Raw genomic sequence first — 72,089 nt, 5'->3', positions numbered from 1 at the left:
TTACGCAGCCTAACAGTTAATTTTATATCAGATGCCACTCCCATGATATATTGTCTTCATTCGTTTTATAGGTGAACAAATGGACAGTTCCAGATTAAAGAGGAATGGGAGGTAATAACTAGCAAAAGGTATTCATTCTACTGGCTTGCATCATGCATAGTTTGACAACAGCATGAAATATGTCTTGAGCTCTTTGATAATAAACTGCAGAAGTACAGTAGTTTGCTTTACTGTCAGGACCCCACTGTGGAGCTAATCAGGAGTGCGTGCACACTGTTCGCTTCTACCAACATCTGGAAGCCATAATGATGAGATTGCTGTTTCCTAATTTTAATTCGTTTTTGAAGAGAAATATGAAGGGACACGCAGTCAGGATCGCACATCTCCTCTATTGGCCAATAAAGTGTACCCTACGCTGCTGAATCTCTCTGCCGTTCCACTGCTAGACAAGATCAGACTCCCACCTGGGATCTATCTAATGCAGCTAGAGTCATAGATTCCTGAATGGATTACGATACAAGGCTTTAATGCAAAAGGCGAGGTGAAATTACGACTCTTGCAGTCCATGTGCCGAATTTAGGAAAGCATTTGAACAAGCTGCTTGATATTTAATCTAATTGAACATCAGAAGATTTCTTTTAATCCTTACGCTATTTTAATATGAAATGATGCTTTAGAAAGAAATACAGGGCAATGTTGTAAAATTTTAATAAGACAGGAATATGTGGTTGCACTCAATCAGCCTGAAGCAATTATTATAAGTTCAATTCTGAGACTAAAGTACAGCTTGTCAAACATCATGCAAAGTAATAAAACAATATTGCAGTAAAAATAATATATAGATTCATTCTGTTATATTCTGACCAAAAGCAGATAAATGAATGCCAGACAATGCATTGTAATAAATGGACTGTGTTGTGATAAAGATGAACTGAGTAATTTAAACAATATACAGCCAGTAGTTTGGTTAAATGTTACCAGAGAGTGAATGACAGCTCCCACTGGCGGTGTCGCACTTTGCATCTCTCAGGGTTTGCTCATTTACGATCATATAGATTTTTTCTTCCGATAAAACTCCTCAGACGGGACTGGAAGTGCCCTGGATTGTGAAACACGACTTCAAATCCCAGCCCCTTCTGACATTTTCATCTGAGTTTTCTTCTGGGCAGTGCGTCACTAATATTAACAGGATTGCCAAGGTTGTCCCATCCTCTGTCATCGAACTACAGTACGCGGACGACGCTTGCGTCTGCAGACACTCAGAGGCCGAACTCCAAGCCATCGTCAACACCTTCACTGAGGCGTACGAAAGCATAGGCCTTACACTAAACAGCCATAAGATAAAGGTCCTCCATCAACTGGACCCCGCCACACAGCACTGCCTCCCGGTCATCAAAATCCACGGCGCAGCCTTGGACAATGTGGACCATTTTCCATAGTTCGGGAGCCTACTATCAGCAAGGGCAGACATCGATGATGAGGTTCAACACTGCCTCCAGTGTGCCAGCGCAGCCTTCGGTCGCCTGAGGAAGAAAGTGTTTGAGGACTAGGACTTCAAATCTGGCATCAAGCTTATGGTATACAGGGCAGTAGTGATACCTGCCCTCCTATATGGTTCAGAGACATGGACTATATACAGCTGACATCTCAAAGCGCTGGAGAAGTACCACCAACGCTGCCTCCTCAAGATCCTGCAAATCCACTGGGAGGATGGGCGCACCAACGTCAGTGTTCTCGATCAGGCCAACGTCCCCAGCATCGAAGCACTAGCCATGCTTGACCAGTTCCGTTGGGCGGGCCACATCGTCCGCATGCACGACACAAGACTCCCAAAGCAAGCGCTCTACTCGGAACTCCTACATGGCAAGCGAGCCCCAGGTGGGCTGAGGAAACCTTTCAAGGACACCCACAAAGCCTCCTTGATAAAGTGCAACATCCCCACTGTCACCTGGGAATCCCTGGCCCAAGACCACCCAAAGTGGATGAAGAGCATCTGGGAGGGCACTGAGCACCTCGAGTCTTGTCGCCGAGAGCATGCAGAAAGCAAGCGCAGACAACGGAAGGAGAATACGGCAAACCAGGCTCCCCATCCATACTTTCCTTCAATGACTGTCTGTCCCACCTGTGACAGAGACAGTAATTCCTGCATTGGACTGTACAGTCACGTGAGAACTCACTTTTAGAGTGGAAGCAAGTCTTTCTCGATTTCGAGGGGCTGCCTATGATATGATGATGATAAGCAGAGCAAGGGTGCAAAGCCAAAGCGAGGACAGTAGGTTTGATGGTTGTCGAGGCCTACCCGTATAGGCACATCAATGCCTCATGGTTAGGACAGCCAAATCTGATTTTAGGTATTCCTGGAAGTTTCATCCCATGACCTCCTGCCTCCAACCAGTCCCAGTTTACTTATCTCCAATATTTCTATCACTCATAAACAAAAGTGTTCAAAGTAAAGGAAAAGAAAACAGCACTTTTTAATGACCCTATGATTTGTATTCCTGGGTTGCTCAAAGTAGTGTCCAGGAGATTAATCTTAAATTTCTGGAGACTCCACGACAATTCTGAAGGATTGGCAACCCTATTCACAGTTACAGGACTTTAGGAGCATGGGAACAGGAGTAGACCATTTAGCCCCTTGAGCCTGTTCCGCCATTCGATTAGATCATGGCTGATCTGTGACCTAACTTCACATACCCGCCTTTGCCCCATATCCCTTAATTCCTTTGGTTCGCAAAAATCTATCAATCTCAGATTTAAAATTAACAATTGACCTCCCACCAATTGCCATTTGTGGAAGAGAGTTCCAAATTTGTACCACACTTTCTGTGTAGAAGTGTTTCCTAACTTCAGTCCTGAAAGGCCTGGCTCTAATTTTTAGACTGTGCCACCTAGTCCTAGGCTCCCCAACCAGGGGAAATTGTTTCTCTCTAGCTACTTTCTCAGTTCCCCTTAATCTCTTCAAACTTTGATTAAATCACCACTTAACCTTCTAAATTACCGGTAATTCAACCCTAGTTTGTGTAATCGTTCCTTGTAATTTAACCCTTGGAGGCCCAGTATCATTCTGGTAAATCTATACTGCACTCCCTCCAAGGCCAATATATTCTTCCTAAGATGTGGTGCCCAGAATTGCTCACAGTACTCTAGGTGTGGTCTGACCAGGGCTTTGTATAGCTGGAGCATGACTTCTAATCCCTTGTTTTCTAGTCAATGTGGAAATGTATTTTTCAAGTTGCATTACACTGTTTTTTGTATCCCTTTTGCAATAAAACAAAATGGAGTCCTGATCCTGCCAGAGGCTTCTGCAGCAGACAGCCTGTTTGCATAAACATGCTAACCTTGACTGAAACCGCTGATAGCTGATTGATAGCCACCAGACAACATTAAGACTGTCTTTCCCTGTATTATCAATAGTTTGTTGCTATGCCAGACCTTAGAAGGGCTGGATAAAGGTTTTAAAGATGCAGCACCAATTCACCCCCTAAGAGATAATCAAATTACCAGCCATTATCTAAACTACAGAACTCATCCAAAATGTGCAAGAAGCCAATTACCCAATCAACCACAATGGAAATCATGGGCCCAAATAGATGGCCAGGAAACTGAACAATCCTAAAACATTGCAAAACCAGTGATAGCACATTATCACACCGCAATCGAATTACTACTGACTAGCCCACCAAAAACACTGACAAAGGAGACATTTGAAAAAAAATGTAAAGACAAAGATGTGGTAATCATTAACCGATTGGAGAACCCTTTATCTGTTTTCGCTGACTGCAAAGGCAGAACCAATACACAGGATGGAACCATAACTTGTTTGTTCTACTGTATAAATACATTGTGAATCTGTACCATATTGGGAGTCCCCACTTAGCCTTTGACTGAGTGGGACTCTTCCTTGCTGCAAGAAAAACTTATTAAAGGAACATCTACCGGAGCTGATTGTGTTAGAGTCGTATATTGAGAGTCGAGATTTCGACATCTCCGAGATATAAAGGCCAACATTCCATTCGCATTTTTAATTTTTTTCTGTACCTGTCCATGACATTGTAATGATCTTTGTGCATGGGCCCCCAAGTCTCTTTGAATCTCCACTGTTTTTATCTTTTCACGATTTAGAAAGTACTCTGTTCTATCTTTTTTAGGTCTAAAGTGGATGATCTCATATTGAAATCCATTTGTCACAGTTTTGCCTATTCGATTAATCTATTAATAGCTCTTTGTCATTTCATACTTCCATCTACGCTGTTTATAATGCCAGCTAACTTTGCATAATTGGCAAACTTTAAGTGGCTTATTATCCATCTAAATCGTTAATAAATACGGTAAAAAGTTGAGGCCCCAACATAGACTCTTACGGAACACCACTAATCATATCCTGCCAATTAGAGTACCTGCCTATTATCCCCATCTCCTGACGCTCAACCAATTCTGACCCAGGTCAATAATTTGCCTTCAAATCCATCAGTTTCAACTTTAGCTAACAATCTCTGATGTGGGACTTTATCAAATGCCTTCTGGAAGTCCAAATAAATAACATTTCCCTGTCCACTACTTTATTCACTAATTCAAAAAATTCAATTAGGTTCATCAGGCATGGGCCGTCCTTTACAATCCATGCTGGCTCTCTCTGATCAGCTGGAAAATTTTCAAGGTGTTCAATCACCCTATCCTTAATTATAGACTCTAGTAATTTCCTGACAACAGGTGTTAGGCTAACTGGTCTATAATTCCCTGGTTTCTGTCTCTCACCATTCTTAAATAGCGGCGTGACACACGCAATTTTCTAATCTAAAAGAATGATTCATAAATCGAGAGAACTTTAGAAGATTATAGTTAGAGCATCTGCAGTGTTCTCACCTGCTTCCTTTAAAACCCTGGGATGGAAACCATCTGGCCCTGGTATTTGTCACTCTTTAGTGCCATTATTTTCTTCATTATTGTTATTTTGCTTACGTTAATTTTGGGGAGTCCCTGTTCCTGATTCAGTATTAGTTTCCTTGGGATATCTGGCATGCGATCCCCTCTGTCTGCTATAAATACTGACACAAAGTAATTATTCAACATGTCCACCATTTCCTTATTTACAATGTCACCATTACCAGTTTTCAAGGGGCCCAGATTGTTCAAGACCACCCTCTTTTTCCTAATATATTTATTTAAAATTTCATTTTTGTGTTGATTTTTATGTCCCTCACAAGTTTCTTTTCATACTCGCTTTTTGAATCTGTCAAACCAGGAACACTATTCGCGGAGACGCGGCCGACTCTCAAATCACTTGAGGGACAACTGGCATACAATTAACAAACATAGAAAACATTTCAGAAGTAAGAAATTAAAGGAAAACCTTCTGTATAAGTTAACTCAGAGTGACAGATGTAATTATTTTCATACTGAGCTCAACTACCAGAGAAGGAATGTAATAAGTTGGTAAATAATTATAATCAAGTTACTAGGATTTTGAGAGCTCTAATTAAACACATCCTGATCTATAGTATGACGTTATTAGTGTAATTAGCCAGTTGAATACATTAATCCTCTTCATCCATGTCTAATTTACATGTATTTTGTGTGTTGTATTTAAGATTTCAAACCCAAGGGGGTAGAAATTTGGTTGCATCTCTGTTGCGACGTTAAGCCGGGTGGAGTGGTAAATTTACTGTTGGGAAATGGTTTGCGTCTCCAGCCGCAAAATTAACCAGCTGGGCCCCAAGTGTGGAGAGGAGCACTGATGGAGGTGTTTCAAACCTCTTTTAGGACATTAGGCCAGCTGAGCAAGTGAAAATCCCAAGCTAAACAGCCGGCCTTGGAGCACCCGGGAAAAATAAATTAGAAAAAACCCCACCACAAACATTCCTAATACTTCCCTGATGCTACATCCACATGAATCGCAAAAATAAAAAAATAAGAAACAATCACACATACCTTAGGTAGAGGTTCCCTCCCTCACTGCGGCTGGTATAGCTGGCACCACCAGCTTTCACAGGCGGTCCCACTAGGGGGCGCTGTGGGGTGATACGGGTATTGGGCAATTTTCAAATTTCGAGCTGTTGTCACACCCAGGGACGTTGGACACCGGCTCACCTTTCCCGGCCGTACTGCTCCAGAATAGTAAACAGAGGCGAAAACAGAGGTGGCCAGGAACCAATGGATGTAGTGTATTTGGATTTCCAAAAGGCATTTGATAAGGTTGTTATGCAAGAGAATAGCTCTTGGGGTTGGTGGTAATATATCAGCATGGATAGAAGGTTGGCTAACAGACAGAAAACAGAAAATGGGTCATTTTCCAGTTGGCAGGCTGTAACTAGTGAGGCGCTGCAAGGATCAGTGCTGGGGCCTCAGCTGTTTACAATCTATACACGAGACTCCCAAAGCTAGCGCTCTACTTGGAAACTCCTTCACGGCAAACGAGCCAAAGGTGGGCAGAGGAAACATTACAAGGACATCCTCAAAGCCTCCCTGATAAAATGCAACATCCTCTCTGACACCTGAGAGACCCTGGCCAAAGACCGCCCTAAGTGGAGGAAGTGCATCCGGGAGGGCGCTGAGCACCTCGAGTCTCATTGCCGAGAGCATGCAGAAAGCAAGTGCAGGCAGCGGAAAGAGCGTGTGGCAAATCAGTCCCACTTACCCTTTCCCTCAATGACTATCTTCGCCACCTGTGATAGGGACTGTGTTTTTCGTATTGGACTGTTCAGCCACCTAAGGACTCATGTTTGGAGTGGAAGCAAGTCTTCCTCGATTCCGAGGGATTGCCTATGATGATGATGATGATATTCATGACTTACATGAAGAGACTGAGTGCAATGTATCCAAGTTTGCTAACGATCAAAGGTAGGTGGGAAAATAAGCTGTGAGGAGGACACAAAGAGCCTGCAAAGGGTTATAGACCAGTTAAGTGAGTGGGCAAGAAGGTGGCAGATGGAGTATAATGAGGGGAAATTATGGGAAGAATAGAAAAACAATATTATTTAAATGGTGAGAAACAATTAAATGTTGGTTCTCTGAGAGATTTACATGTCTCCATACAGGACACACAGAAAGTTAGTATGCAGGTATAGCAAGCAATTAGGAAGGCAAAATAGCATGTTGGCCTTTACTGCAAAGGGGTTTGAGTACAAGAGTAAGGACGTCTTACTACAATTGTACAGGGCCTTGGTGAGACCACACCTGGAATACTGTGCATATTTATGTTCTCCTTATCTGAGGAAGGATACACTTGCCTTAGAAGCAGTGTAATGAAGGTTCACTCGATTGATCCCTGGGATGAGAAGGTTGTCCTATGAGAAGCGATTGAGTAGTTTTGCCCTATACTCTATGGAGTTTAGAAGAATGGGAGGTGATCTCATTGAAAGATACAAGATTTTGAGGGGGATTGACAGGGTAGATGCTGAGAGATTGCTTCCCCTGGCTGGAGAGTCTAGAACTCGGGGGCATAAGTGTTCAGCCATTTAAGGCTGAGATGAGGAGGAATTTCTTCACTCAGAGGGTTGTGAATCTTTGGAATTCTCTGCCCAGAGGGCTGTAGATGCTGAGACTTTGAGTATATTCAAGGTTGAGATTGATAGATTTTTGGACTCCAAGGAAGTCAAGGGATATGGAGATCAGACAGGAAAGTGGAATTGAGGTCGATGATCAGCCATGATCTTATTGAATGGCGAAGCAGGTTCGAGAAGCTATGTGACCAATTCCTGCTCTTAATTCTTATGTTCTTATGTCCTTATAAAATGGATGGCAGCATTTGTTCTGAGGTTTGCACATCATCATATTCATAATCTCATTCTTCCCCGCAATCTTCATTCCTCCTGTCCCTCTTGCAATCCCATGGTGGTGGAAGGGTGGTGGAAGGTATTCTGCACTGTTACAGCCTTGTGGGCCATGAACACAATGGTACAAAATGACTTTGTCATTTCAATCACGTTTCTCTTGACTTTGTCATTTCTCTCAGTCACGTACTGATTAAACCTATTTGTAAATCCATCATATTGGTAAAACAAGATTCATTTGATTTGACGCCTGCACAGATTTATTGTCTCAGTCGGTGCCAAAGCCCCATTACAGATGCCTGACTCCCGTTAAATGTTACCACTTGGGAATGTTGCTGTGGTGTGTGGAGAAAATGGAATGAAGAAGAAAGATGGATTGCATACTTTGGTAGCGTCATTAGTCATCACACATTCTTCATAGACTCCCTTCCATCAATCCTCACAGGCCCTAAAACAGGAGCTTACAAAAGTAGCAACATTTAAGAGAATGAGACTTGTGTTTTGAGATGTTTTAACCAAATGCACCATGTAGATTAATAGAGCACAGTGTTGCTTTTTTGACAGCTTTTATTGGAAAGATTAAGGCCTAAGTTATTAAAGGTAATGTGATGGTATGTATCGAGTGAAGGCTGAAGGATAGAGTAAAGGGATGGTGTAGGTGTAGCAGATTTGTGATTTTCCTGTGTATGCTGGTGATAGACAAAGGGCTGATTTTCCTGAATTTGGCCCACGCCCTGGATGCAAAATTTCAGAGCTCAACCCCCTTTATGTTGCTACGAGGTTGCCACAGGGGCAGGTGACACAGAGAAAATCATACAGGCTGGAAATTTAGCTCACAGAACTCTGGATCTAAATTCCAATTGTGCAAAGTTCTGCTCTGGGGTTACTAAACCGTGTCTTGATATGTTTCTTTTATTTCCAAATCCATTTTTTAACCACAGTCTTGCTTCCAACTCCAATTTCACTGACAGTAACCAACATGGGCAGGAATGCAATTCGTCTGGAGGTTCCAATCATGTTTCGAAGAGGAAGAGCAGTTCCTGAGTGAAAGGAAAGGTAGCTCTGACTATACCTGATGTGTATGTAAACACCTGTCCTTGCCCAGCTGGCTGATATTTACTTGCCCGGACAGACCTCCCAGGAATGTCAGAGGATAACTACTTTCAGCCCCTCCTATTCAGAAAGGAAGTTGACACACAGCTAGGTCATGCCCTGGAGGCTACTTTCAGAGAATTTGCACCTCCAGGAAAGCCCTTCCCTGGATGTGAAGACTCACTACCGCATTAAACGTTGAAGTGGGTGCATGCCTTTAAATTTCAGGAAATTCCTTTAAGCTGGTGGCCAGACATCCTGCAAGATCCATTAGGCCAGATTCTAGCATAATGTCAAAGTTGTGTTTATGCTAGTTGTTCAGCTGCATGCAGTCACCTCAGTGTGCTGTGTCCTCGCTTTACCCTGACAGCTAATACTCTGTAATTATAGTGTGACTATAGACACTGCAGCTTTAATAAGCACATGTAATTGTCTGAGAGCTTCATTGGCTTGTTTGTACTTTTAAAAATTATTCATTCCTGGGATGTGGGTGTTGCTGGCAAGGCCAGCATTTATTGCCCATCCCTAATTGCCCTTGAGAAGATGGTGGTAAGCTACCTTCTTGAACCACTGCAGTCCTTCTGGTGAACATACTCCCACAGTGCTGTTGGAGAGGGAGTTCCAGGGTTTTGACCCAGCGACGATGAAGGAACGGTGATATACTTCCAGATCAGGATGGTGTGTGACTTGGAGGGGAGCTTGCAGGTTCCCATGCGCCTGCTGCCCTTGTCCTGCTTGGTGGTAGAGGTCGTGGGTTTGAGAGGTGCTGCCGAAGAAGCATTGGCGAGTTGCTGCAGTGCATCTTGTAAATGGTACACACTGCAGCCACGGTGCGCTGGTGGTGGAGGGAGTGAATGTTTAAGGTTGTGGATGGGGTGCCAATCAAGCAGGCTGCTTTGTCCTGGATGGTGTCGAGCTTCTTGAGTGTTGTTGGAGCTGCACTAATCCAGGCAAGTGAACAGTATTCCATCACACTCCTGACTGGAGCCTTGTAGATGGTGGAAAGACTTTGGGGAATCAGGAGGCGAGACATTTGCCACAGAATACCCAGCCTCTGACCTGATTTTGTGGCCACAGTATTTATGTGACTGGTCCAGTTAAGTTTCTGGTCAATGGTGACCCCCAGGATGTTGATGGTGGGTGTTTCGGTGATGGTAATGCCGTTGAATGTCAAGGGGCGGTGGTTAGACTCTTGTTGGAGTTAGTCATTGCCTGTCACTTTAGTGTGAATATTAATTACCACTTTTCAGCCCAACCCTGAATGTCATCCGTGTCTTGCTGCATGTAGGCATAGACTGCTTCATTTTCTGAGGTGTTGTGAATGGAAGTGAACACTGTGCAATCATCAGCGAACATCTCTCTCTCTCTTTTTTATACTTGAAGTCCAATAAATGTTGATAGACCTTTCATGAAATCTTGACACAGTGCCCCAGAAAATTTCCCTTGTGTCTCAGAAGTCCTCTGCAAATCTCCAGCAGCAAATAAACAATGAAAGCTGAGCATGGCTTTAAGGAGCACTTGGAATCCTCAGCAGTGACTTCTTTACACCTGTTCAGCTGGACATTTTTAGGAGAGGTCGTTAATTGAAGTGCTAGCCAGCAAAATCATGTGCAGTTACTTTAATGAGCATGAGCAGGCAATGGGCACCCTTAACAATCCTCCGGACGGCCGTTCCTAGCTCAAGCTTCAACTTCTTCACCAAGATGGTGCCTTATGCGAAAGGTGGGCTAAACTGCCGTTGCGACTCAAGGCACCATTTTGGCCACCTTGGAGGCTCTTTAGCACCTAATGTATCCAGGAAAAACACCCCCTAAGTCTTTTAAAAGGAAGGTAAGTTTTCAAATAAAAACTGATGAACACAGTATGAGTGACAAATGAAGCTAACTTCAGAAGGCAAATTTTTCCTCAATTAATGCTGACTTCAATTTGAATCATTAGCATGCTCAACCTTTTGGTATGACAGAAATGATGATGTACAGTCATCCAAGTAAGCAGGATGAAAGAGTCAAGCACCTTGATGGCTTCCTTGCCAAAATCTCCTCCCTGGTGTCTTTGCTCAGACCCTCCTTATCCTCAGTGATGTTGATCTACACTTACATTTCCCTACCCTTTCCTTCTCCATCAGCTCATGTCCTCTCACCATTCCTTCTCCAGACCAAGGGGGACCTCTAGCAAAATGCCCATGACGGAGCAATCCCTTTCTTCTGGGGATTCCAAGAAGGTGTCCAATAAGGTAGAGTAGCACAGCACTCACTCTTTTTAGTTGAAGTCCTCAGAGAAATTGTGGAATAAATGTTGATAGACTGTTCATGAAGTTTCCCAGAAAATCTTCCGATGTGTCTCAAAGGTTGAATCTTGCGCGAGAAATAGCCATCCGAAGGATCGTTAAGGGTCTGATTCACAAAAAAATTGTCTGTTTGCGCTCATTAAAGAGGCTACAACTTCTCTATCCTTCTGTCCTCACTCAACTTCACAATGTACATCAACTCCCTCAACCCCATCCATGACCACCCCATCACCTTACCATCCTGTTGGGCTTTGCCAACTCCAAGCTTCTGTCATTGACGAGGCCATTTTTGACCAGTTCCGCATTCATCCTTGCCCACCCTTCATCACTTAGAATAAAACCTATTTCTCAGCTCCCCCCTTGAGCTATAATTTTCCTTTCATGTCCTCATCCCCATGTTCATGGTTTGATAGCCCAGATGTTCTTCTTGTAAGACACTCACCTTCACATCCTCAAATCTCGGGCTGACAGGCTGGAGCACATGATGCATGACCAGGTGCGTACTACCAGATCTGACTCAACTACCCGAAACAATATCCCCTCTCCATCTCGATAGCAAATCATCCAATTAGTTCAGGGTCACCTTGGATGGCTTGTTATATGCCCCGCCTAAAATTCAGTTCTGCTGAAGTAAATGGAACTGAACATCGGGTGAAGCATCTAACGGGCAGCTGATGCAGTAACACTAGGTCTGCTCTACCGCTCAAGACAAATTTTGACCCCAGTCTCTCCAGACATTTGACAGAAATGTTCTCACTGAAAATAAGAATTATAGAATCATAGAATGGCTACACCCGTGCCGGCTCTCTACAAGAGTACTTCAGCTGGTCCTACTCCCTTGCCCTTTCCCTGTAGCCCTGAAAAATATTTTCCTTCAGGTACTTATCCAATTCCCTTTTGAAAGCCACGATTGTGTCTGCCTCCACTATCCTTTCAGGCCGTGCATTCCAGATCCTAACCACTAGCTGCGTGGAAAGGTTTTCCTAGTGTTGTCTTTGGTTCTTCTGCCAATCACCTTAAATCTGTGTCCTCTCATTCTCAGCCCTTCTGCCAATGGGAACAATTTCTACTCTGTCTAGTTCCCTCATGATTTTGAACACCTCTACCAAATCTCTTCTCAACCTTCTCTGCTTTAATAAGAGCAGCCCCAGCGAGAAAGTATCATTTTTTTAGTCAATATGTCTATTCAGCTTCAAATATGACACTGTGCTTCAGAAACTAACTAATTTTCTCATCGATACGATTACTCTATGAAATCACTACATTATCTGTTAATAATTTCCAGCACTGCCTTTATTAGCCAAGAGCAGTGAAGTTAAGCTTGAACTGTATAAAACACTAGTTAAGCCACAGCTAGAGTACTGCATGCAGTTCTGGTCATCATATAAAAAAAAGATGTGATTGCACTAGAGATGGTACAGAGGAGATTTATGAGGATGTTGCCTGGACTGCAGAATTTTAGCTTGGAGGAAAGATTGGATAGGCTGCGTTTGTTTTCTTTGGAACAGAGGAGGCTGAGGAGAGACCTTTTTGAAGTGTATAAAATTATGAGGGATAGGACAGACCTATTTCCCATTGCAGAGGGGTCAACACCCAGAGTGTGAGAAATATAACTAACTATTCAATCCAGAGACAGATGTCCTATTGATCAGATTAAATCCAGATAATGAAATACTGTTTGTCAGTATACTTTCGTCATCTGTGCTACTGGATTGAAAGAAGACGAAATGTTGTTCACTTCATTCTTCAGATCAATCATTGAGAAATTATTGACAGGGGTCTGTTTACTGTTTCAATAAAGATATTAATCGATCCTTGAATAAAGAATGATCACCACGTCCATTTGAACTCCTCAAGATCACTTTTTGGGCAAAATGTAGAACTCTGTGCCGTTGCGTGTCATATTGTTTCCAAGCATACTTTCTGATATTTTGATCAATGTTGGTTTGTCAATTGAAAGTGCCTTTTAATATTATAATTCGACAAGCTTTAAACAGAGGCACAACTATTGCTCAGGGCATCTCCAAACAAATACAAAAAGCCTATCCCTTCACATAAACAGAGGCAAGCAATGATTAACTATTCAATTAAATCGCTTCTGTGATTCATTGCACTTATTAGTCACTGCACTTATTTTATATATATATATGTATATATTCTTGCACTATCATCTTTGAATTTCCCTAATACCTTCAGAAGTAGAACTTCACAACAGTGCCCCTACTCTCTCCAGAGGATCATTTCGCTGTGAAGAATAATATCACTGAAAGGAGAGCATTTTTCATTCTGTACCAAGGTAGAAAAGCCAGAATTCCCAAGCAGCCAGACTTAGCCCTTTTGTTCACTATCCCGACAATGTATATCGACTGGAACTTTGCCAGAATCCCTTCAACACCAAGAGATGTTTCATTTTCCACAGTTCCGCTCCGAGGGACTTTCAGAATGAATCTGCTCAGATTAACACTGGCAGCTAGTGCAGTATTTGTGGTACTTGTCTGCTGATAAATTGATTGGGAACAGAAATTAGACCATGAGAATTTTTTTCTCTTGTAACTTTTAACAGCTGTCTGTAAGAGGAAATCATTATTCCTCTTCTCTGGCTGTGCTTGAACTCTGTATCCAAAGGTCAAAACCCATGCCACCCAGTCCCAGACTTCAAAACACAGAGATTACCAGACAGAATACGTTATGCCACAGATTTACGTCTTTCATACAATAAACTGATTCCAGGGCTCAATCAATTGTAAACAGTTTTCCGCATAGGTGGACTGTATACCAATTAAATAACCATTCATTTTGTAAATCCACTCGTGGTGAAATGTATCTGTTTAAAAACAATTCTACTGCTTAATGTTATAGGATTACTAGTTTAATTTTATTTTATATCTTGATATGAAACCTAGGGGATAACATTCAATTTCGGCAGAGCGGCAAAATTTATGGTAGTGGTTTGATCACCCATTAAATGCCCTGCCCGATTTACCCTTCCATTCTGTGGCCCTGCCAAAGTTGGAATTCATCCCCCTGAAGGTGAGTAATTGTGAATAGTTCAATCTAAACATGTCAAATTCCATGCTGTCTGTGTTATTTTCTGTATATTAAATGTTACAAGATGATACTTGTGCAGTATTGACGTGTAAAGCACCTCCTTTAAAAAAAAATCCTTTAAAATCCTGAGATCATGTACTGTCAAAGTGATGGCCAAGATATAAGGTAAGTAAAGACTGGGGAACCAATGCAGGGGGATTGTTGTCCCAAAGGGGAATCAGTGGGCCAGTTACTTTCCATCCACTAACTTGCCGCACCGATATGGAAGACGCCATCTCTCCATTGCTAATGCCATTGCTGACTGTCGCTGGACGAGCCTTCCAGAAGAAGGATCATCAAGAAGATTGACAGTCCAAAAGTCACGAGGGGCCCAACTTTCCTTCTTACTGCAACATAGGAGAAATGTCCCTTTTTATTGTAACTAACAAATCTTTAACAAAACCAAAGGAATGTCTAGCTTTAAAAATAAATGGGGGTGTCCTGGATGGCAGTGCAATATAGGCAATAGCTTGACTTACATGCCGCTCGATGGGCGAACTCAAGGGTAAGGCATTAATATTATTATAACGGCAGGTTGTAGTTGTTAGATATATATGCAAAATATGTACTGACATGGAGAAATGTTCGCAAGAACATGACCAGTTAGGTATTAGAAGTAAAGATAGAAATAGTGTGTAAATTACTAATTTCCATGGGCCAACTCACCCTGTCTCAATTCCCCACCATTTTCAGCATTAAAGTTAACCTGGTATTTAACAGGAAGAGGCAGCATGGAACAGAACTTGAGTCCGTGGCAGTTAACAATGAACTTAAATGAAGAAGCTAACATTGATTTATTCAGGAGAGATGTGGGGATTGTGGAGATTGGAGAGAAGCACTAAACTAATTGAATTGCAACATATTAATCATGTAAATTGCCGAATACATGATACGTTACATAACTGTGTATAGACACACTAATAGTGCAGCTAAGGACACAAAATCAACAGTGTGCTTATGTACTCATATTGGGGTCAAGTTTCGGGCCGCGCCTACAACGGCGCAGCCCCGACATGGACGCCCGTTTTTCATGCCTAAAAGCGCGACAAAAATGTATCTTGCAATTCTCGGGCTCCCTGCAGGTCCCTCGGAGCTCAGCGTGGCACGCAGACATCAGCGGGGGGGCGGAGCCACTGAGTCGCGCCGATTCTGCAAGTGCAGGGGGGCGGGGCTAAGTCAAATGAAAGAACGTCGTGCCGGCAGCCCTGTGCGTGCGCGTTGGAGCGCGCACACACGCGCAGTAGCCCATAAACATATTGGCACTCGACCATTTTTAAAGGAACTTGAAGAAAAGTGCTGATTTGTCTTGTGGACCTCTGGAAAGGCTTGGGATTGAATTTTGGTGATTTTTTTGGTGTCTGAAGGAGTGCTTTTAGCAGCACTGTTGAAGAAATCAGCTGCTGAAATCAGTGAGTGCTGCTTTTCACTGCTAAACTTCCAGAACAGGTGCTGCATAGGTGCATGCAAAATAAGGACTGTGTGTTTTGAAAAATAAGAGTATCAATTCAATACAGCAATGGAACAACGTCCACCAAGAACAAAGAATTTCTTGCATGAGGAAGTGGAGATATTAGTCAACGTCATTCAGCAGAGATGGCAGGAGCTAGATACCAGCAACAGAGGTCGCATAAAAGTGCCACCTAACGAAATGAAGAAACGCTGGAACCAAGTTGCAGAAGATTACTGTGCAGTGGTGCATACCATGAGATCTGGAAGCCAGTGTAAAAAGAAATGGCACAACCTTGGTAAGTAATATTTTCATTTTTTAATGTAATCGTAATTGTAATGTGACTATGTGTATGTCCCACCCTGCAAAAAGATGCACTCAGTAAAAAGTTATATTTTACTCTTTGCAGAAGAAATTGGCCCACAACAAAAGGGAAGCAACTCGAACAGGAGGAGGCATGCCCAATCTGCATCCACTGACACCCTTGGAACAGAGGGTAGCTGCCAAGATGAGTCGTACATGGAGAAAAGCAATCAGTACAGCACAAACTGGGCCCACATGCGAGGAAGAAGGTAAGTCCTGAAAATGCATCGTGGCCCTTCAAATCAACCTGCTGCCTGGCCTGCTATGTGTGAGAGTACTCATGCCACCCATCCTGCCCCCTCATTTGCTGTTAAACGTTTGACTGTTCTGATGTATTTTGCAGAACATGATGATGATGATGATGACGATGATGCTGTCAACCCTGAGGATCCTGAAGATACAGAACAAGAACCAGTACAACCAGATGCGGACGATCCAGACTGAATGATGGTGGCGATGACTGAAATGTCTACAGGGGAGAGTGTCATGTATTCAACTGTCATTGTAACCCATGTATAAGCTGACCTAAGTTATATACCTTGAGAACACTGACCACAGGGTGCGAACTTGTGGAAGACACTCCTAACCTGGACTTTCCGGTATAAGAGGGGAAGCTCCACCCACCATCTGCCTCTTGAGGTCTTGGTAATAAGGGTAACTGGTCACAGAGTGATCTTTTCTCAAGTATGGGCCTCGTGTGCATTTATACTGTATAGTAAGGACATATTATTGGCGATGAAAAACTGGGATTTAAACCATGCGAGCATGGCCACTAGCAGCACAGAAGAGAGGTACTGTGTTGGTGATGATTGTGATGACTTTATTGAGAGACCACAGCAAAGTTTTGTCACTAAGGAATGGTTGGGACAGGATTCGGCCAACAAACGCAGGGCTCATCTCCTGACGGTTTGTGGATCCAGAATGTACTCCCCGATGAAAGACCTTCTAACGCCAGAGAAGCCAACGGACAAGATGTTCGAAGAGCTCAGTAAGTTGATCGGGGAACACTTTAAACCGGTGAGCAACATGCACATGGCGAGACACCGGTTTTACACGCACCGGCGGTGAGAAGGGCAAAGCGTTCCAGACTTCATGGCAGATCTCAGACGACTGGCGAGCCTATGTAAGTTCCCAGATGCATGCAGAGCGGAGATGCCGCGAGACTTTTTTATTGAGGGCATCGGGCACGCTGGGGTTTTCAGGAAACTGATTGAGACCAAAGACCTGACCTTGGAAGCGGCGGCTATGATAGCCCAGACAATTATCTCAGGGGAGGAAGAGACCAGAATGATTTATGGCAAAAATCTTGGTTCAAATGCGGCAAACAACCAGGGAGTCAACATTGTTAATGCGCCACACATTTCTCTAGGCAGACAAGGGCAATCGGACATGCCCCAGCATGCAGTCGAACCCAAAGGGGGAATTCAACAGAGACAATGGCTAGCTGAACGGCGATTCATGCCATCGCAATGGACAATGCGGCCAGTAATGGGGCCATCAAGACCTGTTAATGGTGCGCTTAAGGACAGTTACAGAGACAGTCAGAGACGATCGACTGGTAATGGACCGTTTGTTTCCAACAATGGGCCTCCAGCTCATGCTGGAGGTGTGGAGGCAAACACACAGCCAGAGCTTGCAGGTATCAGCAATATACCTGCAGAAACTGCAACGTCAGCGGTCACTTGGTGCGTATGTGCAGGAAGCCTGCAGCCAGGTTGATGTACGAGGAGGACGGGCCCGATGTAAGCCCTACGAGGCCAAATGAATACTGGGGGAAATCGCTGGAAGCTGAAGTTCAGCGAGTTCATGTGGAGCACATATACAGTTCATATACCAGGACGCCACTGATAATGATGAAAGTGCTCCTCAATGGCATCCCAGTATTAATGGAGCTAGACACGGGGGCCAACCAGTCCCTGATGAGTATCAAACAGTTCAAAAGGTTGTGGCTGTCCAAGGCCAGGAGGCGAAAATTATTGCTGATTGTTGCACTGCTACGGACATATACAAAGGAGATCATTCCGGTGTTAGGCAGTGCCACGGTAGTCGTGACCCACAAAGATTCGGAGATCACTCTGGATCATCCCGGGGGACGGTCCCGCACTACTGGGGAGGAGTTGGCTTGCTGTCATGAACTGGAAATGGGGCGATGTCAATGCAATTTCTTCTGTGGAGCGAGTATCATGCTCACAGGTCCTGGACAAATTTGACTCATTATTTCAACCTGGCATTGGCACTTTCATGGGGACCAAGGTAGTGATTCACATAAACCCGGACGCCAGGCCAGTACACCACAAGGCCAGAGCGGTGCCGTACATGATGCGGGAAAAGATAGAAGGTGAATTGGACCACCTGCTGAGGGAAGGCATCATCTCGCCAGTCGAATTCAGTAACTGGGTGAACTCGATCGTGCCGGTGCTCAAGGCGGATGGGCCGGTCAGGATATGTGGTGATTACAAGGCCACCATCAATCAGCTGTCACTCCAAGACCAGTACCCGCTACCGAGAGCGGAGGACCTCTTTGCGATGCTATGCGGTGGCAAACTTTTTTCAAAATTGGACCTGACCTCAGCTTACATGACCCAGGAGCTGGCGAGTGAGTCGGAGAAGCTGACCACCATCACGACACACAAGGGGTTGTTTGAGTATAACAGGTGTCCGTTCGGGATTCGTTTGGCCGCCGCGATCCTTCAGCGAAATATGGAAAGCCTTCTTAAGTCGATTCCAATGACGTTGGTTTTTCAAGACGACATCCTCATCATGGGTCGCAATACTGAAGAACACCTCCACAACCTGGAGGAGGTGCTACACAGACTGGACTGGGTAGGGCTGCGACTGAAAAAGACGAAGTGCGTCTTCTTAGCTCCAGAGGTAGAATTCCTGGGGAGGAGGGTAGCAGCAGACTGGATCAGACCCACTGCGTCCAAAACGGAAGCGATCCAGAGAGCACCCAGACCCCGTAACACGACGGAGCTGCATTCATTCCTGGGGCTCCTGAACTATTTTGGCAACTTTGTTCCCAAATTGAGCACGCTGTTAGAGCCGCTACATGTGCTCCTACGCAAAGGCCATGATTGGGTCTGGGGAGACAGCCAGGAAAGGGCTTTTGATAGAGCACACAATTTGTTATGCTCCAACAAACTGTTAACGTTATATGACCCTTGTAAGAAACTAGTTTTAACGTGTGATGTGTCGTCCTATGGGGTCGGGTGTGTGTTGCAGCATGTGAATGCCAATGGTCAGTTACAGCCGGTAGCTTATGCCTCCAGATGTCTGTCCCGGGCAGAAAGGGGCTACGGGATGGTAGAAAAGGAAGCGGTAGCATGTGTATATACAGTAAAAAAAATGCACCAGTACCTGTTTGGCAGGAAATTTGAGCTGGAGACAGATCACAAACCCTTAACGTTCCTTTTGGCCGACAACAAGGTCATAAATGCGAATGCATCGGCCCACATACAGAGGTGGGCACTTACGTTAGCCGCCTATGACTACACAATTCGGCACAGACCAGGCACTGAAAACTGTGCCGATACACTCAGCAGGCTCCCACTAACCACCACTGAGGGGGCAGCTGATAATGATGCTGAGATGGTCATGGCTGTTGAAGCTTTCGAAAGCGAAGGTTCACCTGTGACAGCCCATCAGATTAAAGTCTGGACAAATAAAGACCCGCTACTGTCTTTAGTTAAGAAATGTGTCCTGAATAGGGACTGGGCAGCCACGTACGGGGCATACCCTGAGGAGTTTAAACCGTTTCATAGGCGCAAGGATGAACTCTCGATTCAGGCCGATTGCCTACTGTGGGGAAACCGAGTAGTCATGCCCCAGAAGGGCAGAGAGTTGTTTATCAGAGAACTTCACAATGAGTACCCGGGCATTGTCATGATGAAGGCAATTGCCAGGTCACACGTTTGGTGGCCAGGGATAGCTGCAGATCTGGAACTTTGTGTTTGCAGATGCAACACGTGTGCTCAGCTGGGCAACGCACCCAGGGAAGCCCGCCTTAGCCCCTGGTCTTGGCCCGCCAAGCCATGGTCACGCATCCATGTGGACTATGTAGGTCCTTTCATGGGAAAAATGTTTTTGGTTATAGTAGACGCCTACTTCCAATGGATTGAGTGTGCCATTTTAAATTCAAGCACATCCTCTGCCACGGTAGAAAGTCTACGGGCAATGTTCGCCGCCCATGGTCTACCGGATGTCTTGGTCAGCGACAATGGCCTGTGTTTCACAACACTGAATTCCAGGACTTCATGGCAGGCAATGGAATCAACCATGTCAGAACGGCACCATTCAAGCCGGCCTCAAACGACCAGGTGGAACGAGCAGAACAGATAATCAAACAGGGGATGCTCAGAATCCAAGGGGGTTCCCTACAAAGCCGCTTATCATGCCTCCTGTTGGCCAATAGATCCCGACCACACTCGCTCACAGGGCTTCCACCCGCAGAACTGCTAATGAAAAGTACGTTCAAAACCAGGTTATCCCTTATACACCCTACTATGAAAGAAATTGTTGAGAGCAGGCATCAGTCACAATGTGACTACCATGACAGGAATGCGAGGGTGTGATGTATTGATATCAATGACCCTGTTTTTGTCCTTAATTACGCTGCAAGGCCAAAATGGCTTGCAGGTGCAACACGTGTGCTCAGCTGGGCAATGCACCCAGGGAAGCCCGCCTTAGCCCCTGGTCTTGGCCCGCCAAGCCATGGTCACGCATCCATGTGGATTATGTAGGTCCTTTCATGGGAAAAATGTTTTTGGTTGTAGTAGACGCCTACTCCCAATGGATTGAGTGTGCCATTTTAAATTCAAGCACATGCTCTGCTACGGTTGAAAGTCTACGGGCAATGTTCGCCGCCCATGGTCTACCGGATATCTTGGTCAGCGACAATGGCCTGTGCTTCACAAGCACTGAATTCCAGGACTTCATGGCAGGCAATGGAATCAACCATGTCAGAACGGCACCATTCAAGCCGGCCTCAAACGGACAAGTGTCCCACCGTCCCTGCCCACGCCTCCCTGTGTAGTGGTGCCGCGAGGCAGATCCAGGCAGCGGAAAAGGAGATTGGAGACACGCTCTCCTGAGATGCAGCATGCAACAGCTGCGGCTCAGGTTGTGACATTGGGTATGGAGACCAATGAGCTTACCCGATCACTCATCGGTGGCGTCAGTGCAGTGGGTGAAGAGGTGACGGTCCTGACGGGAGAAATAGCAGTAATGACACGGGAACTTAGGGAGGGAATGTCCGAGGGAGTGCAATCGATGGCACAGGCCATCAGAGAGGGCATGCAAATTACGGCACAGGCCATCAGGGAGGGCATGCAAGTGTCGGCACAGGCCCTCATGGAGGTAGCTGCTGCAAAAGGGCACACAGCCCCGCCAATCAAATGACACCCCCATGAAGAAATGAACATTCACTGAGATATGGATGAGACATGGTTGCAGCCTTTCTTTACTGCTTTTGTTCTTGTTTTTGATGTAGCTGTAGTAGCATTTTTCAAATTGAAATTGTTTTGTAAGTTTTGTAACTTTACAACTTATAAGTGATCTTAGGGTTTTTAAGTGATCTTATAGTGTAAATGCCCTCTCATTTTGTATCTTATTTAATTTTGTACCTAAAAAGTGATCTTGAAGTTTAAGTGATCTTAAGAGTGTAAGATTTTTCACATTGAAATTGTTTTGTAACTTTACAAGTTTATGTGATCTTAAAGTTTTTAAGTGATCTTCAAGTGTCATATTAAAAAGTAAAGTTTGATACAACAAATATTTTATTACCGTGACGTTAACTTTTCAATAAAATATTTTTTCATTAAAACTGTTTCATTTTCCATTAACACAACACAACATAGGAACAATTCCAAAGAATAAACATGTCCATGCGCAACAGTGGTCGCAGAGCCCTCAGGCATCAGTAATTGAAGCGTTCACGGATGAGCTGCTGGCGCAGAGCTCGAGCAATCGTTAAAGGAGCACGATGGACGGCCCTCCTTCGACCTCGTGCTCTGGCATCAGGCACTTGCATGCTTTCCTGATCGTCGTCATCATCCTCATCCTGCTCTTCCAAAATACTATCATCAGGCACTGGACCCTCACGTGGGTCTTCTGGTTCCACTACCAGCTCCTGCTGCCTCATGATGGCTAAGTTATGGAGCATGCAGCACACAACAGTGAAGTGACTGACAATCTGAGGAGAGTATTGCAAGTGGCCTCCGGAATGGTCCAGGCATCGGAAACGTTGTTTCAATATGCCAATGGTCCTCTCAATGATGCTGCGCGTCGCAATGTGCGCCATGTTGCATTGACGGTCAGCTTCCGTCCGTGTCACGCGTAGGGGCGTCATGAGCCAGGTGTTCAGGCCGTACCCTTTGTCTCCCAGTAGCCAGCTCTGCCCTTCTGGCTGCTGCTCAAACATGTCAGATATAATGCTGTTGCGTAGGATGAATGCATCATGGGTGCTGCCAGGGTATCTCGCATCGACTGACATGATGCGCTGCTTGTCGTCACTCACGAGCTGCACATTGATGAAGTGAAAACCTTTTCTATTCCTGTGCTGCTCGGAATCCTCCACAGGTGCTCACAAGGCTATGTGGGTACAATCAATGCAGCCCTGTACCTTTGAAAAGCCAGCAATCCTGAAGAAGCCCACAGCCCTCTCATGGATCGCTTGTGCGGTCATTGGGAAATTGATGAAGCCATTCCTCTGCACATACAGTGCAGCTGTGACCTGGTAAATGCAGGCATGTATTGCACGTTGAGAGATGGTGCACACATCTCCAGTTGTAGCCTGAAACGATCCTGAGGCATTGAAGGCAAGTGCAGCTGTTACCTTCACTTCAACAGACAGGGCAGTTAGCGTTCTGCTTCTGGGCTGCAAATCTGCTCTCAGCATATCACAGATCTCAACGACAACTTCTCTGCAGAAATGCAGCCTTTTGACACAATCAGCCTCACTCATGTCCAGGTACAAGCGCCTGGCTCGATATTGCCGATGTGGGTAAGGTCTCCTGCCCATCAGCCTACAGTATATGAGGTTCCTGGTGCAGTGAGCTCTAATCAATTCTCTCCTATGCAGTGAATTGCTGGCGAACCATTGCATAATCCATGGTGTTGACAATGCAGCACCCATTCTGCAATTGCAAATTTAGTTTCAAATTGGCTATCTGGCTGCCTCTCTGTGTCCTGTGGCCGAATAGCCTCAGCCTCCCTCACAGCTCGAAGGCTGCTTGCTGTTTCTTCGGCTGCCGTCGAGCCATTGACGTCGCCCCTGTCTCCTACATGGAAGGAAGGCCTGCCTGAAGCACCGCAGCTCGAAGGCTGCTGCTGCTTCACACAGGTAGGAATATTCAATATTTTGTATTTGCTTTGTTTATAATTTTTTATTCAGGGTGGCTCTTTATTTATATAAGTAAGACTGTTGAATGCTTGTAGAATTTAATTACTTCTCTTCCCCTCCCCCCTCCCCCATCCCCCCTCCCCCCCCGTCCCCCCTCCGCCACTGTTCCCTACGCCTGATTTGTAACCTACGCCTGATTTCTAAAGTTTAGGCAAGGTTTTTCTGAGCGTACAAAAGTCTACACTTACTCCAATCTAAGTTAGTTTGGAGTAAGTTTTCACTGCCTAAACTTTCAAAACAGGCTTAAGTAGCCGGACAAGCCCCTTTTAAAAAAAAAAATCTGTTCCAAAATGAAACTGTTCTAACTGGCTAGAACTGGAACAAACTAAATGCCGAGAATTGCAATTTCTAAGATACTCCATTCTAAACCAGTTGCTCAAAAAAAACAGGCCGAAACTTGACCCCAATGTTTCTTTGACTCTCTTTTACAGAGCTTGAGAACACAGGGAGGCACATTGGAAAAGCACCCACTTTATCAGGTGCCAGCACAGATACATAAGAACATAAGAACATAATAATTAGAACAGGAGTAGGCCATCTAGCCCCTCGAGCCTGCTCCACCATTCAACAAGATCATGGCTGATCTGGCCGTGGACTCAGCTCCACTTACCTGCCCACTCCCCGTAACCCTTAATTCCCTTATTGGTTAAAAATCAATCTATCTGTGACTTGAATACATTCAATGAGCTAGCCTCAACTGCTTCCTCGGCAGAGAATTCCACAGATTCACAACCCTCTGGGAGAAGAAATTCCTTCTCAACTCAGTTTTAAATTGGCTCCCCCATATTTTGAGGCTGTGCCCCATAGTTCTAGTCTGCACAACCACACAATATGATGAAGCACATTGGTGACCAGTGGGATGGTGGAGTGAAGATCTTGCAGCCTGAGTGCCCCTAATCAATTGTATGTAAGCTTAGTGAGTCTGCTTTCAAACAGACAATTAGAGCAGTTTGCAGACTCACTTGTCCCATACACATGAAGTTAAAAGTTACTCTCGCTAATAATAAAGAATCCAGTGCTTTGGCTGACACTTTCTGCAATTTACATGATTAAGATGTTTTATTAATATATTAAGTGCAAGAAGATAACTAAAGAAAGGGTAGGGCCTATTAGAGACCATCAGGGTAATCTATGTGTGGAGGCAGACGATGTGGGTATAATTCTTCATGAATACTTTGCTTCTGTTATCACAAAAGAGAGGGACGATGCAGACACTGCAATCGAGGAGGAGTGTGAAATATTAGATGAAATAAACATAGTGAGAGAGGAGGTATTAAGGGGTTTAGCAGCTTTGAAAGTGGATAAGTTCCCAGGTCTGGATGAAATGTATCCCAAGCTGTTGAGCAAAGCAAAAGGGGAAATAGCAAAGACTCTGACCATCATTTTCCAATCCTCTCTGGCTTCCGGTGTGGTGCCAGAGTACTGGAGGACTGCTAATGTAGTACCTTTGTTTAAGAAGGGAGAAAGGGATAGACCGAGTAATTACAAGCCAGTCAGCCTAACCTCGTGATGGGAAAATTATTGGAAAAAATCCTGAAGGACAGGTTAAAGCTTCATTTAGAAAGACACGGATTAATCGGGGACTGTCAGCATTGATTTGTTAAGGGATGGTCGTGCCTGACTAACTTGATGGAATTTTTCGAGGCGGTAACCAGGAGAGTCAATGAGGGCAGTGCGTATGATGTAGTGTATATGGATTTTAGCAAAGCTTTTGATAAGATCCCACATGGAAAACTGGTCACGAAAATAAAAGCCCATGGGATCCAGGGCAAAGTGGCAAGTTGACCCAAAATTGGCTCAGAGGCAGGAAGCAAAGGGTAATGGTTGATGAGTGTTTTTGTGACTGGAAGGCTGTTTCCAGTGGGGTTCCGCGGGGCTCAGTATTAGATCCCTTGCTTTTTGTGATATACATCAATGATCTAGACTTGAATATAGGGGGTATGATTAAGAAGTTTGCAGATGATAATAAAATCGGCTGTGTAGTTGACAATGAAGAAGAGAGCTGCGGGCTGCAGGAAGATATCAATCAACTGGTCAGGTCGGCAGAACCGTGGCAAATGGAATTCAATCCCGAGAAGTGTGAGGTAATGCATTTGGGGAGGGCTAACAAGGAAAGGGAATACACATTAAATGGTAGGACACTGAGAAGTGCAGAGGAACAAAGGGACCTTGCAATGCATGTCCACAGATCCCTGAAGTTAGCAGGCCAGGTAGATAAGGTGGTTAAGAAGACATACGGAATGCTTGCCTTTATTAGCCAAGGCATAGAATACAAGAGCAGGGGGTTTATGCTTGAACTGTATAAAACACTGGTTAGGCCACAGCTGGAGTACTGCGTGCAGGTTGGTCACCGTGTTACAGGAAGGACATGATTGCACTGAAGAGGGTACAGAGGAGATTTACTAGGATGTTGCCGGGAGTGGAGAATCTTAGCTATGAAAACAGATTGGATAGGCTGGAATTGTTTTCCTTAGAACAGAGGAGGCTGAGGGGAGACCTCATTGAGGTGTATAAAATTATGAGGGTTCTAAATATAGTGGATAGAAAGAGTCTATTTTGGTTATCAGTGTGGTCAACAAACAGGGGGCATAAATTTAAAGTAATTGGTAGAAGGTTTAGAGTGGATTTGAGGGGAAATTTCTTCATGCAGAGGGTTGTGGGCGTGTGGAACTCACTGCCTGAAAGGGTGGTAGAGGCAGAAACTGTTATGTATGAATAAAGAGTCTGACTGGATATTGTGAGCTCAAAGTAAAGTGTGACCTTAGTCTTTTATTGCAGGTCTCCAGAGTGCCTCTCCAGCCTGTGAGACATCCTTAAGTACCTGTGCTCCCAAGGGATTGTGGGATCCCTTGGGACTCCAGGGGATGAACCCTCTGGTGGCTGTACAAGGTATATACAAGTTTACATATATAACAACACTCCCCCTACCCCCCCAAAGTCAACAGTGTAACTATTTACAAGGTGAGTCGATCTGGGACTTTTCTTTCCCTGGTTGATCATCTCGAAGCAAATGCTGGTTTTGGTGAATTATTTGTTGGGCCCTCGCTGGGCTGCTGTGCAGCTGGCCTTGCTGGGCTGCCTGGTGTGGTGAGTCCTGCTGAGCTATTGCGGATGATGAGTTCTGCTTCGTGGCCAACCACGGTGTCGGTTGCCACTGGTGTGTGTGTTGGGGGATCAAAGAACGTAGGGTCCAAAGTGGGTTGCTCAGGATAGTCTGTGAATCTGAGTTTGATTTGGTCCAAGTGTTTCTGGTGAATGAGTCCATTTGAAAGTTTGACCAGAAACACCCTGCTTCCCTCTTTGGCCACAACAGTGCCGGGAAGCCACTTGGGGCTTTGTCCATAATTCAATACAAATACAGGATCATTGATTTCAATTTCATGTGACACATTTGCGCTATCATGATATGTACTTTGTTGAAGCCGCCTGCTCTCTACCTGTTCATGTAGATCAGGGTGAACTAACGAGAGCTTTGTCTTAAGTGCTCTTTTCATGAGCAGTTCAGCAGGTGGAATCCCAGTGAGCGAGTGGGCTCTCGTGCGGTAGCTTAGCAGGACTCGGGATAGGCGAGTCCGCAGTGAGCCTTCAGTTACCCTCTTGATAGTTTGCACTGCTCTCTCTGCCGAACCATTGGATGCTAGTTTGAACGGGGCAGATGTAACATTTTTAATCCCGTTACGGGTCATGAGTTCTTTGAATCGACACTGGTAAAACATGGCCTGTTGTCGCTCACAAGGACATCGGGTAGCCCTTGCAAGGTAAACATGGCCCGCAGGCTTTCACTGGTGGCAGCGGACGTGCTTGCCGACATTATCTCACATTCAACCCATTTGGAGTACGCATCTACAACCACAAGGAATATTTTACCCAAAAACGGGCCTGCATAGTCAACATGGACCCTGGACCACGGTTTGGAGGGCCAAGACCATAAACTTAGTGGCGCCTCCCTGGGTGCACTGCTTAACTGCGAGCATGTGTTACATCTGTGCACACAGGACTCTAAGTCCGCATCGATACCAGGCCACCACACGTGCGATCTGGCTATCGCTTTCATCATTACGCTGCCTGGGTGGGTACTGTGGAGGTCACTGATGAAGGTGTCTCTACTCTTCTTGGGGACCACTACCCGATTGCCCCACAGAAGGCAGTCTGCCTGCATAGGCATTTCATCTTTGCGCCGCTGGTACGGCTTTATCTCTTCCTGCATTTCCACTGGGACACTGGACAAGCTCTCATGAAGCACCCAATTTTTAACTAGGGACAGTAAGGGGTCCTGACTCATCCAGGTTATAATCTGTCGGGCTGTGACGGTGATTGCTCACTCTCGAATGCTTCCACAACCATGACTAAATCTGCGGACTGCGCCATCTCCACCCTCGTGGTGGGCAATGGCAGCCTGCTGAGAGCATCGGCACAGTTTTCTGTGCCTGGCCTGTGGCGAATGGCATAGTTGTATGCGGACAACATGAGCGCCCATCTCTGGATGCGGGCCGATGCATTAGTATTTATCCCCTTGCTCTCGGAAAACAGGGATATTAGTGGCTTACGATCAGTTTCCAATTAAAATTTGAGCTCAAACAGATATTGATGCATTTTCTTTACCCCATAGACACACACTAACGCTTCTTTTTCAATCATGCTGTAGGCTCTCTCAGCCTTAGACAGACTTCTGGATGCATAAGCAACCGGTTGCAGTTTCCCAGAATCATTAGCTTGTTGCAATACACACCCGACGCCATATGACGATGCATGACATGCTAGTACCAAACGCTTACATGGATCATACAACACAAGCAATTTGTTTCAGCATAACAATTTTCTAGCTTTTACAAAGGCATTTTCTTGGCTTTTGGCCCATACCCATTCATCTCCTTTGCGCAGTAAGGCGTACAGTGGTTCTAACAGTGTGCTGAGACCCAGTAAGAAGTTACCAAAGTAGTTCAGGAGTCCTAGAAATGACCGCAGCTCCATCACGTTCTGTGGCCTCGGTGTGTTCTCGATTGCCTCCGTCTTCGAATCAGTGGGCCTGATGCCATCCACTGCAATTCTCCTCCGCAGGAACTCCACTTCAGGCACCAGAAAAATGCACTTTGAGCGTTTTAACATGGGCCCCACGTGGTTGAGGCGACTAAGAACCTCCTCCAGATTCTGCAGATGCTGGACTGTGTCCTGACCTGTAACCAAGATGTCATCCTGGGAGGCCACCGTGCGCGGGACTGACTTCAGTAAGTTTTTCATGTTTCTCTGGAATATTGCCGCGGCTGATCGAATTTCAAACGGGCATCTGTTATAAATGAAGAGACCGTTGTGTGTGTTGATGCAGGTGAGGCCCTTCGATGATTCCTCCAGTTCCTGCATCATGTATGCCAAGGTCAAGTCCAGCTTCGTGAATGTCTTTCCTCCTGCCAGTGTAGCAAAAAGGTCGTCAGTCTTTGGTGGTGGGTATTGATCCTGCAGGGAGAAATGATTGATCGTTACTTTGTAATCACCACAGATTCTGACGGTGTCGTCTCCCTTGAGGACTGGAACGATTGGACTGGCCTGCTCGTTGAATTCGATCGGAGAAATGATGCCCTCTCTTTGCAGCCGGTCTAGCTCGCTCTCTACCCGTTCTCTCATCATGTACGGTACTGCTCGCGTCTTGTGATGTATGGGTCGTGCCCCCGGAATTAGGTGGATCTGCACTTTTGCTCCTTGGAACTTCCCGATGCCTGGTTCGAATAGCGAAGGGAACTTATTTAAGACCTGGGCACATGAAGTATTGTCAGCGAACGAGAGCGTTCGGACGTCATCCCAGTTCCAGCGTATCTTTCCCAGCCAGTTCCTGCCGAGCAGCGTGGGACCATCGCCTGGTACCACCCAGTGTGGTAGCTTGTGCACCGCTGCATCATAGGAGACCTTTACAGTAGCACTGCCGATTACGGGAATCAGTTCCTTTGTGTAAGTTCTCAGTTTGGTGCGAATGGGAGTCAATATTGGCCTTGAGACCTTGCTGCACCACAATTTGTCAAAAGTCTCTTTGCTCATAATGGACTGGCTCGTGCCCGTGTCCAGCTCCATTGACACCGGGAGTCCATTTAGTTTAACCTTCAGCATTATCGGGGGACACTTTGTGTACACCCCATGTACCTCTACCTCCTCGGTCTGAGGCTCTGGTTCGTCGTGATCCACCGTGGATCTGTCCTCCTCTGCAACATGATGATTTGCAGGATTAACAGGGTTTTCAGCTCGCCTGCACATATGTTGGAGGTGTCCCGTTGTTCCACAGCCCTTCCAAACGTACACTTTGAAGTGGCATGAATGGAAACGATGATCACCCCCGCAGCGCCAACAAGGTGTTAATGACCTTGCATTCATCACCCGTGATTGTGGACTCTGAGACATCTGCGGATGTGCAGCTGCAGGCACGTGGGGCCTGCCTTATACGTTGCAATTTGAAAACAACATCACTGTGTTCACAGTACATATAGCAGCACTTGTGTGCTGAAAGATTTGCTTAGTATTGTCACTGGTGGCAATGAATGCCTGGGCTATCGCTATGGCCTTACTCAAGGTTGGGGTCACTACATTCAAAAGTTTGCGAAGTATCATTTCATGGCCAATGCCAAGTACAAAAAAGTCTCTGAGCATGTGCTCCAAATGTCCTTCAAATTCGCAATGTCCTGCAAGGCGTCTTAGCTCAGCGACATAACTTGCCACTTCTGGCCTTCAGACCTTTTGTAGGTGTAGAACCGATACCTCACCATCAGAACGCTTTCCTTCGGGTTCAGATGCTCCCGGACCAGTATGCACAAATCATCATATGATTTCTCTGTGGGTTTCGCTGGAGCAAGCAGATTCTTCATGAGGCCATACGTTGGTGCCCCACAGATGGTGAGGAGAATTGCTCTGCGTTTGGCAACATTCGCTTCTCCTTCCAGCTCGTTGGCCATGAAGTATTGGGCGAGTCGCTCCATGAAGGTTTTCCAATCATCTCCCTCCGAGAATTTCTCCAGGATGACCACTATTCTCTGCATCGTTGGGTTCGTCATCTGTATCTCGTTGTCAATTGTTATGTATGAATAAAGAGTCTGACTGGATACTGTGAGTGCAAAGTAAAGTGTGACCTTAGTCTTTCATTGAAGGTTTCCAGAGTGTCTCTCCAGCCTGTGAGGCCTCCTTAAGTACCTGTGCTCCAAAGGGATTGTGGGATCCCTTGGAACTCCAGGGGATGAGCCTTCTGGTGGCTGTACAAGGTATATACAAGTTTACTTATATAACAGAAACCCTCACCATATTTAAAAAGTACTTGGATGCGCACTGAAGTGCCGTAACCTGCAGGGTTACGGACCTACAGCTGGAAAATGGGATAAGGCTGGATGGGCTGAAATGGCCTCCTTCCATGCTGTAAACTTCTATGATTCTATGATTTCTTCTCCCACGTTAGTGCTGCCATAGAGCAACAGTTGTGTGCATTGCACTCTTAAATAGCATGTGGCAAAACCAGCACTTTACAGAGGTTTATGTTACTCAGTGTATAGGCATCTCAGATGGCAGTTGGCATACTGCATCCAGTTTTGGGTGACCGCTGTTAGGGGGAAGGGCAAGGTCATGTTGAGGGTATAGAAAAGATTTAACAGGATGATACCAGGGAAGAGAAGCTTTAGGTATAACAAGATTCTAGAGATACTGAGGCTCCTTTCACTGGAATAGAGAAGGAGTCCTGATGGTGTTCAAAATTATGAAGGATTTTGAAATAAGTAAGTGAGGAAAAAAAACAATTTTCACTTGTTGATAAGTTGGTAACTAAATTTAAGACCATTTGATTTCTGATGAAATATTGGACTGGGTATTCCCGGGTCTCACTAACACTGCGGGGTGACCTGGGAGACTGCGGGAAACCCGGAAGGTCGGGTTTCCCTGCAAAACGCGGAGTTTTGCAACGTCAAGGGTGAGTTCCCCGCCCGTAATTAAGCCTGATTGGCAGGGTGGCTTCCACTCTTGCGGGGTTGTCGGAGAAGGAGGCTGCAGAAAAAGGGAAATGCTGGGCCTAGGATGGTGGGGACGGGAGAGGAGCCCAAGCGTGGGATTGGTGGTGGGGGGGGGGGGGGTTCCATGCCCTGGGCGAGGGTGTTCCAGGCCAGGGGAATGGTGTCAGATCCCCGTTGCTCACCACATTCCCATCATTCCATCCCTGTCGCAGGCGATATCACAGCACAAAGCTGAATTGAGACACACCACGAAAGAATCCAAATTGAATTAATAAATTTATCAAAAATCAGTGAACACATTCTTACAACAAAAAGATTAATTATTCACCCTTGTACAATCCCTTAGTGCTTGGAGTTATTGTGCCTTTGCTACTCTTATACCTAAAGCTCCTATGAAGTGTTGGCCCTGTGGCTGCAGCAGTGCTGGTGGAAGGCTGCTGAGTGTCAGTGTCTGTGCATGAGACTTCAGATGGCGTTGAAGGAAACCTCCGACCAGCTCTGGGCCTGGAAGGCCCGGCTGTACACTGCACCACCTCAGGCTACAGTCTAGGCTGGCTGGATGACAGGCAGCGACAAGGGCACTGATGGAGTGGCAGTGGTGGCAGCAGGAATGCTGTAGTCCTGAGAGAGGACAGCAGGTTCCTGCTCCACTGACCCATTGCCACTCCCCTGGGGCAGCAACTCAGCATGCCCACCAATCTGTTGGAGCAGAGATTGGTGACCTGCTGAGACACCGTGAAATCCCCGGTCGACGGTGGTAGACCCAGCCATGATGGCAGCAGTCAGAGCTTGCGTGGCATCAAGCTGAGACTGCATGAGAGCAGTCTGAGATTGGAGGCCACCAAACATTGACTGCATTACAGCACTAAGATGTTGCGTCGCTTCCGCCTGTGCTACAAAGCTGCCAGATCGACCATCGCATGCGGCATCAGGTCTGGGTCCCCATGGTCTCTCTGGGAGTTTACCATCCCTTACAGACTGGAAATGATTGGCTCAGTGGTGTGCACAGAGTTCTGTGCAATGTTGGAGGCAGATTCATCCACGTTCCTGATCATTGGCGAGAGGCTCTCAGGCACCCTTGCCATTGCACCCGTCATCTCGGTGTGCATGCCCATCACCCTTCTTCTCAAGGCCACCACATCGAGATCCTCATCTAAGTCCTGTGCAGCAGAATTCGTGCATGAACTCAGCCTCTGGAGAGCTGGCCCCCGAGTTATCCTTTCCCCTTGGCCTTGCTGCAGCCCATTCAACCCTGGTGCCTCACCCTGTGCAGATCCTGCTGGTGTACTAGCCCCTAAAGAACATGTAGTGCCAGTATCTGAGCTGGTGCCTGAGGGTGAGACATGCTGTGACGCAGTGTGTTCTTCCACCTCCTCTTCTCCCGCCTTGCTCGCTACCGTGCCCTCAGGGACAGGCTGCTCAGGGGCTTGCTGATTATCTGAAAGCATAAAGGCATGAGTCAGTTTAAGTTGAGGGGAGGGGGGCAGGAAGGGAGAAATGCATGCATACAGTATGATTAGCTGGAATGTGCAAAATGCTTGTGGGGTTAGGGGGAAGTGGGATGTGAGAGAAAGGAGTGGGGATGAACATACCGTTGTTGTCCCCAAGGGGGTCAACGTCGCCAGTGGTCACAGCGCCCACCACCTGGTGCCCAATAATCTGACGCACTTGATTCTCCAGCGCAGACTGTGTTTGGGTGACTGCTTGTCCCACGCCTACGTGCTCCTGCTCCCTTCTGTTGTGAGCCACCTTGGCCTGTGAGAGAAAAGAAAGTGAATGAGTGATTGTGGAGCAATGTGTTTGAGTGATGTGTCTGCCATAGTTGAATAGCTGTCATTGTGTGCAAGGTGTGAGATGTGGGTATGAGTGTTAGTAAATAGAGATTGTTGCTGGGTGAGTGCTGGGGGCATGGTGCTTTGGGCAGTGTGTAAAATCTGCGGTTCAGATATATGTAACATTTGTTCACTCACCCTGACCACCCGAATGAGGTCATTAAACTTCTTGCTGCACTGTGTATGGATCCTTGGGACCAGAGCGCTGCCCAAGACGCGCTGCCTGAAACGTGATGCGCTACCTCCCTCCACACGGTGTAGAAGACTTGTAACAAGGGCCTCCTGCCACTTGTTTGGTAGAGCATCACCCTCCGTCTCTCCACAGCGAACACCAACACCTCTAATGCTTGATCGCAAAATCTGTGAGCTTTCTCCCGGGGGCGTGGATCTGCCATGAATCCCCTCACTCCTTCTCCTAGACCTGTAGCTGTTTGCTGAGCCAGCTGCACAGCCAGCACTGCTGAGAATGAGGTGCAGCAGCATCAATGAACCTCCCCTTTAAGTACTGAAAAAAGCCTATGGCAAACATGACTTGCGATAAGACTGCCCCCGATATTGGTCCACCCTTTGAGTGTAACACAAATGAGCTTGAGCTTTAAGACTTGAATTAATGCTCTAATAATTTCTTTGAACCGTGAGCACGAATTTTGCATGCAGTCTAAAGCAGTAGCACCTGGTGCTAATTCTCCAATTTTTCTACTGACACCGCCCATTCCTGGGCACATCCTCTTTATCTATTCTTATCCTATCCAATATCGCTACTGCCTCCTACTTTACTGCTATATTAGCAGCATTCTCTTCTCTAGTGAAGACAGATGCAAAGTACTCATTTAGTACCTCAGCCATGCCCTCTGCCTACACAAGAAGATCTCCTTTTTGGCCCCACCCTTCTTTTAACTAACCTTTTACTATTTATATGTTTATAAAAGACTTTTAGGTTCCCTTTTATGTTAGCTGCTAATCTATTTTCATACTCTCTCTTTGCCCTTCTTATTTCCATTTTTAGATCTAATCTACACTTTATACATTCAGTTTGGTTCCCTTATGTATTATAAACCTTATAATTATCATAAGCCTCCTTTTTCTGTTTCAGTAACCTCTATGGAGGAGAAATTGGCCTGGTTTGCTCTCCCATTAGCACCTGTGGGGGGCGATAATGGGGTGTTAAGGGGTTACCGACCGGGCACGATGAAATAACCGACGCTCGTAAACTTCCCTGGTGGTTTTGCGCTGGCACTAACACTTACCACCTCGCTGTCTTATGCGCCGGAGATCTTGATGCCATCAGTGCGCAGCGCCCTGTTACTGCCCCGGATGCAATATTCGCTCCCGCCCCCTGTAGCATTGCTGGGCGTCAACAATGGCAGCTGCAGAAGATGTTGTCACCTTGGCTGGTCGCTTGGGGAGTGATATTTAAAGGCAATGGTGGTCAGGTAGGGCTACATTTATTTATCTCGCCATTCTGGTGCCTCCTCACTTCCTTAGCCCCCATGATTGCTCAGTCCTGCACTCTCTTCGAGTGCTTGGGACTGCTAGTCACATAGTGTAGGTGCCGTGGCCCAACACTAGACAGCAAGAAAACTCATTCACCCCAGCACTGGCCATTCCCTTTAAGTGAGGGAAGGAACCTGTAAAGACGGCAGCGCTGCCCCACACATTGCTCAGCACCCTGCTGATACCGCCCCTCTCACTCACTTTAGCGCTCTAAGGGAAGTGGTAACACCTGATTTAGGGTTCCATTTCCCTCTTGGAGCACTAAAGCAGAAGTTTCCATCAGCTGCAAATCCTTTTTGCCCAGCGATACTTTTATGCTCCCTGAAAAGTTAGCGACCCAAATGGGGCACTACACAATTTCTAGCCCTATAGCTTTAGTCATGCAGGGAGCTCTAGCTTTGGATGTCCTTCCTTTCCCCTCTCATGGGACTGTGTCTACTCTGTCCCGAATCCTCTCCTCTTTGAAGGCCTTCCATTGTTCAATTATTGTTTTGCCTATCAAGTTTTGATTCCAATCCACATGGGTCAGATCCCTTTTCAAGTCACGAAAGTTAGCCCTCCTCCAATTAAGTATTTTTGTGCTTGATAGTGCCTTGTCTTTTTCCATAACTATTCTAAACCTTGCAATGTATTCAGGACCTATAAAGGAATTCCCATCCTCACCACTTACAACAACAACAACCTGCATTTATATAGTATGGTGTGATTTAAATGCTGGCAGCAATCAGACAAACCGTGAGAAAGTAATGTAATCTCCTTTATAGCAGTGACATCCCATGGGAATCTGGAACTGGCTGCCACATGGATTGTTTAAAGCAGAAAGCAATGATGCATTTAAACCGAGGCTTGATGCATACATGAGGAAGCAGGAATAGAGAGCTGTGGAGCAAAGTGGGAGGTGGCTCGTGTGGAGAAAACCAGTTGGGCCGAATGGCCTGTCTCCATGCTGTAGATTTTATGCAATCCCGCTCAACAAAATGCAGCAGAACCACATAAAATTAGAACTCACAAATACAGCGAGATCTTTGCAAGATCTGCTGAGCCCTTAAAAGATCTCATCTATTAATGCCATTATTTACTAATACTGGCGGATCTCCTATGGCATAATTCATGAAACGTTTAAAAAAACAAATTGACCACATTAAAAAGGTTGGAAATCTCAGTGGGCCAGGCAGCATCTGTGGAGAGAAAAACAGAGTTAACATTTCAGGTCGATGACCCTTCGTCAGAATTGACGAATGTTCGAAAAGAACAGATTCTTAAGGAGCACTGAAAGGGGGAGGGGAAGAAAGAACAAAAAAGAAGGTTTGTGATTAAATGGAAGACAGGAGAGATTAGAAAGACAAAAGGGATGATGGGTTGAATTGAAGTGTTAATGGCAGAAGGTAGAAAAAGGTTAATCCAGGTAGGGTGTGAATTGCGGAATAATGACCAGATGCTATTGGAGACAAAGAGAAAAAAAACATAAGATCGGGGGGCGGGGGGCGAGGGGGTGGCGGGGGGGGAAGATAGCCAAAAATGGGCAGAGGTTATCTGAAATTGTTGAACTCGAGCAGCGAATACAATATACTAAATTGAAAGAAGTACAAGTAAATCGCTGTTTTACCTGGAAGGAGTATTTGGGGCCCTGGACAGGCTCCTCCTCCCTTCCCACTACCCAGGGTTCCAATATTCTTTCCAGGTGATACAACAATTTACTTGTACTTCTTTCAAAAAGTATACTGTATTCGCTGCTCACGATGTGATCGCCTCTACATTGGTGAGACCAAACGCAGATTGGGTGATCGCTTTGCATGACCCTGAGCTTCCGATCGCTTGTCACTTTAATTCCCCGCTCCACTCCCACTCCGACACCTCCATCCTTGGCCTCCTACACTGTTCCAATGAAGTTCAACGCAAGCTGAAGGAACAGCACCTCATCTTTCGTTTAGACACTTTATAGCCTTCTGGACTCAACATCGAGTTCAACAATTTCAGATAACCTCTGCTCATTTTTGGCTCCCTTCCACCCCCCTCCTCCTCCACCCCCTTATCTTATGTTTTTTCTCTCTTTGTCTCCAATGGCTGCTGGTCATTATTCCGCCATTCACATCCTATCCAGAATAACCTTTTTCTAACTTCTGCCATTAACATTTCAGTTCGACCCATCATCCCTTTTGCCTCTCTAATCTCTCCTGCCTTCCACCCTATCACAGACCTTCCCTTTTGTTCCTTCTTCCCCTCCCCCTTTCAGTGCTCCTTAACAATGCGCTCTTTTTGAACATTCGCCAGTTCTGACGAAGCGTCATCGACCTGAAATGTTAACTCTGTTGTTCTCTCCACAGATGCTGCCTGATCCACTGAGACTCCCAGCATTTTCTATTTTTATTTCAGGTTCCAGCATCCGCAGTATTTTGCTTTTGAGATAAAAAAAAGATGTTCTCTTCACCTACTGCAGATGGTAAATGAAGAAATAAGTTTGCATCCTTAGTGTTTCACTGTTGCATCAAAAAGCTGTGACTTTAGTAGTACAAACATACAAAGGTGCATCACTCACTCATCATGGTGAAATAACGAAGTAAATGTGTGCCTCCCAAACATGGCGCAGTCCAATTTTGCGAATATGTGCTCCCATTGAGAAAGCTTGCCTGTCAAAGATGCATAACAGAACTTTGCAAGTGGCCTGAGAGAAAATCCCTTTTTTTGTACTGCCCATCTTCACCTGCAAGAAACGTTTGTTCTGCAGTTACGACACAATGACAGAGTACGTGCGAAGGGGCAATGGCTGCACGGATGCTTTAAAGGATATTTCCCAGCAGTGGTTCCCAACTTCAGCTTGTGCCATGCTCCGTGGACCCGCAAGAAATGCTGCAAAAGAGAGTACACATTCCTCCTGTTACCTTCAGCTAAGCAGCTTTCACCGGAGGGTAGCCTTCTACCCCAAATGGGGCACCTCCAGCAGTGGGGACTCCATCTCTTTGATATCAAAGGAGGCAGTGCTGTCCACATGTCTTCATTCTGCCGTTGTGAAAAACTATTCCACTATCACAATTTCCCCTTTAATGACAAGCTGCGGCTCTTTAAGACCTGCTTCCTCGATGGATTTTATTGCCATCAGCCAAGTGTGCTGCAGGCCAAGCTCCTCAAGCATGTTTTTCATGTGCCAGGAGCCTATTCAAATTGGGACTTGTGTCACAAAGTGCAGTGCAGCCCACCCTCTGAGTGGACAGTGCAGGTGGATTTCCGCCACGGACCAAATCAACCTTATTTTTGCCAGTCTCAACAAAATTAGGGCTGTGGCCTTTACAACCATCATTCAAAATTAAATAAAAACAGACAATGTTGGAAATACTCAGCAGGTCAGGCAGCATCTGTGGAGAGAGAAACAGAGTTAACATTTCAAGTTGGTGACCTTTCGTCAGAACTCATCAGAATTCAAAAGTAAATCTTGGTCAATACAATATCTATATTATAGAAGTGGGAAAGTGCTCACATATAACAAAAGCGAGAAGAAATGAATCTTAGAAAATACAATCAAAAGAGTCTTCAATAAACATTTATAATTATTGACATCATTATTATAACCTCACAGAAAGTGATGACGTCATTCTCCCTGTTGGGAGTGGAGCTGCTGCACTAATTACAGTGAAGATCTGGGAAAACAATGGCCCGGAAATTCTGTTTTAGCCTTACCGCGGGCATTTTAGAGAAAAAATACGCACCTACCTTAAACTGCTGTCCACGTTCGACTTTCCGATGCTGTGGTCTGAGCTGACTGCGTGTCGCAGCGCGTGCACATCGGGACGTGCGCAGGCCTGGAGCTGGAGTCACATGGCTCTGGGCAGCCAATCAGATAAGGTATCATAGTAATAGGAGTTCCGCAGGGTCCTAAACACCCATCACTATGAATGAGAAACCTCCCAAACTCCCAAAACAGTAATAAAAAATAGAAAATATACACTACATTCATTTCAATTAAAGTTATTAATGTCTTAACAAAATATATATTTTCCCGATTTTTTAAAAAGTTTTTTAAAATAAACTTAGCATTGTGGGGAAGGTTTTTACTGATAAAATATGTTTTAATAACTTTATTTTTATATATTTTTGTGTTTTCTAAAACACTTGCAGCTGTAAAAGTAGGCTATGCGTCTGCTTTTTCAGGTGCAAGATTTTTGAGGATAATTGAATATGTAAATATCGGAAATTTGCACTTACAAATGTCCTCGCTCCCGATCTGTGGAGAGTTTGTCAAGCCAGAAACTTGACAGATCGGAAAAGCCAGTTTTCAGCGCATGCACATTGCGCGCCGAAAACCGGCTTTTCCGATGCCTTCCCAGGTCCGTACAAACTTTGTACGGACCTGGGGAGGCCGGAATTTCAGAGTCATTATAATGAGAAGTTTGTAATCATGGTTAGTAACATAAATCACAATGGTCCAAAACTCTGCTCTCTGCATCCTATCTCGTACTAAGAAGAATGAGAGGTGATCTTATTGAAATGTACAAGATTCTGAGGGGGTTTCACAGACTGGATGCAGAGAGGATGTATCCCCTCATAGGGGAATCTAGAACTAGGGGCCATAGTTTCAGAATAAGGGGTCTCCCATTTAAAACAAAAATGAGGAGGAATTTCTTCTCTCAGAGGGTTGTGAATCTTTGGAATTCTCTACCCCAGGGCTGTGGATGCTGGGTCTTTGAATATATTTAACGTGGAGATAGACAGATTTTTGAATGATAAGGGAGTCAAGGGTTATGGGGTGCGGGCAGGGAAGTGGAATTGAGCCTATGATCAGATCAGCCATGATCTTATTGAATGGCGGAGCTGGCTCGAAGGGCCAAATGGGCTACTCCTGCTCCTATTTCTTATGTTCTTATGTTCTTAAGTTCCATTTCCTCATCAGCTCTATCGTTACTAATCTTCATTGGCTCCCTCTTCCTTAAAGCATTGATTTCAAAATATACCCCATGTCCTCATCCCACTCGCTCTCAATGACCTTTTTCAGTCCCGTCTTCCTGTGTGCATCCTCTGCTCTTCAGACTCTGCCCTCCCTTGTATGCCCTTGATTCTACCTTCAGTGTCAGAGCTTCCCTCCTTCTCAGCCCCACAATCTGGAACTCGAGGGGCAAAATTCCTTAGTTTTTCAGATGAGACGTTAAACCGAGGTCTTGTCTGCCCTCTCAGGTGGACGTAAAAGATCCCATGGCACTATTTTGAAGATGAGCAGGGGAGTTGTCCCTGGTGTCTTGGTCAATATTTATCCCACAATCAACATAACAAAAAAATCCAGGTAATCTGCTCATTATCATACTGCTGCTTGTGCAAGTTGGCTGCCGCGTTTCCCACATTACAACAGTGACAGTGGCTGTAAAGTGCTTTGAGACGTCCAGTGGTCGTGAAAGGCGCTATATAAATGCAAGTCTTTCTTTTCTTTCTTTTAGTTTATCGGGATTTCCACAGCTTTTCTGCTGAAGTTAAGGTTGATGATCGGGAGAACCCACATAGAAATACACTCTCTCTTTCTAAACCCCTCTCATTTACTATCTCACTCCCCTCATTCAAAAGCTTTTTTAAGACCTACCTTTTGATCTCTCCCTCAGTCACCACCCCCAATCCTTCACTACTGTTTGTTGTTTAGTTATTTTATTTTAAACCCTGTGACGCGCTTTGAGACATTTCATTCCATTGAATTCGCTATATGAGGGCAAGCTGCTCTAGTAGCAATGTTCAGCCTACATTGAAACAATTACCAAGCAAGTGATAATTACTACTTAATGAATAACAAGTATAAAAGTCTGGTACATTCAACTTTACACCTTTGTCCTATAAAGAGCAAAAAACAATTGCTTATATCTTTCAATTCTAAAATATCATGTTCTTCATTAGCATAATCTGTGACCCCATGCCCCTCACTCTGTGACCCCACGCCCCTCACTCTGTGACCCCACGCCCCTCACTCTGTGATCCCACAACCCCCAGTATGTGACCCCACTCCCCTCACTCTGTGACCCCACGTCCCCCAGTCTGTGACCCCACTCCCCTCACTCTGTGACCCCACGCCTCGCACTCTGTGACCCCACAACCCCCAGTGTATGACCCCACTCTCCTCACTCTGTGACCCCACGCCCCCCAGTCTGTGACCTCACTCCCCTCACTCTGTGACCCCACTCCCCTCACTCTGTGACCCCACTCCCCTCACTCTGTGACCTCATGCCCCTCACTCTGTGACCCCACGCCCCTCAGTCTGTGACCCCACTCCCCTCACTCTGTGACCCCACTCCCCTTATTATGTGGCTCCACTCCCCTTAGTGTGTGGTTCCATTTTCCTCACCCAAACTGCTGTTAAAATAACTATGGTTACTTCCGACTGACCAGAGCTTTTTTTGATTCATAAAACATTAAAGGATTGCAAAATTTTCAGGAATTTACAAGGCACATCTGTGAAAAGCATTTTCTTTTTTATGGAAGCCACTGTTGCACCTCACAGTGTAAGTCCCGTTAGTTATGCACGGTTCAAATACTTGACCATTTTGCACTGATATTTATGGAGAATGGAAATCTGGAATTTTTAAATCATTTTCTTTTTGTGCCGAGCAACAGAGTTAGAATTTTGTAAGTTTAAGCTGTACACATTTAAAGAACAAAAGTAAATTCTCATTACAATGCAGAAAAAACAGAATTGTTTAATTTATTGTAATAGCACAATTCCCTCCAATCGATGTAAACTATCCAATTGTCTTTCACACTAAATGTACCACACAGTTTGCAGTTGATCCAGCTGATACCACTTGCTGTGACTTCAGATGCATGGATTAATTTCTATAAAATGAAAATAAAATTAAATGCAGTTGAATGGTGGCTGAAAGAATGTTGAATAGAAAAGGCCTTGTGGTGTCCACTGTAATACTGGACTTCTCACTCTGATAGCAAGTTGCTTTGCTTTCAATGGGTTCTTATGTCCCATCACTTGACTGGAGGGTATTAGGAAAGTTATTGCGTTTTATTCAGTGTGCTCTGTATGTTTTTTTAGATCACTGGCTGTGATGTAGTGCAAAAGCTCCTCACCTGTCGTTACATTTACTCTGATATTTACAGCTGTCAATGGACAATAGAGGCACTCTTTGCATTGGGAGGATGTAAAAGTTGGTGGTCGGACACTTTATCCTATCACCAGCTACAGTAATCCTCTGTGTCATTTACCTTGCTTAAATGTAATATAATTTGTGTGAAAATACTGTAAATGTTCATTAATCTAACATTTCACCATTTACCAAATAGAGGTGCTAGTATTGTCACAAGCAAAACTAAAATGCACACAATTTGTGACATCCATTTAAAATGAAAGAACAAAGTAGAAAAAAGGGTTGACAATAAAATACCTTTATCTTTTTACTGGTGTGCAGATGCCAAACAGTGCTCGTAGTCATGGTCTGTCATGATCTTTCAGAAAGCGCAGATGTGATAAAGCCAAGTTCCCTTTTCATGACCCAGATGCATCTACATTCAAGGGATGTGAGCACCACTGGCAAGGCCAGCATTCATTGCCCATCCCTAATTGCCCTTGAGAAAGTGGTGGTGAGCTGCCTTCTTGAACCGCTGCAGTCGGTGTGGTGAATGTACTCCCACAGTGCTTTTAGGTAGTGAGTTCCAGGATTTTGACCCAGCGACGATGAAGGAACGGTGATATATTTCCTGTTGTGTATCTGTAAAGCATGCACTCCCATGTTCCGCCACCAGGGAACTCATCCCCTGAAGTCCCAAGGAATCCCAGCATCCCTTGGGAGCACTGTATATAAGCCGGCCCCTAAGGCCTGTTCCTCACTCTGGAGTGTCTTATTAAAGACTGAGGTCACTGTTACTTTAACCTCCCTATGTGCAGCCTCATCTGTGTTAGGAACACAATAACTGGCGACGAGAATATGAATCCAACGCAAAGATGCAGCAAACTGTGGGAATTCTCGGAGGGTGAGGACTGGGAAGCCTATGTTGAATGGCTACACCAGTACTTTGTAACCAACGAGCTGGACGGAGAAGGAAACGCTGCAAAAAGGAGAGCGGTCCTCCTCACAGTCTGCGGGGCACCGACCTACAGCCTCATGAAGAATCTTCTGGCTCCGGTTAAACCACACAGATAAGTCATATGAGAAGCTGTGTACACCAGTTCAGGAGCATCTTAACCAGAGGGAGAGCATGCTGATGGCAAGGTATCGGTTCTACACGTGCCAACCATCTGAAGGTCAGGAAGTGGCGAGCTACGTCGCCGAGCTAAGGCGACTTGCAGGACAATGTGAGTTTGGTGGCTACCTGGAGCAAATGCTCAGGGACTTTTTTGTACTGGGCATTGGCCACGGGACCATCCTACGAAAACTTTTGACTGTAGAGACACCAACCCTCAGTAAGGCCATTGCGATAGCACAGGCGTTTATGTCCACCAGTGATAACACCAAACAAATCTCTCAGCACACAAGTGCTAGCAATGTTTATAAATTAACTAGAACTGTGTTTGTGAGGAGAAATGTACAGGGCAGAACCCACGAGTCTGCAACTGCCAGCAGGCCTAAGGTGACCCAGATGACTCAGAGACTCAGGATGAATACAAGGCAATTCACACCTTGTTGGCATTGTAGAGGCTTCCATTCAGCCTATTCATACCACTTCAAAGGGTATGTTTGCAAGAGCTGTGGAACAATGGGGCACCTCCAACGAGCGTGCAGACCAGCTGCAAGCTCTGCAAAACCTGCTAACCACCATGTGGCAGAGGAAAATCGGTCCATGGTGGATCAAAGCAATTTCGAGCCTCAGAGAGAGGAGGCAGATGCTCAAGTACACGGGTGCACACATTTTCGATGAAATGTCCACCTATAATGCTAAACGTAAAATTGAATGGCTTACCTGTAGCCATCGAACTAAAAAGATGTTTGAGAGACTGTGGTGCAACAAAGCATTCAGACCAGCCCTGAGCCCCATCCACACGAAACTGAGAACGTACACCAAAGAGCTTATCGCTGTCCTGGGCAGCGCCATGGACAAGGTCACCTACGAAGGCACGGTGCATGAACTGCCACTCTGGATTGTCCCGGGCGATGGCCCCACACTGCTTGGAAGGAGCTGGCTGGGCAAAATCCACTGGAACTGGGATGACATCCGAGCTCTATCACATGTCGATGAGGCCTCATGTACCCAGGTTCTTAACAAATTTCCTTCCCTTTTTGAGCCAGGCATTGGAAACTTTTCTGGGGCGAAGGTGCGGATCCACTTGGTCCCATTCATCACAAGGCGCGAGCGATACCTCACATGATGAGGTATAGAGTGGAAATCGAGCTGGACAGGCTGCAATGCAAGGGCATCATCTCCCCAGTGGAATTCAGCGATTGGGCCAGCTCGATTGTTCCAGTACTCAAAAGTGGTGGCACGGTCAGGATTTGCGGCGATTATAAAGTAACTATTAATCGTTTCTTGCTTCAGGACCAATACCCGCTACCTAAGGCAGACGACCTATTTGCGACGCTGGCAGGAGGAGACGTTCACCAAGCTCGACCTGACTTTGGCCGACATGACGCAGAAGCTGGAGGAGTCTTCGAAGGGCCTCACCTGCATCAACACGCACAAGGGACTGTTCATCTACAACAGATGCCCATTTGGAATTCGGTCGGCTGCAGCAATCTTCCAGAGAAACATGGCAATCCTACTCAAGTCGGTACCACACACGGTGGTCTTTCAGGATGACATATTGGTCACGAGTCGGGATACCGCCGAGCACCTACAAAACTGGAGGAGGTCCTCCAGCGACTGGATCGCGTAGGACTGCGGCTGAAGAGGTCGAAATGCGTCTTCATGGCAACAGAAGTGGAGTTTTTGGGGAGAAAGATCACGGCGGACAGCATTCGGCTCATAGACGCCAAGACAGAGGCTATCAGGAACGTGCCCAGGCCACAGAATGTCACAGAGCTGTGGTCGTTCCTGGGACTCCTCAACTATTTTGATAACATCCAACTGAGGTTAAGCACCCTTTTAGAGCCCCTACATGTGTTATTGCGCAAAGATGAGAACTGGGTATGGGGAAAGAAACAAGTAATTGCTTTTGAGAAAGCCAGAAACATTTTATGCTTCGACAAGCTGCTTGTATTGTATAACCCGTGTAAAAGACTTGTGCTAGCATGTGATGCATCGTCGTATTTATTACAACAAGCTAACATTGCGGGGAAGTTGCAACCTGTCGCCTATGCCTCGAGGAGCTGGTCTAAGGCCGAGAGGGCCTACAGCATGATTGAGAACATTAGCATGTGTGTTTGGGGTAAAGAAAATGCATCAGTACCTGTTTGGCCTCATATTTGAGCTGGAAACCGATCACAAGCCCCTCACATCCCTGTTCGCTGAAAACAAGGGGATAAATACTAATGCCTCAGCCGGCATACAAAGGTGGGCACTCGCGCTATCAGCGTATAATTATACCATCCGCCACAGGCCAGGCACCGAGAACTGTGCAGATGCTCTCAGTCGGCTACCATTGCCCACCATGGGGGTGGGAAATGGCGCAGCCTGCAGACTTGTTGATGGTCATGGAAATGTTTGAAAATGATAAATCACCAGATTAGGACTTGGACCAGCCAAGATCCTCTGCTGTCCTGAGTAAAAAACTGTATACTGCATGGGAGCTGGGCCAGCATCCCCATTGAAATGCAAGAGCCAATCAAGCCGTTCCAGCGGTGAAAGGACGAGCTGTCTATTCAGGCAGACTGCCTGTTGTGGGGTAACCGCGTAGTGCTACCAAAAAAGGGCAGGGAGACGTTCATCTCGGATCCCCACAGCACACAGCCAGGTATAGTAATGATGAAAGTGATAGCCAGATCCCACGTGTGGTGGCCCGGTATCGACTCTGACTTAGAGTCCTGTGTACGGCAATGCACTGTATGTGCTCAGTTGAGCAACGCACCCAGAGAGGCACCACTAAGTTTATGGTCCTGGCCCTCCAGACCATGGTCGAGGGTCCATGTCGACTATGCGGGCCCGTTTCTCGGTAAAATGTTCCTGGTGGTGGTGGATGCTTTTTCAAAATGGATTGAATGTGAAATAATGTCGGGAAGCACCGCCACCACCACCATTGAAAGCCTGAGGACCATCCTGACATACTGGTCAGTGACAACGGGCCAAGTTTCACCAGTGCCGAATTTAAAGAATTCATGACCCGCAATGGGATCAAACTTGTCATTTCGGCCCCGTTTAAACCAGCCTCCAGTGGGCAGGCAGAGCGGGCAGTACAAACCATCAAACAGAGCCTTGAGTCACAGAAGGCTCACTCCAAACCCGCCTGTCCAGAGAACTGCTCAGCTAACGCACGAGACCCCACTCGCTCACTGGGGTGCCTCCGGCTGAGCTACTCATGAAAAGGACACTTAAAACCAGACTCTTGCTGGTTCACCCCAACCTGCATGATCAGGTAGAGAGCAGGCGGCAGCAACAAAATGTAAACGATGGTCGCGCCACTTTGTCATGGGAAATTGATCTGAATGACCCTGTGTATGTGCTAAACTATGGACATGGTCCCAAGTGAATCGCGGGCACGGTGATAGCTAAAGAAGGGAATAGGGTGTTTGTAGTCAAACTAGACAATAGACAAATTTGCAGAAAGCACCTGGACCAAACAAGGCTGCGGTTCACAGACTGCCCTAAACAACCCACAGCAGACACCATCTTTTTCGAGCCCACAACACACACCCAAAGGATCAACGACACCATGCCGGACCAGGAAATCGAACCCATCATGCCCAACAGCTCAGCAAGGCCAGGCTAACCTAGCAGCCCTGCAGGGCCAACAACACGCCAGCCCAATGAGGGCACAGCCAACACACCAGAACAGACATTTGTACCGAGGCGGTCCACCAGAGAAAGAAAGGCTCCTGACCACCTCACCTTGTAAATAGTTTTCACTTTGACTTTGTGGGGGTGTGATGTTGTGCATCTGTAAAGCATGCACATCCATGTTCCGCCACCAGGGAGCTCACCCCTGAAGTCCCAAGGGATCCCAGCATCCCTTGGGAGCACTGTGTTTAAACCAGCCCCTAAGGCCTGTTCCTTACTCTGGAGTGTCTTATTAAAGACTGAGGTCACTGTTACTTTAACCTCCTTATGTGCAGCCTCATCTGTGTTAGGAACACAATATTCCCAAGTCAGGACGGTGTGCGACTTGGATGGAAACATGCAGGTGATGGTATTCACATGTGCCTGCTGCACTTGTCCAACTCGGTGGTAGAGGTCACGGGATTGGGAGGTGCTGTCAAAGAAGCCTTGGAGTTGCTGCAGTGCATCTTGTAGATGGTACACACTGCAGACAGGGTGGTGGAGGGAGTGAATGTTTAAGGTGGTGGATGGGCAGCTAATCAAGTGGGCTGCTTTGTCCTGGATGATGTCGAGCTTCTTGAGTGTAGTTGGAGTTGCACTCATTCAGGCAAGTGGAGAGTATTACATCACACTCCAGATTTGAGCCTTGTAGATGGTGGTAAGGTTTTGGGGAGTCAGGAGGTGAGGCACTCGCTGCAGAATACCCTGCCTCTGACCTGCTCTTGTAACCACAGTATTTATGTGGCTGGTCTAGTTAAGTTTCCGGTTAATGGTGACTCCCAGGATGTTAATGATAGTGGATTCAATTAAGGTAATGCCATTGAATGTAGTTAATGTCATGCATTTAATGAAACAAATTGTAAAAGTTAAGCAGAATTAGATTGAATAGATATGCAAAATGATAACAGCAATTTGTATTTATATCGTGCCTTTAACATAGTAAAATGTCGCAAGGCACTTCACAAGTGTATTATAAGACAAAAAAAATTGATACCGAGCCACATAAGGAAAAATTAGGGCACGTCAAAGAGGCAGGTTTTAAGGAGCAATTTGAAGGAGGAAAGAGAGGTAGAGAGGTGGAGAGGTTTAGGTCGGGAATTCCAGAGCTTAGGGCCTAGGCAACAGAAGGCATGGCCACCAATGGTTGAGCAACTATAATCAGAGATGCTCAAGAGGGCAGAATTAGAGGAGCACAGATATCTTGGGGAGTTGTGTGTCTGGAGGAGATTACAGAGATAGGGAGGAGCGAGGCCATGGAGGGATTTGGAAACAAGGATGAGAATTTTGAAATTGAGGCGTAACTTAACCAGCAATGTAGGTCAGCGAGCACAGGGGTGAAGGCTGAGCGTGACTTGGTGCAAGTTGGGACATGGGAAGTCGAGTTTTGGATGACCTCAAGTTTACGTAGGGTAGAATGTGGGAGGCCAGTGAGGAGTGTCAAGTCTAGAGGTAACAAAGGTATGGATAAGGGTTTCAACACCAATGAGCTGAGGCAAGGACAGAGACTGGTGATATTACGGAGGTGGAAATAGGCAGTCTTAGTTATGCTGCAGATATGTGGTTGGAAGCTCATTACATTGTCAAATATGACACCAAAGTTGCGAACAGTGTTTTTCAACCTCAGACAGATGTTAGGGAGAGGGATGGAGTCAGTGGCTAGGGAATGGAGTTTGTGGCGGGGATTGAAAACAATGGCTTCAGTCTTCCCAAAATTTAATGGAGAAAATATCTGTTCTTCTCGAACTGGATTTCAGACAAGCAATCTGACAATTTAGAGACCTTGGAGGGGTCAAGAGAAATGGTAGTGAGGTAGAGCTGGGTGTGATCAGCGTACATGTGGAAACTGATGCTATGTTTTTGGATGATGTCGCCAAGGGCCAACATGTAGATGAGAAATAGGAGGGGGCCAAGGATAGATCCTTGGCGGACACCAGAGGTAACGATGTGGGAGTGGGAAGAGAAGCCATTGCAGGAGGTTCTCTCGCTACGGTTAGATAAGAATGGAACCAGGTGAGTGCAGTCCAGCTGGATGACAGTGGAGAGGCGTTGGAAGAGGATAGAGTGGTCAACCATGTCAAAGGCGGCAGACAAGTCAAGAAGGACAAGGAGGGATAGTTTGCCTTTGTCACAGTCACAAATGATGTAATTTTTTACTTTGATGAGAGCTGTTTTGGTACTGTGGCAGGGGCAGAAACCTGATTGGAGGGATTCAAACATGGAGTTGCGGGAACGATTGGCATGGATTTGGGAGGTTCAAGGACTTTGGAGAGGAAAGGGAGGTTGGAGGTAAGGCGGTAGTTTGCAAGGACAGAAGCAGAAGACTAGACCTAGATTTAATAGCAGGATTCAGAATATTACCAATCATATCAACTATCAAGCAGCTCACCTGCAGCATTTTAAAAAATGGCCTAGAACTCACAGAGTGCCCTGTAAGTTAGACTTTTCTTGCACCCTTTGGGTCAAATATCTTCTATATACATTGAATCCCAGCACTTTTCCTCTATATACACTGGATCCCAGCACATATCCTCTATATACACTGGATCCCAGCACATATCATCTATATACACTGGATCCCAGCACATACCCTCTATGTACACTGGATCCCAGCATGTATCCTCTATATACACTGGATCCCAGCACATATCCTCTATATACACTGGATCCCAGCACATATCATCTATATACACTGGATCCCAGCACATACCCTCTATGTACACTGGATCCCAGCATGTATCCTCTATATACACTGGATCCCAGCACATATCCTCTATATACACTGGATTCCAGCACATATCATCTATATACACTGGATCCCAGCACATACCCTCTATGTACACTGGATCCCAGCATGTATCCTCTATATACATTGAATCCCAGCACATATCCTCTATATACACTGGATCCCAGCACGTATCCTCTATATACAGTAGATCTTAGCACGCATCATATATATACATTGGATCCCAGCATCTACATACAGTCAAATGAATGTTCTCCGCCTCTCTACCTCTCTTTCCTCCTTTTAGATGTTCCTTAAAACCTACCTCTCTGTCCTAATATCTCATTATGTGGCTTGGTGTCAAATTCTGTTTGATAATACTCCTGTAAAGCACCTTGGAACATTTCACTACGTTAAAGGCACTATATAAATACAAGTTGTTGTTGTTGAAACTGGCGAAAGGCCCCTCAGTTACATTTATTTACATAATCAAGGACCCCAAAGCCTCTTTCAGGCAGATGCCATGAACAAAATATGGCGATGCCAATACCGCAGGCGCAGATCGGGCATAGCACATTGTGCCCCAAAATTGGTCCTCGTCCACTTTTTATGCCCGGAAAATGGGCCCAATAAAGACCTGTTTCCCCGCTTCTCCAATGTATGATGAGTGTGGTGTATGCTCACGCTTTGCTCAGAAACATGGTGGAAATGTACTCACACTTTTCATGGTGAGTTATGCTGCTTGCCATGCTATTCAGGCGGGAGTCTGGAACATGCTGTCCACCTAGCGAGGGCTCAAACAGCACTTGTCCATTGTTTAATAATCAACTACTGATTGTTCTCTGGGGGGGTGGGGGGCGGTTGGAGAGGAGGGAGGTAATCAAGATCTTTTTGATGCCAACTTAACTCCAAAAGGAGTCAATTCTGCTAATGGGTGACTGGAACTGAATCAATTCATTGTGGCAGACTTGATAATTCAAACCTGCTCTAAAGATTAAGGTGGTATTAGATGGATAAGCAACACTGGTCCGCAAAGCCTTAAACTTTGCCAATCTGGGTTGACCTCCTTTGCCATGGTTGGGCCTCATTTTATAACAAAGTTATGAAGCATGAAAAAAGCAGCAAGGTCCTGGAGGCTGGGGGGTCTACTGTAATGTGCCCCTTGAACATGAAGACATTTGAAGCATTGCTTCAACTTGCCAACGATATGAGCAATAATGATGGTTGCTGTGGCCTTTACACTCCGCCTCTGTACATGGCTGCTATAAGGGTTATCCAGAGCTGAAGAGGATAGCCCTTATTCTTTAGATGCCATCCTTCTAGGCTCGGCTTCCCTAGCACAGATTATTGGCACAAAATGAGAGCATCGTGACTGCTACCTGGGATTGACCTGCGTAATACAGTGTCGGCAGTCAAAGAACAGATACACGCGGATGGAGCAAAGCTCCATTCCGTTTATTTCAGCCACAGTATTGGGGTAGGTATTAGGATGGCCACAATGGTACCATTAATCCCACCCAACTCTCTTGAGAAGGCAACAGTTTGGTAGAATTGAGCAGACCTCTAATGCTGCTGTTGCTAGTTAGTGGGAAAGGAAATATTTGACCTCCTGAGTAAAACATCAGTCATCTACTTGACACATCTAAGGACAGCAAATTGACCGTTAGTGCCAGTGTGGAAAAAAATAGAATTATATAAACGGAGGCCTGTCAATTAAAATAAATGAGTTAACACCTTTGCTAAAATAGCAAGGAATGGAACATACTCCGAGTGTAGTTAGGGTCAAAGCATGACATTGCCGATAGCAATTTTTACCATGTTCACCTTAAAGTTTATCTGTCAGCACATTTTGTGGCTAAATCTCTGTCGCAGATTTAACCATAATATACCCTATAGAACTTAAGCCTTTCAGAATGTTATCTTAAATTTAAAATGTTGTATTTGCTGGTATTCAAATGTGCTTACAGAGTCACTATATAAAAGCACAGCAAATATATAATCCCATCCAAAAATGTTTCATTTATTGGAGCTTACAGAATACTTCTGCTGTGGGTTCCTCACATAGCATGGAGTCGGTAATACTATAACAGTAGCCAAGAATAAAGCAGGGGCTTTATAATGAATGAATATAATAGCGGCAATTTACATCTGCTGACTGCCCGACTTTTCAGCGTGAATGATGTGAGAGGCAGACAATAATTTAAATACGCACCTCCCGCTCACTGGCCGACCGGTTTCCCAACGAGCCTGAACAATGCTCCTGCTGAAACACGTGTATTTAAATTGGGGTCTGAGTTAGGATGGCAGTGCGTGCACCACCCAGTGGGACGGAGCATTGAGCAGCCAGGCCAGTGGTCTGTGAAGTGACCACTGCAGGCCACTCTCCAAAATCATCCCCAAATACTTTTTTCCAGGGCTCCTGAGCCTACATAAATCTTATAGCCTCTTGCCGGTCCCTCCATCAACCGCCAACCACCCCCCTCCCCCAGATTACCCCGCCTCCCAAGAACATAGGAACATAATAACATAAGAAATAGAAGCAGGAGTAGGCCATATGGGTCTTCGAGTCTGCTCTGCCATTCAATAAGATCATGGTTGATCTTCAACCTTAACTCCACTTTCTCGCCCGATCTCCATATCCCTTTATTCCCCTAGAGTCCAAAAATCTATCTATCACAGCCTCGATTCAGCATCCACAGCCCTCAAAGATTCACAACCTTCTGAATGATGAAATGCCAACCCCTTATCCTGCGATTATGCCCCCTAATTCCAGACTCTCCAGCCAGGGGAACCAACCTCTCAGCATCCCCCCTGTCAATCCCACTCAGAATCTTATGAGCTGGATTTTCCAGAGTCTTACTCTCCGAGTTTCGCCCCGGAGCGGTGTGGAAGGCGGTGTTCAGATCTCCCGTGCCCTTTTGCAATCTTCCGGCCTGTTTTTGCAGCGACGCTTCGCAGCACCACCGGGAAGAGCTGCACCAGGTGTGCAACGCCTCTCGTTGCGACACCGTTCGAGCTTTGACTCAAACCTGACCCGTACGCCTGGATCGCGCCTCGCGATGAGGACGGTAAAGTGCTGTCAAGGTAAGTGCGAGTGTTTGTTCTCTTAATTTTTTTTAACGATTTGTGTTGTAGTAATGTGAGCAATGTTTTGGGAATGTTTTTGTGTTTTTCATTAAGGTATTTTATTCCCCACCCAAGGCTTCTCTCGGAACGCACGTTAGTTCGTGAGTTTTCCATTTTTGTGCCTCGAAAGCTGTACAATGCCTCCCTTCGGGCTGCGCACCCTGGCGCAGAGCCCAGATTGTGAAAATTCCTTAATAGAGCACAACCTATTCCCGGCCGGTAAATTTCCCACCCCGCCTCCGTTTTCGTCCCAAAAACAGAAAAGCCTATGTTTCAATGAGATCACCTCTCATTCTTGTAAACTCCAGAGAGTATAGACCCAATCTACACAATCTCTCATCATAAGACAGCCCTCTCACCCCAGGGATCAATCTAGTGAACCTTCATTGCATCGTCCTGTATAATTGAAGCAAGACTTCCTTACTTTTGTACTCCAACCCCCTTGCAATAAAGGCCAACATGCCATTTAATTTCCGAATTGCTTGCTGTACCTGCATACTAACACCTCCAGGGGGCAGTAATGGGGCACAATGGAGTTTTCGTCTTGGGGAGGGGGGAAATTGCCTTGGAGGTTTGGAGGAAGTTCTGTCCCGCCAGAGCAGTGCCCCTCGATTAGCGCACCGGACTGGCGCACAACTGGCGATGCCGTCACAACCTCGCGCCATCCCCTTAAAGCCCCATGGGAAAAGTTGCTTTGCAGGCTGCGAGGCTGACATGGGCGGATGTCAACGCCAGCTTTGCAGGTCGTGAAGTTGGCTGACATCTGCTGCCAGGGTGCCCATTAAAGGAGAGTCCTTTAGCGCCCCAAGCCACCATCGTTATTTGTCGGCTGACCCTTGGGTCGGCCCAACAATGGCAGCACTCATGTCGATCGGGCCACCCAAATCGGGCGGGTCGATTGCATCCTTGATGGCCCAGTGGCAGCCACCTAAGGGCCTGCAGAGTACACAGCAGCCCTCCCCTTTAAAGGAAGGGAATGACACAAAGAGCTTGCAAAGGGATATAGACAGGTTAAATGAGTGGGCAATAAAGTGGAGTATAATGTGAGGAAATGTGAGGTGGTTCACTTTGGTAGGAAGAATAGAAAAGCAGACTCAGCACTTCGCTATCGCCTGAGCAGCATCCATCAAAGGAAGCAGAGTGGCAGGGATAGCGTTCCACTTCCTTCGAGGGGCACACAGCCTAATTCCGCGTCGGGGACGCAACTTCCGGGCTGGATGCAGGAAGTCTCGGCCCCAGAAGGTTCTCGCCCCCAATCGGGGCAAAGAGCAATTTGTAGCCCTCTGTGTTTCCTGTACGAAGACACCTAAATCCCCCTGAACACCAACATTTAATAGTTTCCCACCATTTAAAAAATATTCTGTTTCTCTATTCTTCCTACCAAAGTGAATAACCTCACATTTCCCCACATTATACTCCATCTGCCACCTTATTGCCCACTCACTTAACCTGCCTATGGACTAGAACCTCCACTTTTTCTGCATGCTTAACGCTCACTTAACGCCCATTTTGCCGCTGAAATGACGTATAACGCCCAATTTGGCACAAAGTGGAAACTGACGGGCATTTTTCGGAAACTTATCGCTGCGAAAAAATATTACCGCCCGCCCACTTTTTTGGGGCGGAATCATCAGAATAGGTGAATTCAACACCCTTAATATCGCCCAGCGTTACTTTCCGCTCGGTATTAATGCCGAGATTCAATATTAACACCCGCCCACTGTTTTTTGTTATAAAGAGCATATTTACCCAAACTAGCGGCCATGGAGATCGCCCATCGTCAATTTCGCCAACTCGCACACATACCGCCCACAATATCGCTCGCCCAAGAAACCGCCCAGAAAAAGTGGAACTAACCGGGACGAATCACAGCGTTATGGACGCCATGTTGTAGATCACATGTCGTGTCATTTAAAAGACTGCCGTGCTTCAACCTCGACGGAGTTCGGATGTACTCTGCAGGTCGTTGAAGTTGATGTGAACATCTCTAAAAACATCTTGACCACACTGTGACCAATTGGAATTGAAGAGGTGTGCTTGTTGGTTCATTCCTTGTTTGTGAGCAATCGGTGGAAAACAGAGAGCTACTGCAATGGGGCCTATCCTTTCTCACCCTCTCTTGGTGACCAAAAACATGCAGTAGACTCGACATCGCCGAAGGAACGCTCCACTGCATTATCTGCCTAATGTACAAAGTGACAGACAGATGAGTAGGACCAGACATTACACCCCCCGCAAGTACGAGGAGAAGCATTCTTACCTTGACTTGCCCGACACCACCTGCCTTCGGAGACTGCGCTTCCACAAAGAGGTTATCACTGAGGTATGCCAGCTGGTAGGGGCAGATCTGCAGCCTGCCAGCACCATCAGTACTGCACAGTCCGTCGAGGTCAAAATCACCGTGGCACTATTGTTCTACACCTCGGGTTATTTTCAGGCCACAGCTGGCAACATTTGCGGACTTTCTCAGCATGCCACTCATTGCTGCATTAGACAGGTCACTGAAGCCCTGCATGCAGGAGGGACTTGACCAGCTTCCCTATGACCAGGGAGGCACAGAGTGAGAGGGCTCTAGGATTCTCCAGAATTGCAAACTTCCCCAAGGTACAGGGAGCAATAGACTGTACGCACATCGTGATGCAGGCACTTTTTCAGGATGCTGAGGTTTTCAGGAACTGCAAGGGATTCCACTCCCTGAATGTCCAACTGGTTGTCGACCACCAGCAAATTATACTGGCAGAAAATGTTCAATTTATGCCCGACAGCATCCATGATGCACACATCCTGCGTGAGAGCACTGTATCTGACTTGTTTAACAATGAGCCACAAGGTCAATGCTGGATGCTTGGGGACAAAGGATATGGCCTCGCTACCTGGCTGATGACCCCCCCTGCATGACACCCACACCGAGGCCGAGAGGCGATACAACGAGAGCCACAGAGCAACTCGCAATATTGTGGAGAAAACCACTGGAGTGCTGAAGCAGCACTTTAGATGCCTGGACCACTCAGGAGGCGAACTCCAATATCACCCTGAGCAGGTAGCTCAATTCATGGTGGTGTGCTCCATGCTACACAACTTGGCTATTAAGAGGGGACAAGAATTGCCTGATGAGTCTGACAGTCCACCTCACCAAAGAGAGGAAGAGGAGGATGAGGAAGCGGACGCTGACATCGGCCCAGACAATCAGGCCATGCCTCCATCTCCCTGTAGACCGCATGAAAGGGCCCATGGTGGCATGATAGCTGCAAGAGCCTTACGTCAGGAGCTCATCAATGATCGCTTTGCCTGAAAGAATGTTGGTGTTATTTACAAGCCTGACACACTGCTGGGTGTGCAGGTCATACATCAATGATGGGCATCACCTTGGTGACAGTTAAAGTTTAAGTTGATTGAAGTTAAGTATGATTATACCCTTTGATGTTAAGGAATCACCAGCGTGTAATGGTGCAATTATCTGAGCCAATGTGCTACAAGGTTTTGTTAAATAAAAAACATTTAAACCGAACATTAGTCTGAAATCATCAGTATTTCTGTACAAACGAACCCTCCCCCCCACCCCACCCCCACTTCTCCCCACCTCTACCCCTTACCCTTACCCTCCTGACTCCAAGCCGCCTGGCCGTGGAGGTCCTCAGGCGATGCTTCATTGCGGTGGGGGCGGGGGGGGGGGCGGTGACGGCCAAAACGCTGCTTGGACGGATACAGGAGAGCACGGTCCCGAAGTGGGAACGTGATCAGAGCCAGAAGCAAGATGTTGCTGCTGACTCTCATGTGTGGTTGGCAATGGGGGTGCATCACCTAGGGGTGCAGTGCGGCGCTCCAGGACCACTGGGAGCCCTCTGCCACCAGTGTTCCTGGCTACCAGCTCCAGGGCCTCCTCCATCCCTTCCATTTTATATCTTATTTGTTGGACAAAAACTCGGTGGCAACTATGTTCTTGGTGCGTAGTAGGCTTTTTGCTGCTGGTGAATCTCCATCGTTCCTCCCACAACAGTCAAACAAGCACACACCACAGCCACACACGCTTTCAGTGCCTCTGAGCTCCCTCACTCTCCGTCTCCTTTTCTGCGCATGTCATGATGACCCTTGACCTCCTGAATCACGGGAATCGAGCATTGTCATGCCGTTGCTAAGAACAGCCATACTTTACGGCAGAAGGTCAAAAAAATGTAACGCTATCGCCCATTTGAGATCATTTTCAAAAATGGAAACTAGGTGTTTTGAGAATGGGTGAGAAGCCGGCGATCTGAAAACCCTTTTTTAACGCCCACGCCGGAAATAATGCCCATTTTTGGGCGATAAGCACAAAAGTGGAGGTTCTAGCCCTACATTCCTTTGCAGGCTCTTTGTGTCCTCCTCACAGCTCACTTTCTTAAGGGCCCATCTTTGGTTCAGTTTGGCGGAGGGCCAGCCAGATTTCACCCCTTACCCCCGCCCCCACCACCACAACAACAAGCTGCCTCTTGGTGCTTGTTCAGCACGGGAAAATTGACAATGTTATTTTAAATGGTCTGGGCCTCCGGCAAACTTCATTGTGCGTTACCATCGCCCACCTAGGGAATGGTGAAAATCAAAACTGGCCCCAATGAGGGTAGGTAGGTTTGTATCTTAAATTATTTCCATTCACATGGATACTTTCTGTTAAAGCATTTTAACTCCTTCGATTTCTGCTTCCCCACATAGAACAATTAGCAGATGGCTTATCGCAGCAGATAAGATTCAGTCATGTGGTAGAAACTAGGATGTAACAGGATTACAGAAACAATGTACACTTTATGGACTGATGGTCTTTTATTCTTAACAAAGAAATAGATGATGAAGTGATCTCCCACTGTGATGCACATGGATTTCTATGAATGGGACTCTTACTTCTGCTGCCTCTGGGCAGTGTTCAATGTACAGGGGTCTGCTGTGCAATCTTGCGCTCTCACAGCAGATTTGCTTTGCCTTATAATCCTTCATTTCTCGCCCCCTCTCCTTCCACTTGCTATTATTTCAGTTTAGCTTCTCTCCTCTCCACTTCACTTATGAACCATAGAATCTTAGATGTTTTTAAAACAGGAGGCCATTCGGCCCATCGTGTCAGTGCTGACTGTTTGCTGATTGCCCCGCTCTCTCCCCATAGCCCTGCATCTTCCTCTGCTTCAGATGTTTATTCACTTACCCCTTAAAAGCTTCAATGGTTCCTAAATCATCCTCACTCTTTTAGTGATAATTTTTAATTGATGACGCCTCATCACAGATTCCCCAACCACAGGACATAGTCGTTCCCTATTCCTCGGGAAAGCAAGTTGTGAGGAGGACATAAACAATCTGCAAATGGATATAGACAGGTTAAGTGAGTGGGCAAAATTTTGGCAGATGGAGTATAATGTGGGAAAATGTGTGGTTATCCACTTCAGTAGGAAAAAAAAAGGAAATTATTATTTAATTGAAGCAAGATTGCAAAATGCTGTGGTACAGAGGGACTCAAGGTCCTTGTACATGAAACACAACAAGTTAGTATGCAGGTACAGCAAGTAATTAGGAAGGCAAATGAAGTGTTGGTCCTTATTGCAAGGGGGATAGAGTATAAAAGTAGGGATGTCTTGCTACAACTGTGGGACCACACCTGGAGTACTGCGTACAGTTTTGGTCTCCTTATTTAAGGAGGGATATAATTGGATTGGAGGCTGTTCAGAGAAGGTTCATGAGTTTGATTCCGGAGATGAAGGGGTTGTCTTATGAAGAAAGGTTGAGCAGGTTGGGCCTATAATCATTAGAGTTTAGAATACTGAGAGGTGGCTTTATTGAAACATATAAGATTATGAGGGGGCTTGACAGGGTTGATGCAGAGAGGATGTTTCCCCTCATAGGGGAATCTAGAACTAGGGGGCATATTTTAAGAATAAGGGGTCGCCCATTTAAAACCGAGATGAGGAGAAATTTCTTCTCTCAGAGGGTCGTGAATCTTTGGAATTCTCTAACCCAGAAAGCTGCGGAGGCTGGGTCATGGAGACGGACAGATTTTTGAATGGTAAAGGAGTCAAGGATTATGGGGAACGGGCAGGGAAGTGGAGCTGAGGCCAAGATCAGATCAACCATTGCCTACTCCTGCTCCTATTTTATATGTTCTTATGTTACGCTAACAAAACCCTACTTAATTCTTTAAAAGCCGATTAAATCTCCTTTCACCTTCACTATCAATGATAATGCTCACAACATTTCTTCATTACTGATGCTTCCTCTCAAGGCCTAAATGTTTATCTTATCTTTCTCTACCTTGCAACACCATTTCCCTTGAAATTAAGCTCGCTGAATATTAATGCATAAATGGTTCATTCATTTGGATGAAATCCATTTTAATGGAGGCAGTAATTTTAGATGGGTTCATGTCCCTGATAAAATAGCAGACAGGGAAACCTTAAACAAATAGATCAACAGTTTGCATGCTGTTACTCACAGAGCCTATTTTCAGGAGGAAAACTCTCCACTGGCTGGAGTCATAGCTAGTACAAAAGAAGATGGTTGTGGTGGTTGGAGGTCAATTATCCCTGCCCCAGGACATCGCTGCAGGAGTTCCTCAGAGAAGTGTCCTTGGCCCAATCATCAATGACCTTTCCTTCATTATAAGGTCAGAAGTAGGGATGTTTTCTAATGATTGCACAATGTTCAGTTCCATTCGCAACTCCTCAGATAATGAAGCAGTCCGTGCCCACATGCAGCAAGACCTGGATGATATTCAGACTTGGGCTGATAAATGGCAAGTAACATTCGTGCCACACAAGTGCCAGGCAATGACTATCTCCAACAAGTGAGAGTCTAACCACCATCCCGTAACATTCAATGGTATTACCATCGCCGAATCCCCCACCTTCAACACCATTGACCAGAAACTTAACTGGATCATCCACATAAATACAATGACAACAAGAGCAGATCAGAGACTGGGTATTCTGCAGCAAGTGTCTCATCTCCTGACTCCCCAAAGCCTTTCCACCATCTACAAGGCACAAGTCAGGAGTGTGATGGAATATTCTCCACTTGCCTGGATGGGTGCAGCTCCAACAGCACTCAAGAAGCTCAACACCATCCAGAACAAAGCAGCCTGCTGGATTGACATCCCATCCATCACCTTAAACATTCACTCCCTCCACCACTGGCGTACCTTGGCTGCAGTGTGTAGCATCTACAAGATACACTGCAGCAACTCACCTCAGCTTCTTCAACAGCACCTCCCAAACCCGTGACCTCCACCGCCTACAAGGACAAGGGCAGCAGGTGCATAGGAACACCATCACCTCCAAGTTCCCCTCCAAGTTACACATCATCCTGACTTGGAAATATATCACTGTTCCTTCATCGTCACTGGGTCAAAATCCTGGAATTCCCTCCCTAATGGCACTGTGGGAGTACCTTCACCACAGGGACTGTAGCGATTCAAGAAGGCAGCTCACCACCACCTTCTCAAGGACCAACAGTGTTCTCAACATCCCGGGAGCAAATAAAAATAACTCTTAACATTTTGACCTCAGTGTGTTGAAGAACATTAATAATACTGCATAAAATGTAATATATTTTAAATGCATTAGATATGCAAATTCATGAGTCTAACCAGCAATCAATTTGAAGTGTTACATAAATGTGCTGTACGATGTTAATGATGATGATGAAGAAAATGAAAAATCTGCTGAAAATCCCAAACGTGGATGTGGAATAAAGACAGGATTGGACTCAGCGGTGGTGTCCTCCATGGTCAAATAGCTTAACACTCACTGCCCAGGCGTGTTCACACAATATCCAGGTCAAGGTACGAGAAGGCTGTTGGCTGCTGTGCATTCATACCCCAGCAACAGTCAGTGCCTTGAGAGGACGAGGGGGAAGAACATTTTAAAAAGCAGACCAGGTGACAGCTCCATTATGCAGAGCACTGTGAAGTGAGCAGATGTGAGTGGCTTCGTATTTCAGCGCTTTACCTTTAAAATGTGTACATTACACCAAATGATGAAACAATTATTGAAGAACACAGCAATGAATGGGTGCGAATTGATTTTACATCTTGCAAAATTGGTCAACTGAGAGGAGTTAACGTGTTCAAGCATCAGAGACATCTGTGAGAGAGCGTAGGAGGTTCTGAGTGGGAAGCAAAATCTCGACGCTCCACTTAGGAGAGAAGTTTATGCTGTAAAAGACAATATTATGATTTTTTACTTCCATCAAGTAGCTAATAAGTGCAGCTCTCAAGTGGTGAGCATTCTCCTCTGGGCAGCTGTTAGCATTTGCTTTCACACTCTACACCTTGTCACTGCTAAAGACTGCTGTAGCTGGACAAACTCAGAGCTCTGGCAAAGTTTAATAATTACAGCAAATCGCAATTTTGAATCTTTCCCAAATAAACTTCAACAGCTGCAGCTCTTGCTGTCCTGTCAAAACACAAAGAAAATGTGGAGGAAGCGATAAATCCTGGAGATTCAGTAAAATACTCTTCACTTTACAAGGGTCAAGGCTCCGTTATAATGACAGGTGGATGGAACTATCTGTGCGTCCCATCAATGATAGCTATCAACAAACACTTATATATGTGAATGGTTGATTTCAAACACCTAAAGGGATAAAGGGAGTCAGTGAAAGAATAACAATAAAAAGCCAATAATGGCACAGTGTCGCCATTATGGGACTGGGGAGGATTGGTATCAAGAAAAAAAATAGCATTACACAAAACAAAAGAATCACAATGAAGAAGAACTTGCATTTATATAGCGTCTTTCATGACCGCAGGACGTCCAAAAGCACTTTAGAGCTGGTGAAGTACCTTTGAAGTGTAGTCACTGTTGTAGTGTTGGAAATATGGCAACCAATTTGTGCACAGCAAGATCCCACAAAGAGTAATGAGATAATGAGCAGATAATCTGTTTTGATAATGTTGATTTAGGGATAAATATTGGCCTGGATACTGGGGAGAACTCCACTGACCTTCTTCGAATAATGGCGTGGGGTATTTTTACGACCACCTGAGTGGGCACATTGGGCCTTGGTTTATAGACACTGAGTCATCACTCATCCCTAGACCTACACCGAGAGGTAAAACCCCAGACAGTTCCTCAGTAAGGAGTTAAAGGAGGGAATTAAGGTTTCATCTGGTTTCTCAGCAAATAGGTCAGGAACAGAGAAGATGAAGAGGTGACATGATAGAGGTTTTCAAAATGATGAGAGGTTTTGATAGAGTAGATAGAGAAAATCTGTTTCCTCCGGTGAGTGGGTCAAAAACTACAGGTTGTAGATTTAAAATCATTAGCAGAAGATCTAGAGGGGAGCTGAGGAGAATTATTTTCACTCAAGGAGTTGTTGGGATCTGAAATGCTCCACATGAAAAGGTTGTGGAAGGTGATTCTGTAAATACTTTAAAAAGCGAGTTGGACAGGTGCTTGAGGATGAGGAACTGACCGGGTTACAGACAAAAGGTGGGGATGTGGGATCAAGCACGAAAGTTCTTTCGAAGAGGCAGTACAGACATGAAGGCTGGGAAACCCAACCGGCCAGTGTTAACTGAGGCACCTTCCCCGAGGTTGGTCACCAACCCCCCCCGACCCTCCCCTCTGACTGTCCCCCCCGACCCTCCCCCCCGACCGGCCCCCGACCCTCCCCCACGACAACCCCCCCCCCCGACCCTCCCCCCCGCCATTCAACAAGATCATGGCTGATCTGGCCGTGGACTCAGTTCCACTTACCTGCCCGCTTCCCATAACCCTTAATTCCCTTATTGGTTAAAAATCTATCTATCTGTGACTTGAATACATTCAATGAGCTAGCCTCAACTGCTTCCTTGGGCAGAGAATTCCACAGATTCACAACCCTCTGGGAGAAGAAATTCCTTCTCAACTCGGTTTTAAATTGGCTCCTCCGTATTTTGAGGCTGTGCCCCCTAGTTCTAGTCTCCCCGACCAGTGGAAACAACCTCTCTGCCTCTATCTTGTCTATCCCCTTCATTATTTTAAATGTTTCTATAAGATCACCCCTCATCCTTCTGAACTCCAACGAGTAAAGACCCAGTCTACTCAATCTATCATCATAAGGTAACCCCCTCATCTCCGGAATCAGCCTCGTGAATCATCTCTGTACCCCCTCCAAAGCTAGTATATCCTTCCCTAAGTAAGGTGACCAAAACTGCATGCAGTACTCCAGGTGCGGCCTCACCAATACCCTGTACAGTTGCAGCAGGACCTCCCTGCTTTTGTACTCCATCCCTCTCGCAATGATGGCCAACATTCCATTCACCTTCCTGATTACCTGCTGCACCTGCAAACTAACTTTTTGGGATTCATACACAAGGACCCCCAGGTCTCTCTGCACCGCAGCATGTTGCAATTTCTCCCCATTCAAATAATATTCCCTTTTACTGTTTTTTTTTCCAAGGTGGATGACCTCACATTTTCCGACATTGTATTCCATCTGCCAAACCTTAGCCCATTCGCTTAACCTATCTAAATCTCTTTGCAGCTTCTCTGTGTCCTCTACACAACCCGCTTTCCCACTAATCTTTGTGTCATCTGCAAATTTTGTTACACTACACTCTGTCCCCTCTTCCAGGTCATCTATGTATATTGTAAACAGTTGTGGTCCCAGCACCGATCCCTGTGGCACTCCACTAACCACCGATTTCCAACCCGAAAAGGACCCATTTATCCCGACTCTCTGCTTTCTGTTAGCCAGTCAATTCTCAATCTGTACTAATATATTTCCTCTGACTCCGCGTTCCTTTATCTTCTGCAGTAACCTTTTGTGTGGTACCTTATCGAATGCCTTTTGGAAATCTAAATACACCACCTCCAGCGGTACACCTCTATCCACTATACTCGTTATATCCTCAAAGAATTCCAGTAAATTAGCTAAACATGATTTCCCCTTCATGAATCCATGTTGCGTCTGCTTGATTGCATTATTCCTATCTAGATGTCCCGCTATTTCTTCCTTAATAATAGCTTCAAGCATTTTCCCCACTACAGATGTTAAACTAACCGGCCTATAGTTACCTGCCTTTTGACTGCCTCCTTTTTTAAATAGAGGCGTTACATTAGCTGCTTTCCAATCCGCTGGTACCTCCCCAGAGTCTAGAGAATTTTGGTAGATTATAATGAATGCATCTGCTATAACTTCTGCCATCTCTTTTGTGTACAGTTTTGGTCTCCTAACCTGAGGAAGGACATTCTTGCTATTGAGGGAGTGCAGTGAAGGTTCACCAGACTGATTCCCGGGATGGCGGGACTGACCTATCAAGAAAGACTGGATCAACTGGGCTTGTATTCACTGGAGTTCAGAAGAATGAGAGGGGACCTCATAGAAACATTTAAAATTCTGACGGGGTTAGACAAGTTAGATGCAGGAAGAATGTTCCCAATGTTGGGGAAGTCCAGAACCAGAGGTCACAGTCTAAGGATAAGGGGTAAGCCATTTAGGACCGAGATGCGGAGGAACTTCTTCACCCAGAGAGTGGTGAACCTGTGGAATTCTCTACCACAGAAAGTTGTTGAGGCCAATTCACTAAATATATTCAAAAAGGAGTTAGATGAGGTCCTTACTACTAGGGGGATCAAGGGGTATGGCGAGAAAGCAGGAATGGGGTACTGAAGTTGAATGTTCAGCCATGAACTCATTGAATGGCGGTGCAGGCTAGAAGGGCCGAATGGCCTACTCCTGCACCTATTTTCTATGTTTCTATGTTTCTATGTAATACCCTGGGATGTATTTCATTAGGACCAGGGAACCTGTCTACCTTGAATCCCATTAGCCTGTCCAGCACTACCCCCCCAGTGATTGTGATTATCTCAAGGTCCTCCCTTCCCACATTCCCATGACCAGCAATTTTTGGCATGGTTTTTGTGTCTTCCACTGTGAAGACCAAAGCAAAATAATTGTTTAAGGTCTCAGCCATTTCCACATTTCTCATTATTAAATCCCCCTTCTCATCTTCTAAGGGACCAACATTTACTTTAGTCACTCTTTTCCGTTTTATATATCGGTAAAAGCTTTTACTATCTGTTTTTATGTTTTGCGCAAGTTTACTTTTGTAATCTATCTTTCTTTTCTTTATTGCTTTCTTAGTCATTCTTTGCTGTCGTTTAAAATTTACCCAATCTTCTAGTTTCCCACTAACCTTGGTCACCTTATACGCATTGGTTTTTAATTTGATACACTCCTTTATTTCCTTGGTTATCCACGGCTGGTTATCCCTTCTCTTACCGCCCTTCTTTTTCACTGGAATATATTTTTGTTGAGCACTATGAAAGAGCTCCTTAAAATTCCTCCACTGTTCCTAAATTGTGCCACCGTTTAGTTTGTGTTCCCAGTCTACTTTAGCCAACTCTGCCCTCATCCCACTGTAGTCCCCTTTGTTTAAGCATAGTACGCTCGTTTGAGACACTATTTCCTCACCCTCAATCTGTATTACAAATTCAACCATACTGTGATCACTCATTCCGAGAGGATCTTTTACGAGGAGATCGTTTATTATTCCTGTCTCATTACACAGGACCAGATCTAAGATAGCTTGCTCCCTTGTAGGTTCTGTAACATATTGTTCTAAGAAACAATCCCGTATGCATTCTATGAATTCCTCCTCAAGGCTACCCCGTGCGATTTGATTTGACCAATCGATATGTAGGTTAAAATCCCCCATGATTACTGCCGTTCCTTTTTTCACATGCCTCCATTATTCCCTTGATTATTGTCCGCCCCACCGGGAAGTTATTATTTGGGGGCCTATAAACTACGCCCACCAGTGACTTTTTCCCCTTACTATCTCTAATCTCCACCCACAATGATTCAACATTTTGTTCATTAGAGCCAATATCATCTCTCACAACTGCCCTGATATCATCCTTTATTAACAGAGCTACCCCACCTCCTTTCCCTTCTTGTCTATCTTTCCGAATTGTCAGATACCCCTGTATGTTTAATTTCCAGTCTTGGCCACCCTGCAACCACGTTTCTGTAATGGCCACCAAATCATACCCATTTGTAATGATTTGTGCCGTCAACTCATTTACTTTATTTCGAATGCTGCGTGCGTTTAGGTAGAGTGTTTTAATACTAGTTTTTAAACCATGATTTTTAGTTTTGGCCCCTCGTGCAGCCCCTTTATATTCATACATATTGTCCCTTCCTATCACTTGTGGTTTACACTTACCCCAGTGATACTCTGCTCTTTGCCTCCTGCCTTTTGCATTCTTTCTTGGAGTTCTGTTCATCTGAGCTCTCACCCACTCTAACTAGCTCAGAGCGCTCTCCTGGGTTCCGAATGCTCCTCGCATTGAGGCACAGAGCTTTCAGGCTTGCCTTTTTATTACACTTTGAACCTTTAGAATTTTGCTGTACAGTGGCCCTTTTTTGTTTTTTGCCTTGGGTTTCTCTGCCCTCCACTTTTACTCATCTCCTTTCTGTCTTTTGCTTCTGTCTCCATTTTGTTTCCCTCTGTCTCCCTGCATTGGTTCCCATCCCCTTGCCATATTATTTTAACTCCTCCCCAACAACACTGGCAAACACTACCCCTGGGACATTGGTTCCGGTCCTGCCTAGGTGCAGACCGTCCGGTTTGTACTGGTCCCACCTGCCCCAGACCCGGTTCCAATGCCCCAGGAATTTGAATCCCTCCCTGCTGCACCACTGCTCAAGCCACGTATTCATCTGAGCTATCCTGCGATTCCTACTCTGACTAGCTCGTGGCACTGGTAGCAATCCTGAGTGGGTTTACTAATTTGGAAACAAAATAAATATTTGCATTTATATACATCGTGTAATCAGACCAATGACCAGTTAATCTGTATTTTGTTAGTATTGCTTTGAGAAGAGAATGTTGGCCAGGACATTAGGACAAGTCCCTTGTCTTAATAACAATGGTGAGTGCACTTCAAAATTAATTTATGCTGAAGCACTTTGGGACATCCTGAAGATGTAGCACTATGTCAATGCAAATTTCTCCTGCTCTTCTCCAAAAGGTGTCATGGAATCTTTGCGATTATTTATCATCCGAAGAATCAGCATCTCCGGCAAAACAGCACTCTCTCAGTATTGCACTGACATGTCAGGCTGGATTATATGCCTAATGATTTTGATCGCTGGAAAATTTATATATATATTTATGTATAAAACCCAGAGAGGGCGAAATTTGGTAATGGGGTGCTAAGTTTTAACTTTTTGAACAGCTAGCGCCCAGTGAGATGGGCTGCAGAATTGTGCAAAAATTGGGCATTTTCGCCTTGGCAATGAAGGGAGGCGGTATCTGAGGCTCCAATGGCCTCAGTGAGGTGCTGCTGCAGCACTATTACCGGGGCTGTACCCAATTTCAGGTGGCTTTCATTCAGCAATCATCAGCCTCCTGCTCATTCCAGTTCTTAAAGGGGATGTTGTTTCAGTCAGCATCTGGTCATTTTCATCATTGCTGGACTACACTGAGAGCTGGAAGGGAGTTCTGCGATGGCAGCTCCAAATCCTTTTAGAAGGGCCACTCGGTTCAATGAACTGGCATTGGAGACATTTGTGGGAGCAGTGGAGAGAAGGAGGAATGCACTGTACCCTCCATCTGGGAGAAGGCCAATGCCGCAGGTTTTTAGGGCCATGTGGGCAGAGGTGACCGCGGAGGTGTCGGCCAGCACTGTGGTCAACAGAAGCCCAACAGAAACCAGGAGAAATTCAACGACCTCAGTCGGGTGGTCAAGGTAAGTACATGTTTGCACAACTCTTATATACCAGTCTCTGAGCCTCTGTCTGTGCACACTCTGCAAACCAGCACTTAACCCAACAGGCAAGCATCTGTCCCTACTCAGTCACATCCTCATTTCACATCTTGCAACATCTTAGTGCAGTAATGGAGTCAATGGTTGCTCGCATGAAAGCTCAGACTGCTCTCATGCTGTCTCAGATGCATGTCAAACAACATCTTGATGCTGTCATGGAGTCTGAGATGCATGCCACGCATTCTCTGACTGCTGCCACCGCTGTTGGGTCCATCACAGTCAACCGGGGATCTCACGGTGTCGCAGCAGCGCAGCAATCTGTCCTGCAGCAGGGAGTGGAAGTGGGTCAGTGGAGCAGGAACCTGCTGTCCTTTCTCAGGAGGACAGCAATCCTGATCCCACCACTGCCACTCCGCCATTGCACTTCTCGCTGTCACCCAGCCAGCCCAGACTGCCGCCACCCAGCCTGAGGTGGTGCAGTCTACAGCTGAGCCTGCCAGGCCCAGAGTTGGTCGAGGGCATCCTGCAAGACCATCTGTAGTCTCTGGCCCTGACACACAGCAGCCTTCCAACAGCCATGCTGCAGCCATAGGGATGTTGATTGGAATGTTTAATGTTTGTTGTTGTCTCTTCTTTCAGTCTTGGGGCTTTGGTATGGAAGGGAAAATTGATGTAATGATACGGACGTCCAGAGGAACCGAGAAATGGGAAAAAAATTAATGGAAATGAGCTCTGATGAGATGGTCGCGGACCTTCCTTGCAGGATCGTGATGGTGTCGCTGTCTCCCATGTTGCGACTGTTGCTGCTCCTGCTCCTCTTCGTCCTCCTGCTGTTGCCCCTCCTCCTGCTCCTCCTGCTGTTGCTCCTCCTCCTGCTCCTCCTGGTCCTCCTCCTGGTCTCAGGCTATGCCTGGTGGCAATGGCTGTGCCTGCATGATGGCTGTGCAGCATGCAGCAGATGATGACCAATAGGCACACATGTTCAGGTCCTCCTCCTGAGCAGTCAAGGCAGCAGAACCATTGCTTGAGCACTCCAATGGTCTGCTCAATGATGTTCCTGGTGGTGGCATGGCTCTCATTGTACGAGTGCTGGACAGGAGTGGTGGGGTTATGGAGGGGAATCATGTGCCAGGTGGAGAGTGGGTAGCCCTTGTCTCTGATCAGCCAGCAGCAGGTTTGTTGTGGTGGCTGGAAGAGAGCTGTCACATCAGTCTGGCTCAGGATGAAGGCACGTGGCTGTTTCCAGCAGGCATTGACGGTGAGGTTGCGGCTTGTCTGGTCGCATACCAACTGCACATTCAATGAGTGGCAGCCTTTGTGGTCACAGAAGATGTCAGGATTGTGATGCGGTGCCCTCAAACCTACATGGGTGCAGTCAGTGGCGCCCTGCACCATGGAGAAGCCCGCTATCCTGACAAAGCCACATGCTGCTCGTGCTGCTTCTCTCTGCTCATGGGGATGGAAATGTGGTCCCTCCTCCTTCTGTAAGCATCTGTGACCTGGCATATGGAACAATGGACACCAAACTGGGAGATGTTGGCGATGTCTCCCGTTGCACACTGGAAGGATCCATTGGTGTAGAAATTGAGCGCGATCATTACCTTGACTGCCACTGAGAGAGCCGTCCTCACCCTGGTCTGAAGCTCGAGGTCTGGTTGCAGGAGGTGGCAGAGCTCTGTGATAACATCTTTGCTGAAGCACAGTCTTCGAACACACTGCTCCTCTGTGAAATTGATCGAGGAGAATCGCTGTCGGAATACTCTGGGAGGGTAAGGTATCCTGTTGTCAGCCCTGTTGCACCTTCTCTCTTTGGCCACATCTTGCCGTCCTTGTACCGATCTTTCTTCCTCTCTCTCTCTCCCTGTGCCTTTCTCTCTGCCTTTCTCTCGCCTAAGTAACCTCCGACGGTAATGTCGCAGCAGGAGGTCGAATGCCAACACAGCTTCCATTAAATGAGATAAATGTTGCAGAGTCAAATCTGCCCCGAATTAAACAAAGCAATGCTTAAAACCCAGAACAGTTCTTGAGGTAAAAAGCACTACAATCCTTGCAACAGGCACTCTGCCTATCTGTCAGCAAGCTGGAAATAATAATGGCCGACAGAAAACTTTTCAACAAGATGGCGCCTCTAAATAGCCCTTCTCCAGCCACCTGCCTCCTGCAACTCCACAGCTGAAGCTGTCGTTGTCAACGCCAGGTGGTACCTGAGGGGAAGAGGCCAAATTTAGTGGGGGGGGGGGGGCAGTAAACATTGGAACATAAGAAATAGGAGCAGGAGTAGGCCATTTAGCCCCTCAAGACTGGTCCGCCATTCAATAAGATCATGGCTGATCGTAACGAGGTGGTGCACACGGTGATGACATTTTCATCGTCGGGCGCACCCAAGTGGGGTGCTACCGGCAGGAGCAGGGTGGTACCTGGTAGCACCTCCAAAAAACCTGAGGCCAATTTTGCTGGGAGTGGTCGCCCGGGCGAAAACTGATTTGTGTCCTATTAGGTGGCCCTAACGGGAGGCACAGATGAAGGCAATTTTGCCTCAGAAGGTTAGGATTTCTTCAATGGACTATTTTCCCTAATCATATCCATACTCATATCTAGATAAAAGGACACCAGTTGTTTGTACTTCGAAGATAATCGTCAAAAGTGTATGTTATGCACTGTTACATTGCAAAGATACAGTTATGGCAAGCATAATCAGCCATTCATTTATACATAGAAACATAGACATAGAAACATAGAAAATAGGTGCAGGAGTAGGCCATTCGGCCCTTCTAGCCTGCACCGCCATTCAATGAGTTCATGGCTGAACATGCAACTTCAGTACCCCATTCCTGCTTTCTCACCATACCCCTTGATTCCCCTAGTAGTAAGGACTTCATCTAACTCCTTTTTGAATATATTTAGTGAATTGGCCTCAACAACTTTCTGTGGTAGAGAATTCCACAGGTTCACCACTCTCTGGGTGAAGAAATTCCTCCTCATCTCGGTCCTAAATGGCTTCCCCCTTATCCTTAGACTGTGTCCCCTGGTTCTGGACTTCCCCAACATTGGGAACATTCTTCCTGCATCTAACCTGTCTAACCCCGTCAGAATTTTAAACGTTTCTATGAGGTCCCCTCTCATTCTTCTGAACTCCAGTGAATACAAGCCCAGTTGATCCAGTCTTTCTTGATAGGTCAGTCCCGCCATCCCGGAAATCAGTCTGGTGAACCTTCGCTGCACTCCCTCAATAGCAAGAATGTCCTTCCTCAGGTTAGGAGACCAAAACTGTACACAATACTCCAGGTGTGGCCTCACCAAGGCCCTGTACAATTGTAGCAACACCTCCCTGCCCTTGTACTCAAATCCCCTCGCTATGAAGGCCAACATGCCATTTGCTTTCTTAACCGCCTGCTGTACCTGCATGCCAACCTTCAATGACTGATGTACCATGACACCCAGGTCTCTTTGCACCTCCCCTTTTCCTAATCTGTCACCATTCAGATAATAGTCTGTCTCTCTGTTTTTACCACCAAAGTGGATAACCTCACATTTATCCACATTATACTTCATCTGCCATGCATTTGCCCACTCACCTAACCTATCCAAGTCGCTCTGCAGCCTCATAGAATCCTCCTTGCAGCTCACACTGCCACCCAACTTAGTGTCATCCGCAAATTTGGAGATACTACATTTAATCCCCTCGTCTAAATCATTAATGTACAGTGTAAACAGCTGGGGCCCCAGCACAGAACCTTGCGGTACCCCACTAGTCACTGCCTGCCATTCTGAAAAGTCCCCATTTACTCTTACTCTTTGCTTCCTGTCTGACAACCAGTTCTCAATCCATGTCAGCACACTACCCCCAATCCCATGTGCTTTAACTTTGCACATTAATCTCTTGTGTGGAACCTTGTCGAAAGCCTTCTGAAAGTCCAAATATACCACATCAACTGGTTCTCCCTTGTCCACTCTACTGGAAACATCCTCAAAAAATTCCAGAAGATTTGTCAAGCATGATTTCCCTTTCACAAATCCATGCTGACTTGGACCTATCATATTACCTCTTTCCAAATGCACTGCTAGACATCCTTAATAATTGATTCCATCATTTTACCCACTACCGATGTCAGGCTGACCGGTCTATAATTCCCTGTTTTCTCTCTCCCTCCTTTTTTAAAATGTGGGGTTACATTGGCTACCCTCCACTCCATAGGAACTGATCCAGAGTCAATGGAATGTTGGAAAATGACTGTCAATGCATCCACTATTTCCAAGGCCACCTCCTTAAGTACTCTGGGATGCAGTCCATCAGGCCCTGGGGATTTATCGGCCTTCAATCCTATCAATTTCCCCAACACAATTTCCCGACTAATAAGGATTTCCCTCAGTTCCTCCTCCTTACTAGACCCTCCTCAGTGAATACCGAACCAAAGTACTTGTTCAATTGGTCCGCCATTTATTTGTTCCCCGTTATGACTTCCCCTGATTCTGACTGCAGGGGACCTACGTTTGTCTTTACTAACCTTTTTCTCTTTACATATCTATAGAAACTTTTGCAATCAGTCTTAATGTTCCCTGCAAGCTTCTTCTCGTACTCCATTTTCCCTGCCCCAATCAAACCCTTTGTCCTCCTCTGCTGAGTTCTAAATTTCTCCCAGTCCCCGGGTTCGCTGCTATTTCTGGCCAATTTGTATGCCACTTCCTTGGCTTTAATGCTATCCCTGATTTCCCTTGATAGCCACGGTTGAGCCACCTTCCCTTTTTTATTTTTACGACAGACAGGAATGTACAATTGTTGTAGTTCATCCATGCGGTCTCTAAATGTCTGCCATTGCCCATCCACAGTCAACCCCTTCAGTATCATTCGCCAATCTATCCTAGCCAATTCACGCCTCATACCTTCAAAGTTACCCTTCTTTAAGTTCTGGACCATGGTCTCTGAATTAACTGTTTCATTCTCCATCCTAATGCAGAATTCCACCATATTATGG

Source organism: Pristiophorus japonicus, chromosome 13 (assembly GCF_044704955.1).
Source record: "Pristiophorus japonicus isolate sPriJap1 chromosome 13, sPriJap1.hap1, whole genome shotgun sequence".
Lineage (NCBI taxonomy): Eukaryota > Metazoa > Chordata > Chondrichthyes > Pristiophoridae > Pristiophorus > Pristiophorus japonicus.
Note: the sequence above shows the minus strand (reverse complement) of the source record.